This window comes from Lactuca serriola, chromosome 9 (assembly GCF_051521515.1).
Source record: "Lactuca serriola cultivar US96UC23 chromosome 9, Lser_US96UC23_V15, whole genome shotgun sequence".
NCBI lineage: Eukaryota > Viridiplantae > Streptophyta > Magnoliopsida > Asterales > Asteraceae > Lactuca > Lactuca serriola.
This window is the reverse complement of record NC_136416.1, coordinates 25,812,954-25,885,042: the sequence shown is the minus strand read 5'-3', so window position 1 is coordinate 25,885,042 and position 72,089 is coordinate 25,812,954. Positions and strand designations below refer to the sequence as shown.

The following is a 72,089-nucleotide window of genomic DNA, read 5'->3' as shown; positions in this document are numbered from 1 at the left end:
AAAGTAACTATGCACTCACTTGAAAGGTGGTGACTCAGCACTTGGACAGCGCTTCGATACTCTCAAAACGATATCCCTTCGATAAAACCTAGTATCGATACCACTAGGGTTTAGTCTAACGATAACCGCGACAAATTAATAGTCTGACTATTATTACTCAATATAACTCATAATAATAGTCCAAATAATTATTTTAAGGACCTAATAACATTCCTATAATTATTTGAAAGCTATATTAAAAATTGCGTAAGCATAGCACACTTACAGCGGATTTTATCGAAAACCGGAACTTAATTGGAGCAGCGTTTCGAAACCGAAAGACTCCTTTTTCTTGAGACTCCGGGAGCCTCGGGGCTTCCTTAGGGTGCTAGGGGGTTTTTTCTAGGGTTTAGGGGGTTAAAATGGGCTAGAGAGAGAAAGTAATTTAGTGAGAGAAAGGAAATGTTGTGACAAACTCGGAAACCTTCGCAGCCTTTTATAGGCGCTCAGCAGCTCGGACTATGTTGCGCGTTCAGCAGCTACGCTTGGCGTAGTTCGGATGGGGTTGCCAGCTCGCACCAGCTGGCTCGCACTTCGGAAGAGGATAAGGACCGAGGGTACGCTGGGCATACCGAACTCCGATGCAGGGGTAAGGCGAAGCGAGGCGACGAGTCATCATCCGAAGCGAGGACCGTGTTCAGCAAGCGACAGTCAGGATTAAGCCACGTCATCAATCTCGCACCAGGTTTCGCATTTTCGAGTCCCAACTTCAAAAATTCGTCACTTTCGCATACGAGCTCCGTTTTCGACGTTCTTTATATCCATGCGAAGGTGGAAATGTAGTCTACAACTTTCGTTTAGACTTCGTCGGCTAATTTTTAATCGATTTTAAATTTTATATTATTAACAGGCCGGGACAGGACTGATCCGTTAAATCCTCATAACTTCTTCATCCGACGTCTGTTTTCGCCCATCTTTTTCTCTTTACACTACTTTTAACGAGATCTTCGATTCTCATTTAGGTGGTGTAGGCTAAAAATCACTTGATCTAATATTCGAATTTCGGGCTACACTGCAATTCCGAAACTTCGAAAAACCTTAACTTCTTCATACGAAGTCAGATTTGGGCGTTCTTTTTATCGATGTTCTTAGTTTAACATATTCTACGACTTTCATTTAGATCGCTAAGGCTAAATCTCGCTCTATCGTAAATTCACTATTCACGCTTCCCGGTACCGTACCGGTTCTATCGAGAAACTTCGACAGGTCATAGCTTCTTCGTTATAACTCGGATTTTGGCGTTCCTTATATCCCCGGAATCCTTGTTTCGACCACTACAACTTTATATAAAGATATCGGTCTTATCTCAGTCTTTGATTTTGACGCTTATTTTTATTCTTTATTAATTATACATTTATAATTAAATAGTAAGCACATAAACACACATAATTCACATAGTACTCAAATATTTCATCTTTATTACTTCAAAAAGAGCTACAATAGTTGACCTAGACTATTACATTGAAAAAAATGCTTAGCCCTAAAACCCGGGCGTTACAATGCTCTCCCCTTTAGGATGATTCCGTCCCGGAATCATGCATCAGCAAACAGATGTGGATAGCGACTCATCATGTCATCCTCTGTTTCCCAAGAGAGATTTGGCCCATTCGAATGTTTCCATCGGACTAGCACTAAGTCGACCATCCTGCGTCGTAACTTCTCACTCTTACGGTCAACAATTGCCTCGGGCTCTTCGATCAGCCTCTTATTCTCATCCATCCTTAACTCTGAGATTGGAATTATGTCGGGAACATCTCCCATGAATTTCCTCAAATAACACACATGGAAGGTGTTATGAATACCATTGAGTTCTTCGAGCAATTCCAGCTTGTAAGCTTGGTTCCCAATCCTCTGAAGAACTTTAAACGGTCCAATGAACCTTGGACTCAACTTTCCTCGTTTCCCAAATCGTATAAGTCCCTTCAACGGTGAGACTTTAAGCAAAATGGAATCCCCAACTTCAAAAGTTATCGGTCGTCTTTTATTGTCAGCATAGCTCTTCTGACGATCCTGGACCGCTAACATTCTTTCCCTAATCACCTTCAACTTCTCAGCAATCTCATGGACTATCTCGGGGCCCATAAAGTGCTTCTCTCCGGCTTCAAGCCAACAAGACGGCGTACGACACTTTTGTCCATACAAGGCTTGGTAAGGTGCCATCTTGATGCTCGAGTGAAAACTATTGTTGTAGGAGAATTCTACCAGAGGTAAGTGCTCGTCCCAATTCCCTTGGAATTCGAGGGTACATGCTCTCAGCATATCTTCTAATGTCTGAATCGTTCTTTCACTCTGACCATCAGTTTGCGGATGGTAAGCCGTACTCAAACATAATTTCGTACCCAATTCCTCTTGTAAACTCCTCCAAAACCTTGACGTGAAACGACTATCACGATCTGATACAATCGTAAGAGGGACACCGTGAAGTCTTACAATTTCCTTCACGTAAGCATTTGCGAGCTTATCCATAGACCACTTCTCATTGGCTGCTATAAAGTGTGCACTCTTGGTGAAACGATCCACGACTACCCAAATCATGTCGTGTCTGCTCTTCGTCCTGGGCAGTTTAGTCACAAAATCCACGGTGATGTCTTCCCATTTACCCATGGGTACAGGTAAAGGTTCTAAACTCCCATACGGTTTCTGATGTTGTGCCTTAACTCTCGCACATGTCACACACTCGGCCACATACTTCGCAACATCGAGCTTCATCGTCGGCCACCAGTAGTAGGGTTTTAGGTCCCTATACATTTTAGTGCTACCAGGATGAATTGAGTATATGGTCTTATGTGCTTCCTCCATCAGAAGGTCTCTTATTCCTCCCGTCTTAGGTACCCAAATTCGATCTTGGAATACCTTCAGTCCTCGACTGTTTGTACTGAACACTAACGTTTTGCCCAAACATTCTTCCTTTCGATCATTCTTCTCTAAAGCTTCTTCTTGAGCTTTTCTGATACTTTCCACAATCGTCGAGACGACTTCAATTCTTAATGCTCTTGGCCTTTTCCTTTCAAGATTGACTTTCCGACTGAGAGCAGCAGCAACAATATTTGATTTACCTGGGTGGTAAAGTATCTCACAGTCGTATTCCTTGAGTAGTTCTAGCCAACGTCGTTGCCTCATGTTCAACTCCTTCTGATTAAAGAGATACTGGAGACTCTTATGATCAGTGAAGAGCTTGCACTTCGTGCCGTAGAGGTAATGCCTCCATATCTTTAAGGCAAATACTACTACTGCCAACTCCAGATCATGAGTGGGGTAGTTCTTTTCATGCTCTTTCAATTGTCAAGATGCGTATGCTATCACCTTTTCCCTTTGGGTCAAAACACAACCCAATCCGACTCCAAATACATCACTATAAACCGCAAATTCTTCAACTCCATCAGGTAGAGAAAGTATCGGTGTTTCACATTACTTCTTCTTTAGCTTCTCGAATGCCTCATCGTGTTTCTCACTCCATGTATACGTAGCTCCTTTGTGGGTCAACGCTGTTAATGGAGCAGCTATCGAAGAAAAGCCTTGGATAAATCGTCGATAATATCCGGCTAATCCTAGAAAGCTTCGGATCTCTGTGGGACTCTTTGGACGTTCCCACTTCATTACAGCCTCAATCTTTGCGGGATCAACCATTATCCCTTCCTGGTTAACGACGTGACCCAAGAACTGGACCTCTCGTATCCAAAAGTCGCATTTGGAGAACTAAGCCTAAAGCTTCTCCTTCTTTAATACTTCCTACACTTCTCGTAGATGCTTGCCATGCTCCTCCTGGTTTTTCGAGTAGATGAGAATGTCGTCGATGAACACTATCATGGATTTATTGAGGAATGGTTTACAAACCCTATTCATCAAATCCATGAATGTTGCAGGAGCATTGGTTAGTCCAAATGACATAACCAAGAACTCATAGTATCCATATCGTGTTCTGAATGCAGTCTTCTCAATATCCTGCTCTCTCACCTTCAGCTGATGATATCCTGACCTAAGATCGATCTTTGAGAAGTAGCTCGAACCTTGCAGCTGATCGAATAGGTCGTCAATCCTCGGAAATGGATACTTGTTCTTCACCGTTGCCTTGTTCAGCTCTCGGTAGTCTATACACATTCTCATGATTCCGTCCTTCTTCTTCACGAATAACACCGGAGGTCCCTAGGGTGATGAACTAGGTCGAATGAAACCATTATCCAACAGCTCCTGAAGTTGCGTTATAAGCTCCTTCATCTCCGTCGGTGCTAATCGGTATGGTGCTTTTGCTATCGGTGTCGTTCCTGGTAACAAGTCTATACGGAACTCCATTTGCCTATCAGGTGGTAATCCGGGAAGATCTTCGGGAAAGACTTCCGGATAATCACACACAACCGGTATATTCTGCACCTCTTTCTTCTCCTTCTTAGCATCGATTACGAATGCCAAGTATGATGCACATCCCTTGGACAAACATTTCCTGGCTTTCATCAAGGTGATGATTCCAGAATTCACTCTGCGTTTGTCCCCATACACCATAAATGATTCCTTTCCGGGTGGGTTCACCTTTACTATCTTCTTTCGGTATTGAATCTCAGCATCGTTGGCGCCAAGCCAATCCATACCCAAAACGATGTCGAAACCGTTTAACTCTATGGGTAATAGCTCTTCGTGGAATTTGTTTCCTTTTAGGTCGATGACGATGTTCCTAATACAATTACTAACGGGTACGAATTTTCCACTGGCAACTTCTACAATCAGGGCATTATCAAGTTTTTCTACAGGCAATGCTAATTTCCCACCAAATTTATGCGACACAAAAGAGTAGTTGGCTCCGGAATCAAATAGTATATTTTCAGGCAAACCATTTACAAGAAAGGTACCTGAAGCGACGTCTGCTGCCTCCTTCGCAGCCTCGAGCGTCATCTGGAAGGCTCTCGCCTTCGGCTTCGGTGGAATGTTGGGCCTTCCCGCATCTTTCTTCTTTGGGCAATCCTTAGCAATATGCCCTTCTTCACGGCACTCGTAGCACACCCTCTTGTTGGTGGTGCACTCATTGGCATAGTGCCCCATTTTCCCATACTTGTAGCAGGTTACTTCCTCGCCACATTTTCCCGAGTGCTTCTTCTTGCACTTCTCGCACCATTTAAATTCATTTCCTCCTCCGAACTTCTTTGAACCGAACTTGCTCTTCTTTTTGATGGGTTTAGCAGACCCTTCAAATTTCCTCTTCTCGCCAACCTCGACTTTGCTGGCAGCTTTTCCCTTAATCATGTCCTCCATAGACTTGGCAGCCCAGATAGCTGCTTCCAAAGTAGGTGCCTGACGCACTGGCACCGCATACTCCCATGGGAGTCCCTTATCATACTTGTCGATCTTTGTCAGCTCATCCGGAACAAGACGCAAGGCAAACTCCATCTTTTCTGTGAAGTTGTTCGTGTATTCATCGATTGACATGCTTCCCTTCTTCAGGGTTAGAAACTGGTTCTCTAGCTCGAGCAGGTTTTGAGCTGAGCAGTACTTTCATTTGAATTGTACCAGAAATTCTGCCCATGTTAGTTGCAAGGGCTTGTTGGGGCTTAAAGTCTTCCCCAAGGTATTCCACCAGCGCCTCCTTGAAACTGACGCACTGCAAATGTAGTCTGTAGCTTTCCTCTGCAACCGCACTGTAACAACCTGGATTTCCAGGTATCTTTTATGCTTATGATTTTGATGATTTGTGAGGGGACTCGGCGAGTTGGAGCTCAGACTCGCCGAGTAGGATCGCAGTTCTGGACGCGGGTTCGCGCCTGGACTCGGCGAGTCCAAGGTATGGACTCGGCGAGTCCGCGCTGTTTAATGAAACCCTAATTTCTCGGGTTTGGGACCTATTTAAAGGGCCTTAAGGCCGTCATTTGTGCTCACCAGTCCCCTGAGTGAAACCCTAGCGAGTGTGAGCATTTGGAACAAAGTAAGAAGCCATTATTGACCTTGGAGGTGTCATCTTGCAAGGGAAAGGAAGAAATAGCTAAGGGAAATCAAGAGGAGCCACTTCCTGAAGGTTTGAGGTCCAGAACATCACATTTGAGGTATTACCTTCGAGCTATTCTCTGTTATGTTGATGTTTATATTAATTTAGGGCTTATTGAGCCCTTTTGTGGCTAGATCTAGTGCTTCCTTGGTCCCTTAAGCGAGTTAGATTCTAGATATGGACCCTTGGAGGTCCAGAGTGTCCCTTTGCCCAAGCTTTTTATGAATCCATGGGGGTTTTGGATTGGGGTCCTTGCGTTTGAGGTCAAAATGCCATTTGTGAGTCAAGGAGTGTGTTATGAGCACCAAGTCATGGACTTTACGTGATGAATATGCTTAGGAGGGCCAGATCTATGAGTTGTTGGAGCGGATCTGACCTCAGAAGCAAGTTTGAGTTGATGCATGGCATGGACTCGCCGAGTCTGAAGAACAGACTCGGCGAGTAGCATGAAGATTGTCCTTAACCACTCAGTGAGTGGTCCTGCCGAGTTATGGGTTGACTCAGTGAGTCAGGGCGAGTTAGAGAGGGTTGACAGGTGGACTGAGTCGCACTGGAACTCGCCGAGTTGTTCTTGAGACTCGGCGAGTTGAGCCGGGGTGGCCCCGCGATTCTTACCAGGTGGAACTCGTCGATTCAGGGGAATACTCGACGTGTCAAAAAGGGAATCCTAGAGAGTTGGTGAAAACGTCTAGACTCGCCGAGTCGCCCTAGTGCACTCGCCGAGTCCGGTCAAAGTTGACCGTTGACCAGAGTTGACTAGTGTTGACTTGATAGGGGTAGTCAACCTTAGTGGTAAAAGTGTTAATTAGAGACATATGATGTTATAGGGGGATTGTAGCTCGGAGGATCGAGCACGAGTGATTTCCAGGATTTGCGAGCTATCGAGATACACGAGGTGAGTCTTCTCACTATACTATACCCGGAAGGGTTTGACTGTGTGACCGGAAGGTCGGATATGATATGAGACATATGTGTTATGTGTGATAAGTTATTTGTTATATGTGCCGTGAATGATATGCTTGATATGGGCCGGAAGGCATTATGTTATGGGCCGGAAGGCGTTGTAATGTGGACCGCAAGGTCGGTGTGGGTAGGACCGGAAGGTTTACCCAGTCGGGCGCCGGCGTGATCTGTACACACTGATGGAGGATTTATGATCTTGGGATTTATATGATTTGTATTATGACATGATACATTGGATCTTTATGCCTTATTTTGGATGGAAATACATTTTTAAGAATGAAAAATTTGTTTTAAAATTTTCGTTGTTACAAGTTGGTATCAGAGCCTTGGTTTGAGGGATTCGGGTACACCTTCGGGCGTAACTGAACTCAAACCGAGGATTTGAGGAAAACTTTCAAAAAAAACAAAGGCATAAAAGTTTTATAAAGGATTTTGTGGTAAACAAGAATGAAGCAGTGTGTACGATCAGCCAGCGCCCGAATGGTAAAAATCCCCAAAATACCCTTACGATATTGTGTTATGAGATATGATATGATATGATATGCATGCTAGAAGACTAGGTATTCATATTAGGACTAGAGTGGCCTGATTTTGATGCCTTAGTCTAGGGAAATCTGTTTCTATAAGATGCTTTAAGAGCGAGCGGGTAGTTAGTGCATGGCAAGAGTAGAGTACTCAGGATCCGGGGTTTGGGGAGGAGGACTTGGGATGAATGCTGATGCGGTGTAGTCGGTAGTATTGGGCCCGTACTACCGAAGACACCGGGTTAGTGGGCAACCCAAGTAAGAATCCCTGGGTATCGGAGACTGAGTAGGGTTGCGTTATCGAGTGTGATTATGCTCGATAGAGTCTCTGATATTTCTGTGTTGTATTTCAGAGGCATCATGGTTGGACCACGCCACAGACCTAGTACGAGCAGTGTGAGTGACGAGGAGATTCGTCAGATGATTCATGAGGAGGTGGCTGCAGCGATCCGAGCTGAGATTCCGGAGATGTTTGGGTCTATTAAGACCACTCTGATGGAGACGTTTAATGAGCGGTACGCCGCGTTGACTGAGGTTGCAGCCGCTGCAGCTACCGCAGCTGTGGCCGCTGCCAGACCACAGGGAGGTGACTCGTTGCTGTTCCGGGAGTTCAGCAACACGAAGCCACCTGAGTTTGATGGGACACAGGATCCGATCGCTGCGATGAGATGGATTGTTGATATCGAGGGATGCTTCTACACTTGTTCTTGTCCGGAGCATCTGATGGTACGGTTCGCCTTGAACCAGCTCCGCCTGGGAGCAAAGGATTGGTGGAAGTTCGTGACGGCGAACTTCACTCTGGCATAGGTTTCAGCTGTGACATGGGAGAGGTTTACCACGATGTTCAGAGACGAGTACGTTCCCCCGGTGGAGAGGGAACGGTTGGTTCAGGAGTTCTTGACCCTCAAGCAGGGTAATGATTCTGTCACAGTGATCACGCGGAAGTTTCATGAGAGGGCAATGTTCTGCCCCGAGCAGGTGTCCACGGAGCAGGCTCGGATGAGCCGGTATTTGGGTGTGTTGAGGAGGGATATCCGGGAGTTCGTATCAAACTCGTCATATCAGACTTTTACTGAGCTTCAGGCGAATTCCAGGAAGCGCGAGATCGAGTTCGAGACCCAGGCCAGGGAGGAGGCCGAGTCTCAACGGGTAGTGTAACGCCTGTGTTTCCGGGCTTGCCGTTTTTAGCAATATAATAGTCTAGGTTAACCTTTGTAACCCGTTTTGAAATAATAAGAATGTATTATTTGAGTATTATGTGTTTTGTGCTTAATTGCTTAATTATGTGGTCTGATTAATTAAGAATAGAAAATAAGCGTCAAAATTTAAGTGTGAAATAAACTTAATATCTTGGGTTAATGTTGTAGTAGTCGAAATGAGGTTTCCGAATATATATAGAACGCCCAAATCTGACTTCGTATGAGGAAGTTATGATTTATCGAAGTTCCGGCTTAGCGGTATACAGCCTGAAATACTCGAATTGAGATCGAGCGGTTGTTAGCCGAAGCAATCTAAATGAGAATCGAAGATCTCATTGTTGGTATCGAAGCGATAAAAAGTTAGGCGAGAACGGACGTCAAACGAAGAAGTTATGAATTTATAACGAAAGTTTCTGTCGCGGCCTATTAAAAATAATTAATAAAAATAAAGTCAAAATTAGCCGACGGAGTCTAAACGAAAGTCGTAGAGCATGGTCTCACCTTCGCGTGGATATAAAGAACGTCGAAAACGGAGTTCGTATGAAGAAGTTATGAATTTCTGAAGTTTATTAATCATTTTGTATTTTTATTTAATTCAAAATCGGAGGCATTATCCGAAGCCGTGTCACCGGTGTAATCCGGAGTACGCCCCGCGTACGAGGTTACGCTATCGCGTAACTCCGATAGTGTCGACACTTCGGATGACGCATGCAATGACGATTTCGGACGCGTACGCGCTGCGTACGCCTGTACGCCCCGCGTACTCCGAGGCTCCAGCCTCTATATAAAGGATCCGAAGGCAGCCTCATTTGTTGTTCAATTTCTTCTCTTCTCTCTAGTCTTTTGCATCGTTTTTCGTGCCGAAGCTACCCCGAAGCCCCGGTATCATACTCTAGCCCCGAGGCAAGTCCCGAGACCCCGAAGATCCCGAGAAGCGCGGTTCCCGAGTCGAAGCTCTGCCCGCGAGAAGTTCGATTTTCGAGGAGATCTTCCAGATCTGCTGAGGAATACTACTTCTATAAGCCGTAGTGCTGTCGGATCGTCTTCTGATCAAGTGAGTGTGTAGTTATTTCTTCTAATACAATAATACGAAGTATTTTATATAAAAATACGTGCTATGTGTATATATTTGGTTGTGTTATGTGTGAATGAGTATTCACTCTCTTCTATCTTATAGATCTGCTTATTTCTTTATGAGATATGTGTTATGTGTGTGTGTGCCTCATCTGTTATGTGATATATGTGTTGATTCAAGCATGTTATACAGGTTTTCTTTAAACTATGTATACAAATGTATATTTTTATCTACTAATATGTTGGGTAGAACATGGGTAGATAGTTGGTGTGTAATAAACAGATGAGAGGCCTCGTTGTTGTTGTTGTTGTTGATCTAGTTATTCAGCGGAGTATGGATAACGACCACGGACTCTTTCTAGACAGTCCAGTGGAACGCTAGCAGGTTCATAACCTGTAGGTGTTGTGAACGATGTGTTCACCGGTGTACTCTATCCCCCTCATGGTTGCCTTTAGGATATCTATTGTTGAGGAAACCCCTTCGCAGTGATGTCCGTCCCGATGAAAATCCTAGATTAGGTCCCTTGAGATAGTTGTTTTAGGGACGTAAAGTGAGGATAACGGGAATGGGTAATCGGGATAGTGTTTGGTTGGTGAAATTAAATATAACTTATTTATTGTGGGTTGAAAACCCTATATGCTCACCAGGCTCCCAAGCCTGACCCACTCAGTTTTATTTGTATTACAGGAAGTGGCACAAGGGCGTAAGATGGATGGATCATCTTGTTGTTTTGTTTACAAGTCTGTATATGTATATATTTGTTGAATGACTTGTAATGTTTATCGTTTATGCTTTATGGTCTGTATCGGAACATGACATCCCGAGTTTTGATTATATAATGAAATGCATCTCTTGATGAAATGCTTTGATAAATATTATTTTATCACGTTTTGTTTTGGGAACAAATTCCGCAACTCTTTCAAATCAAAAGGATTTACTCTAAAAATATTTAAAAGCATAAATGAAAATCGGTCTTTTCTGGCCGAGATTTTTGGGGATGTCACAGTTGGTATCAGAGCATTAGTTTAAGCGAACTAGGAATTTGTAGGATTTCTAGACTTAAACTTAGAATGCTAAGTGGAATTTTGAGATGTGTGTCTGTTGGATTTTAGACACGAGCACTAGTTTATTTTAGGAAAGTTGCCTAAAATGCTTTATGTGCTAAATGTTATATGTTGCAATATATGATATTATTTGTTTGGATCTACGGTCTGTTGCCGACCGGATCTGAAGGTTTATGTGTTTAGGATTCTAAGCGTATGTATACGATATTAGAACTAGCATGTAATCGTTTGGAGTAATAAGGTGAAATTATTCGGTGTGTAGATCAAAAATGGTGAGAACAAGGAGTGGCGTTGGAAACGCAGATGAAAACAGGAATCAACCGCCAGTGATTGAGCAAATACCTGTTGTAGCAGCAGCACCAGAACCAATAACAATGGCTGCGGTGCAAGCCATGATTCGGGCTATGCTAGCCGAACAAAGGGAGGAGATGCGACAAATGTTGCATAATAATAGGGATGAACCTGTCATACCTATTGAGGAACCTGAATTGATTCCCGAGCAATCGGAGGAAGGGAACAATAGTCGCATGGTGAGTCAAGTTGGGACTCAAGAGGAACGAAGGAACAATCCGGAAAGGAGAAACAACAAGGATGGGCGTATGTACAAGAATTTCTTGGGCGCCAAACCGCCAAGTCTTTCTGGAAGCCCAAAGCCTGTTGAGATAATGGATTGGATCTCCGAAATGGAGATGGTATTTGAAAGTTGCGACTGTAGCAACAAACAGAAGACCGTATTTGCGGTTAGACAACTGAAGACTGGAGTCTTGAGTTGGTGGAAGTTGTTGGCAGATACTATGCCACGAGGAGAAGCCCTGAAAATGTCATGGGAGGAGTTCTTGGAACAGTTAAGGGTGCAGTATTGTTCGGAGATAGATCTGATTGATCTGAACAATGAGTTCCAAAACTTGAAGAAAGGGAAGATGAGCATAGATGACTATGCTACTGCATTTACTGAGAAGATGAAGTTGTTTCCGTACCTAGTGCCGACGGAACTCTCCAAGATTGAGAGGTTTGCTAACGGACTGCCTGCTGACTTTGGTTCGACAGTCAAAATGGCAACCACTCTGAAAACGGCTGTTCGTGCAGCTAAGAATGTGGAGGCCCAGCAGAAGGAAAAGGGTCTGGAAAGAATAGATGTTGGAGAAAAGAGGAAGTTCGATGGAACTTCAGGGTCCAACAAGAAAAACAAGTTCTCGAAGTCTGGTTCGGGGGGAGGTGGAGGTGAAGCGAAATGGTGCGACAAATGTAAGAAGAAGCATCATGGAAGATGTGAGGTGGCGAACACATGCTACAAGTGTGGAAAGCCAGGGCACTATGCCAATGAGTGTACCCTCACAAAGAAAGTTTGCTATGGTTGTGGTGAGGAGGGTCATATGTCGAGGGACTGCCCGAAGAAGAAGGAGGCAGCTAGACCCAACATTCCGCCAAAGCCTAAGGCGAGAGCATTCCAGATGACACTGGAAGCTGCTAAAGATGAAGCTGATGTCGCTTCAGGTACCTTTCTCGTTAACGAATTGCCTGCCCAAATTTTATTTGATTCTGGAGCCAACTACTCCTTTATATCGTATGAATTTGGTAGAAAGCTAGCTTTTCCTGTTGTTAGACTAGATAATGCTTTATTAGTCGAAGTTGCTAGTGGCAAGTTTGTACCTGTTAGCTATCGCATGAAAAACATCTTAATTGATCTGAATGGGAATAAGTTCCACGAGGAATTATTGCCTATCGAACTTAATGGTTTCGACATCGTATTGGGAATGGATTGGCTTAGCGCCAACGACGCCGAAATTTTATGCAAGAAGAAAATAGTCAAAGTAAACCCGCCGGGGAAGGATTCGTTTATGGTGTATGGAGATAAACGCAGAGTGAATTCTGGAATCATTTCATTGATGAAAGCCAGAAAATGTTTGACCAAGGGGTGTACATCGTATTTAGCATTCGTGATTGATGCTAAGAAGGAAAAGAAGGTGATGCAGAATATTCCAGTTGTGTGTGATTATCCGGAAGTATTTCCCGAAGATCTTCCTGGATTACCGCCTGATAGACAAGTGGAATTCCGTATTGACTTGTTGCCAGGAACAACGCCAATTGCGAAAGCACCTTATCGATTAGCACCGACGGAGATGAAGGAGCTAATGATGCAACTTCAGGAGTTATTGGACAACGGTTTCATTAGACCTAGTTCATCGCCCTGGGGAGCTCCGGTGTTATTTGTAAAGAAGAAAGATGGAAGTATGAGAATGTGCATCGATTACAGAGAGCTGAACAAGGCAACAATAAAGAATAGATATCCGTTGCCGAGGATTGATGACCTGTTTGATCAATTGCAAGGTTCGAGCTATTTCTCGAAGATCGATCTTAGGTCAGGATATCATCAGCTAAAAGTAAGAGAGCAAGATATCGAGAAGACTGCATTCAGAACTAGATATGGACACTACGAGTTCTTGGTTATGTCGTTTGGACTAACCAATGCTCCAGCAGCGTTCATGGATTTGATGAATAGGGTTTGTAACCCGTTCCTTGATAAATCCGTGATAGTGTTCATAGACGACATTCTGATTTACTCGAAAAGCCAGGAGGAGCATGGCAGACACTTGCGAGAAGTGTTAGAAGTCTTGAAGAAGGAGAAGCTGTATGCTAAGTTCTCCAAATGTGATTTTTGGATTCGTGAAGTCCAATTCTTGGGTCACGTGGTCAACCAAGAAGGGATAATGGTTGATCCAGCAAAGATCGAAGCTGTGACGAAGTGGGAACAACCGAAAAGTCCCACGGAGATTCGAAGCTTTTTAGGATTAGCTGGATATTACCGAAGGTTTATCCAAGGCTTTTCTTCGATCGCTAGTCCATTGTCAGCTTTGACCCACAAAGGAGCTACTTATGCTTGGGGTGAGAAGCATAAGGAAGCATTTGAGAAGCTAAAGGAGAAGCTATGCGAGGCACCGATACTTTCTCTACCCGATGGAGTTGAAGACTTCGCTGTCTATAGCGATGCGTCTGGTGTTGGTTTGGGTTGTGTTTTGACCCAAAGAGAAAAGGTGATAGCATATGCGTCTCGACAGCTGAAAGAGCATGAAAAGAACTACCCGACTCATGATTTGGAGTTGGCAGCGGTAGTTTTCGCTCTGAAAATATGGAGGCATTACCTCTATGGCACGAAGTGCAAACTTTTCACTGATCATAAGAGTCTCCAATATCTCTTTAATCAGAAAGAATTGAATATGAGGCAACGACGCTGGCTAGAATTACTTAAAGACTATGACTGCGAGATACTTTACCACCCCGGTAAAGCTAATGTTGTTGCTGATGCTCTCAGTCGGAAAGTCAATCCCGAAAGGAAAAGGCCAAGAGCGTTGAGAATTGAAGTTGTCTCAACTATTTTGGAAAGTATAAAGAAAGCTCAGAGCGAAGCTTCTGAGAAGAATGACAGAAAGGAGGAACGTTTGGGTAAAACGTTGGTGTTCGGTGTAAACAGTCATGGACTGAAGGTGTTCCAAGATCGGATTTGGATACCTAAGACAGGAGGAGTCAGAGATCTTCTGATGGAAGAAGCTCACAAGACCATGTACTCGATTCATCCGGGTAGCACTAAAATGTATAGGGACCTGAAACCCTACTACTGGTGGCCGACGATGAAGCTTGATGTTGCAAAGTATGTGGCCAAATGTGTGACTTGTGCGAGAGTCAAGACACAACATCAGAAACCGTACGGTAGTTTAGAACCTTTGCCTGTGCCTATGGGTAAGTGGGAAGACATTGCTATGGATTTTGTCACTAAACTGCCCAGAACAAAGAATGGTCACGACATGATTTGGGTGGTCGTTGATCGATTCACTAAGAGTGCGCATTTCATAGCGGCCAAGGAGAAATGGTCTATGGATAAGCTTGCGAATTCTTACGTGAAGGAAATTGTGAGGCTTCACGGTGTTCCGTTAACGATTGTGTCGGATCGTGATAGCCGTTTCACATCGAGGTTTTGGAAAAGTCTACAAGAGGAATTGGGTACCAAGTTGTGTTTAAGTACAGCTTACCATCCGCAGACTGATGGTCAGAGCGAACGAACGATACAAACACTTGAAGATATGCTGAGAGCGTGTACCTTGGAATTCCTAGGTAATTGGGATGAACATTTACCTTTGGTAGAATTTTCCTATAATAATAGTTTCCACTCGAGCATTAAGATGGCACCTTACCAAGCTTTGTATGGACAGAAGTGTCGTACGCCGTCTTGTTGGCTTGAGGCTGGGGAAAAGCAGTTTATGGGACCGGAGTTGGTTCATCAAACTGCTGAAAAGTTGAAAATAATTAGGGAAAGAATGTTAGCGGCTCAGGATCGTCAAAAGAGCTATGCTGACAAAAAGCGAAGACCGATGACTTTTGAGGTTGGGGATTCGGTTTTGCTTAAAGTCTCGCCGTGGAAGGGACTTATAAGATTTGGTAAAAGGGGAAAGTTGAGTCCAAGGTTTATTGGACCGTTTAAAGTTCTTCAGAGGATTGGGAACCAAGCTTACAAGCTCGAACTACCAGAAGAACTGAATGGAATTCACAACACTTTTCATGTGTGTTATTTGAGGAAGTTCACGGGAGAAGTTCCCGACATAATTCCAATTTCTGAATTAAGAATTGACGAGAACAAAAGGTTGATTGAAGAACCAGAGGCAATTGTTGACCGAAAGACTAAGAAATTGCGACGCAAGATGGTTGGGTTAGTGCTTGTCCGATGGAAACACACGAATGGGCCGAATCTCACCTGGGAGACGGAGAGTGACATGATGGGTCGCTATCCGCATTTGTTTGTTGATGTGTGATTCCGGGGACGGAATCATTCTAAGGTGGAGAGAATTGTAACGCCTGTGTTTCCGGGCTTGCCGTTTTTAGCAATATAATAGTCTAGGTTAACCTTTGTAACCCGTTTTGAAATAATAAGAATGTATTATTTGAGTATTATGTGTTTTGTGCTTAATTGCTTAATTATGTGGTCTGATTAATTAAGAATAGAAAATAAGCGTCAAAATTTAAGTGTGAAATAAACTTAATATCTTGGGTTAATGTTGTAGTAGTCGAAATGAGGTTTCCGAATATATATATAGAACGCCCAAATCTGACTTCGTATGAGGAAGTTATGATTTATCGAAGTTCCGGCTTAGCGGTATACAGCCTGAAATACTCGAATTGAGATCGAGCGGTTGTTAGCCGAAGCAATCTAAATGAGAATCGAAGATCTCATTGTTGGTATCGAAGCGATAAAAAGTTAGGCGAGAACGGACGTCAAACGAAGAAGTTATGAATTTATAACGAAAGTTTCTGTCGCGGCCTATTAAAAATAATTAATAAAAATAAAGTCAAAATTAGCCGACGGAGTCTAAACGAAAGTCGTAGAGCATGGTCTCACCTTCGCGTGGATATAAAGAACGTCGAAAACGGAGTTCGTATGAAGAAGTTATGAATTTCTGAAGTTTATTAATCATTTTGTATTTTTATTTAATTCAAAATCGGAGGCATTATCCGAAGCCGTGTCACCGGTGTAATCCGGAGTACGCCCCGCGTACGAGGTTACGCTATCGCGTAACTCCGATAGTGTCGACACTTCGGATGACGCATGCAATGACGATTTCGGACGCGTACGCGCTGCGTACGCCTGTACGCCCCGCGTACTCCGAGGCTCCAGCCTCTATATAAAGGATCCGAAGGCAGCCTCATTTGTTGTTCAATTTCTTCTCTTCTCTCTAGTCTTTTGCATCGTTTTTCGTGCCGAAGCTACCCCGAAGCCCCGGTATCATACTCTAGCCCCGAGGCAAGTCCCGAGACCCCGAAGATCCCGAGAAGCGCGGTTCCCGAGTCGAAGCTCTGCCCGCGAGAAGTTCGATTTTCGAGGAGATCTTCCAGATCTGCTGAGGAATACTACTTCTATAAGCCGTAGTGCTGTCGGATCGTCTTCTGATCAAGTGAGTGTGTAGTTATTTCTTCTAATACAATAATACGAAGTATTTTATATAAAAATACGTGCTATGTGTATATATTTGGTTGTGTTATGTGTGAATGAGTATTCACTCTCTTCTATCTTATAGATCTGCTTATTTCTTTATGAGATATGTGTTATGTGTGTGTGTGCCTCATCTGTTATGTGATATATGTGTTGATTCAAGCATGTTATACAGGTTTTCTTTAAACTATGTATACAAATGTATATTTTTATCTACTAATATGTTGGGTAGAACATGGGTAGATAGTTGGTGTGTAATAAACAGATGAGAGGCCTCGTTGTTGTTGTTGTTGTTGATCTAGTTATTCAGCGGAGTATGGATAACGACCACGGACTCTTTCTAGACAGTCCAGTGGAACGCTAGCAGGTTCATAACCTGTAGGTGTTGTGAACGATGTGTTCACCGGTGTACTCTATCCCCCTCATGGTTGCCTTTAGGATATCTATTGTTGAGGAAACCCCTTCGCAGTGATGTCCGTCCCGATGAAAATCCTAGATTAGGTCCCTTGAGATAGTTGTTTTAGGGACGTAAAGTGAGGATAACGGGAATGGGTAATCGGGATAGTGTTTGGTTGGTGAAATTAAATATAACTTATTTATTGTGGGTTGAAAACCCTATATGCTCACCAGGCTCCCAAGCCTGACCCACTCAGTTTTATTTGTATTACAGGAAGTGGCACAAGGGCGTAAGATGGATGGATCATCTTGTTGTTTTGTTTACAAGTCTGTATATGTATATATTTGTTGAATGACTTGTAATGTTTATCGTTTATGCTTTATGGTCTGTATCGGAACATGACATCCCGAGTTTTGATTATATAATGAAATGCATCTCTTGATGAAATGCTTTGATAAATATTATTTTATCACGTTTTGTTTTGGGAACAAATTCCGCAACTCTTTCAAATCAAAAGGATTTACTCTGAAAATATTTAAAAGCATAAATGAAAATCGGTCTTTTCTGGCCGAGATTTTTGGGGATGTCACAGGTAGATCGGCGGCCGGCTCAGTCTCAGCTGGCTACCAAGCGGACTAAGTCCGCCGATTCGAGGACGGGAGGCCAGAAGGGCCGCACTTGCGGAAAGTGCGGCAAGGGTCACGAGGGGACATGTCGATCAGGTGCTTGCTACAAGTGTGGCAAGGAGGGGCACATTGCTAGGGATTGCCCCAAGGGGTTTATGGTTTTCTTTCATTGCAACCAGACCGGCCATCGGAAGGCCGAGTGCCCTCAGCTTCACCAGGGATTTGCACCTACTGCTAGGGCTGCTGAGACTCGACCAGTGAAGGCCGAGGCCCCGAGGGCTTGTGGGAGAGCTTTCCAGTTGACTGCGGAGGAGGTCCGCGTGGCGCCTGATGTTGTGGCTGGTATGTATTCTTTCATGTGATTATTATTCTTTTATGGGATGTTATGCTTATTTCATGATTATGCGTAGGTGCTTTTCTTGTGAATTCTGTACCTGCTTTAGTATTATTTGACTCGGGTGCGAGTCGGTCTTTCGTATCTCTGGCCTTTAGTCAGCATATCAGTGTTAGTCGTGAGGCGTTGAGTCGGCCTCTGAGAGTTTCCATAGTTGACGAGCGAGTGATTTGTGCCACGGAGGTTCTCTGGGGATGTGTGTTAGAGATTTTTGGTGTTGAGTTTCCGATTGATCTGGTTCCTATTGCGATGGGTGATGTCTGTGTCATTGTGGGCATGGACTGGTTGAGCAGATTCGGCGCAGTTATCGACTGCGAACGTCAGCTGGTGACCATACGAGACCCTAGTGGGGGAGTTCTTTCGGTGTACGGTGAGGGTACACATTCGGGATCAGCTTTTTGTTCGGCTGCTAGGGCGAGGCAGTGTCTACAGCAGGGTTGTAAGGGTTTTGTGGCGTATGTGATGGATACGCGGGTGGCTTCCGAGAGGCCGAGTTCAGTTGAGGAGGTTCCGGTGGTGCGTGAGTTTCCAGATGTTTTTCCCGAGGAGTTGTCGGGTGTGCCTCCTGTGAGGCAAGTGGAGTTCAGTATCGATTTTGTTCCGGGGGCCGCGCCTATCGCTAAGGTGCCTTATCGCCTTGCACCTCCAGAGATGCAAGAGTTATCCTCGCAGCTTCAGGAGCTGCTGGGGAAGGGATTTATTCGGCCAAGCAGCTCGCCGTGGGGAGCGCCTATCCTGTTCGTCAAGAAGAAGTATGGTTCACACCGGATGTGCATTGATTACCGGGAGTTGAACAAGCTGACGGTCAAGAACCGTTACCCATTACCGAGGATCGGGGATTTGTTCAATCAGTTGCAGGGAGCATCTTGGTTCTCCAAGATCGATTTGAGGTCTGGATATCATCAGGTGAGAGTGCGGGATGAGGACGTCCAGAAGACAGCGTTCAGGACGCGTTATGGGCATTATGAGTTTGTGGTGATGCCTTTTGGGCTCACCAATGCCCCGGCTGTGTTCATGGATCTCATGAACCGAGTATGTAGGCCGATGTTGGATCGGTCGGTGATTGTATTTATCGATGACATTCTGATATATTCGAGATCTAGGGCGCAGCATGAGGAGCATTTGAGAGAAGTCCTTGGGGTTCTGAGATCGGAGAAGCTTTATGCAAAGTTCTCCAAGTGTGATTTCTGGTTGCGGGAGGTCCAGTTCTTAGGACATCTTGTTAACCAAGAAGGGATATTGGTCGATCCGGCCAAGGTTGAGGCGGTGATGAGTTGGGAGGTGCCGAAGTCACCCTCTGAGATCAGGAGTTTCCTAGGGTTGGCAGAGTCTTATCGGAGATTTATCAAGGATTTCTCCAAGATCGCAGTGCCACTCACCAGATTGACCCGGAAGGGTGTTGCTTTTTCATGGGGTCCCGAGCAGCAGGCCTCCTTCGAGACACTTCGCCAAAGGTTGTGCGAAGCCCCGGTATTGGCTCTCCCGGAAGGGATGGAGGACTTTGTGGTATATTGTGATGCATCGATTTTGGGGCTGGGAGTGGTGTTGATGCAGAGAGGGCATGTGATAGCATATGCATCAAGGCAGCTGAAGCCTCATGAGACGAGATATCCCACCCATGATCTAGAGTTGGGGACAGTAGTGTTCGCCCTCAAGATTTGGCGTCACTACTTGTATGGGGTTCGGTGTACGATTTACACGGACCATAAGAGTTTGAGGTACTTGATGGATCAGCCCAACCTAAATATGCGACAGAGAAGGTGGTTGGATGTGGTCAAGGATTATGATTGTGAGATCCTGTACCACCCAGGCAAGGCTAATGTGGTAGCCGATGCGTTGAGCCGCAGGGCGGAGAGCACTCCACTGCGGGATGTATGTTTGAGATGGACCGTGATAGCTCCGGTATTGGATTCCATTCGTGGGGCACAGGCCGAGGTTGTGCAACCTGAGATGCAGAAGAGGGAACGGGTTGTTGGTTTGGTATCAGGATTCGTTACGGATGGCCGAGGGCTTATGACTTTTCAGGGTCGGATTTGGGTACCGTTTGTGGGCGGTAAGCGTACTATTTTGATAGAGGAAGCGCATCGATCGAAATTCTCGATTCATCCTGGGGCTACGAAGATGTATTTGGATTTGAGAAAGGAGTATTGGTGGCCCTGTATGAAGAGGGACGTCGCGTGGTTTGTTGAGAGGTGCTTGACCTGCCGTAGGGTTAAGGCCGAGCACCAGAGGCCGCATGGCAAGTTGCAGCCATTGGAGGTTCCCGAGTGGAAGTGGGAACAAATTACTATGGATTTCATCACCAAATTGCCGAGGACTGCCAGAGGAGTTGATGCAATTTGGGTGATTGTGGACAGGTTGACAAAGAGCGCTCATTTCCTTGCCATCAGTGAGAGTTCTTCAACAGAGAAATTGGCGGAGGTGTATGTGAGAGAAGTAGTATCTCGACACGGGGTGCCGATCTCGATTGTTTCAGACCGTGATGTGCGTTTCACTTCCAGATTCTGGAAGAAATTTCATGAGGAGTTGGGTACTAAACTGCATTTTAGTACCACATATCATCCCCAGACAGACGGTCAGAGTGAGCGGACGATTCAGACACTTGAGGACATGCTCCGAGCATGTGTATTGGATTTCGGGGGTAGCTGGGATGCATATTTACCCTTAGCAAAGTTTTCCTACAAAAACAGCCATCATTTGAGCATTGGTATGCCACCCTTTGAGCTGTTGTATGGGAGGAGGTGTCGGACCCCCATTTGTTGGGGAGAGGTTGGGCAGAGAGTGATGGGCAGTACAGAGATCGTGCTTCAGACGTCAAAGCAGATTCAGCAGGTCAGACAGAGGTTGTTGACTGCTCAGAGCCGACAGAAGAGTTATGCAGATAGACGCCGGTCCGAGCTTGAGTTCCAGGTCGGCGACCTTGTTCTCCTGAAGGTCTCTCCTTGGAAAGGAGTGATTCGATTCAGGAGGAGGGGCAAGTTGGGGCCCCGATATATTGGTCCATTCCGTGTGATCGCGAGGGTAGGCCGGGTAGCCTATCGTTTAGATTTGCCAGCAGAGTTGGGGCAGATTCACGACACTTTTCATGTGTCGCAGCTGAGGAAGTGTATAGCCGATGAGTCGGCAGTGGTTCCATTAGAGGATATTCAGGTGGATGCGAGCCTGAATTATGCCGAGAGACCAGTGGCCATCAGAGATCGGAAGATCAAGGTTCTGAGGAACAAGGAGGTACCCCTGGTGTTGGTTTAGTGGCAACATCGGAAGGGATCAGAGATGACCTGGGAGCCGGAGCGTGAGATGCGTGCGCAGCATCTGGAGCTATTTTCAAAGCGAGACTTCGAGGGCGAAGTCTAGTTCTAGTGGGGGAGTGATGGGATTAAAACAACTTTTAATCTATGAAGATCGATTAGATATTGAACAAGTATATAAATATGAAACAGTAAAAACGCAATAATAAGAACAAAACAGCTTGAATCAAACGTGTCGAATGATTAAATAAAATCCTCAGAAGAGCTCGATTAAGAACATCAACTGTAGAGGATTAGAAGATTACAAGAACGATTAAAGAAAATATTGTACTCTGTATGAATCGCTATGACGACAATCTCTAAAACGTTAACCTAATATGCATGCAAGCATTAACTTAAATACTATACATAAAAGGCTCTCGGTTGGACAGGCCCAAACCGGAGAATACAAGGCTAAACTAACGAGCCCAAAAGACGCAACATCAAATAAAACTTCAACCCTACAATCTCCCCCTTTGCGTCAATTTGGAGCGAGACCTTCACTTCTTACTTGGGCCGTCAGCTGAAGCTGGTACCTTCTTCTTCACGGTGCTAAACAGACACTTGGTTATGGAGAGGATGGTCTGTCTAAACCGGATGTACCAATTGATCATATCATTGAAGTACTTGATGTCATCAGCCGAATTGTCCTTATACCGCTTGATGATTGATAAGACATGTTCCAAGCAAGCTGTGGTGTAAAGGTGCTTGTCAGCTAAAGCGAAGAGACATTTCTGTCCTTCGGATCTGGTGAACATCACTGAGTTTCACCTCGGATCTATCTTACCCATTTGCATTGTGTTTAGATCACTGGCCGATCCCACTGGTGCTACTTTCGGTTTCTTTTTGAAAACAGTAGCGACCTCCTGATCCATTTGGGCAACCTCCATGATGTAGCAAGCCAACATCCTTTTGACATGGTCTATGATGGGACCATATTCAGATTCATTTGTCAGCAGGATATTGTACAAGACTATCCAGTCATGAGGATTCAGATTCGCAGATCCGCCAGGGTGATGATGTGAGCAGTTCTTGCAGATCCACGAATAAGCTTTAACTTAACATTCGTGAATCTCCCCACGGCAAAAGGCTTCAGCACCCGAACATTAACAATCTTCTGGGTGCTCCATGTAAGGTATTGAGGGCGAGCGGCCTCCAGGTAGAAGTCAATAAGCTCCCTGTCAAGCTCATCGTTCGGATGCGGGACTTCAAAAATGTTAGAGAAGGCGTGGAAGATGAACGCCTTTCGAGTCAGCGGCATATCAAACTGCGAATCGATGGAGTTGTTGCAGTCGAATGATATCACCGGCTCGAGCCATAATATGCTTGGAGTTTCTATGGCCTCTTTTATCATACGATCCCTGGTCCAGGCAGGGAAGAGCAACTTTCGGCTCTCAAGGAGATCGTGTGCTTCTTTTTGCTTTTGTTCGGCTTCTTCAGCCTCACGTGCCACACGACTGGCATCGCCTTCAGCATTGCGACTGTTCTTCCGTTTCAACATGTCGGCAATGGTCTCCCTGTCTTCATCTTCATCTTCATCTTCATCTCCTCCCTCAGCTATATTTTTGCCCTTGTTCTTCACACCCGAACCCGAGGCATGACCAGTTGGGGGTGGTTCGGTTGTGTGAGTAGCTTTGGAGGAAGGAGGTGGTTTCGATCCTTTCTTCTCATCTCCCCCTTGTTTCGGAATGGACACGAAACTCGGTAGGCCTTCAATTTTACTTAAAAGGTCCATGGCCGGGGAGAGCTTTTCAGCGAGGGTACGCCTCACCGAATGGTTCAGGATGGGGTCATGTGCTTCCAGGATGTTTGATAATGCTGCGTGGACATCCAAAACACACGATTTTATTACCTCCCGTTCAGATCGAAGAGCTTCCAGTTGTTCTTGAGAGTTGGAAAGCTGCGTGCTCTTGACCTTAAGGGCAGTATTCTTGCTCGCCAAGACGTCCATCAGTGAATTTTCTGCTGCAAGATCCTCTTGTAGCTTTGCCAGGAGGGCATCGATGGAGGCACGGAGTGCCGAGTTGTCGTCGCTAAGATGTTGTCTGAGAGTAGCGAACGAAGACAGCTCCGTCGAGACAAACTTGGCCAATTGTTGAACAACTGGTTCCAGAGTTGTCTTTGTGGCTTCGGCGCTCTCCTGCAAGGACTGCAGCAGGACAGAAGCTTCATTGAATAGTTTATCGACTTTTTCGGTCGCAGCCTCATAGGCTCGGGTGGAGGCGTCGATAGCAGCAGTTGCTGAGGCCACAGAATCATGTTGAGCCCTGGAGAAGGCGTCAACGATCTTCTGAAGGGCAGCTTCAGACAAGGATGACTACTGGTTGGAAGAGGAGGCGAGAAGTTGATCAACCTTCTCGTTAAGCTCGCGAAGATGCTTCTTTGTCACTGGAGCATCATCCTCCTCATCACTCTGAACTTGAAACGGACTGTAGTAGACCGAATCGAAGTTCATGTGATCACCACCAAGGTATTGATCACCGCCATCGGAGGCGTCTTCTGGAGATTGAGGTGGTGGTGAAGCTGGGGGTGTTATGGGTTTGGTTGGTTCAGGTTGAGTGGGAGGGGGGTTAGTTTCGGGTGGTGGTTGTGTATGGGTAGGATCGGTTGTATGTGTTTGAGTTTGTGGTGGTTCGGTTACAGGAGGGGTTTCGGTAACTGGTGGTGTTTCGGTTGATGTGGTGAATATGGGTGGAGGTATAGGGAATGAGGTTGGGGGAATAGTGGGGTTTATGGTGGGAATGGAAATAGGAATAGTTGGTGGAGGTGAAGGAACTGGGGATTGATGAAGTTCCATCTCTGGGGTTGGGGACCGAGGAGGCGTGTTGCCTCATTGAGGAGATTCGTCTCCTTGTGATCCTTCAGAGTCCGAACTCCCACCTTCGGATTCGCTTGAAGAGGAGGGAATAACGAGCTTTCGCTTCTGTTGGGTCTTCCTCCTTTTCGGTTGTGGGGATGAAGCAGCCTTTGGTTGTTTACGCTTCTTGGGAGAAGGTCCCTTTGGAGCTTTGGACACTTGCTTCCCCTTCTCTGCCTTTTTGCCCCTGGCCACCGGTTTATCGGCATCATGAATCGATCGCAGCATGTCCGGTGTCAGTTCCCTCGGACCAGTTGGCCTAAACTCCTTAATCGTCCTGATAAGTCTGCTGTCGGCGGGCACATCGGCATACATCGACTCCGGGATAGAGCCAATGAATGAGAATTTTGATGCATCGGATACGATGATCTTCTTGGTATGAAACGTACCAATAGAAGACATCGATGCACCATCGGCAGTGGGAACATTGAACTTGTCCATGGCCCATCTTGTGATCAAGATCCAGAACCGGGCCAACGACACCTCAGAGTGTCGGGAAGAGGAAGAGAGGCTCTGAATCAGCTATTGCCAAAGGACAAACCCATAGTCCAGGTTTATCCCATTGTACACCCCATACATTATCGAAAGGAAAAGACGACTTGCACCGTCAGATCCTGAGCTCCTCTCTGACAGTCCCTTGAAGAGAACTGTAAATAACCCATTCCACTGGGGCGGTAGGAAGGACTTCTTAAACTTGGCGACGGAGGTGAGAACCTCTGTGTATCCCATGTTGTAAAACATGTTGTACAACATCCCAACCGGAATCGTCTCCGGGTGAACTCGCGATGGGTCAGCAGCAAACCCTAACATAGTGCAGAAACGTGGGCGAGAAATCGAGGTTTTGTGTTCTGCTACTTCAAAGAATACCCTGTCGACGGTCTTGTCGTAGTAAGCCGTCGCATAGACCTGAGATAAGGCCACCATTGGCACCGTTTCAATCCTTGACAGTGCAGGAGCAAGCTTGGAGTACTTGAGGCATTCTATGATCGGCGACATATAGGAATCATACGCCAGTGGGTTCATATCAATGACTAGGCATTGTTGGGGTCGGATGGGAAGAAGCTGAGAGGTTGCATGAACAGAAAAAGAGTCAGCCATTGTTGCAGGTTTGGAGAAGAAGATGACCGGGAGAGAGTTTGGAAGTATTTTTGCTTTGGAAATTATGGAGGCAGTAAAGAGGTAAAAGGTGGTGTAGACGGCCTTTTATAGTGGGTGATAGGAGAGAGAAAAATCGTTTCAAATCTCTTATGGAAATACGAAACGGGTTTTTGAGTGACTGATTGGTGACAGTTGGGACGTGCGATGATCACGTAGGAGAGAGAGTGTCAGATTCCTAGGATTACGCCGCCCAATAAGCGCCGGTTCAGAGAGAGAAATCGTTTCCATTTCCACACGCGCCTTTAATGCCAGATTGATGACGCTTCAATATCGCACACGCGTCCATAAGTGTCAGAAAAAGCGCGGCCGTTTCAAATTCACGCGCCCTCCTTTTTACCGTCGTTTGAATTTCTATCCATTTAACTCCCGCCGAGTCAGCAACTTTTTGTCTTTTCCCCTTTTAAAAGGTTGTTTTCAATTAATGACCCACGTGGCTAATTTTTGACCACAACTCCATGAGTAACCATCCAGTAATAATCCAGCCTGTAAAATAATTAGTAACGGAATTTTGGAAAATCTTGGATTTTCGTGCAAAGAGTGTAAAAGAAAAAGAAATAAAGCAACTCTTTTTAGGATAATCTGTGATGTCAATAACGACACGAAACTGATGATCCCGGGCACGAATCTCTTCCTTCAAGGTCAAGAGAGACCTCAAAGTGTTAGTGTGGAATCCCGTTGAATTACGATCAAACATTTATTAATAAATGTTGAAAGGCTTCTTTTAATAAGGCTAATTAAGGGTGGTTTCGCTTTGATTCAACAATTCAATTCCTGATATAAGAACGAAGGTGAACAAAGTACTTGTGAGACCGGTGTAGTCTGTTGAACAAGTAGGTTGGAGTTGATTTTGTTCTGGCTTTGATTAATATGAAATCTCATATGAAAATTTAAAATTGGATCCCTTGGGAAGAAATGTTATGGTGTGTAACAATTTCATGGGAATCACTCAAAAAGAAAAAAAAAATGAGATTTCATGAGGGTACATTCGTCAATGCATTGGTGAAATCTTGATCAAATTAATTGGTCACCATCAATTCGTTGGTGTTGAATTTTGAGTTTCACTTAGCTCGTAGTGGCACGAAACTAAGATCATAAACACAGATGTTGTGTAACCATAAACCTCAGTGGTAGTTTCTGAGAGTCTCAAGGGTTACGATGATGAAACGAATGTAATGGAGAAGGGTAATGGGGATGGTGTAAGAAAACATAGTACCTCTGCTGCGAACATAAGGACCAAGCAGGAAACTCTTAACTCATGTGAGAAAAGAGTGAGGTAGCTCACGATTAGAATAAATGTGTTAGCCTTATTGGGAAGACAAGGTTTGTGTATACCAGGTCATGAAGGCTATTATTCAAAATCTTATGAGGCTTGGGACACATACAGCAGCATGCTTCTAGGGATACTTAAGTAAGTCATCAAATATATTCCCATAAACAAATGAGCACACGAAAAGAAAAGAAAATATTTTTGGAGTTTTGATATTTAAAAAAAATAATACTTAAAAAATTATAAAAGAGTTAAAAAAAATACGATTTAAAAAAAACTTTGGAAAAAATTGAAAAACCGAACCCAAACGTTCGGTTGGTTTCGGTTGGGAAAAAGTTGAAAAACCGAACCCGAGCGTTCGGTTGGTTTCGGTTCAGGAAAATTTTGAAAAACCGAACCCGAACCTTCGGTTGGTTTCGGTTCAGGAAAATTTTGAAAAACCGAACCCGAACCTTCGGTTGGTTTCGGTTCAGGAAAATTTTGGAAAACCGAACCCGACCCTGCTGGAGGTTTCGGTTTTGGAAAATTTTTAAGAAACCAAGGAGTTTAGATATGCAATTTGGAAAAACTTTTTACACAAAGAAAAACAAATTTTGTACAAAGAAAATATACAACAAAGAAAAACTACCTTTGAAGTAATGAGCGAGTCAGATGATTGAACCGAACCCGAACGTTCGGTTGGTTTCGCTTCTTACGTTTGAGTTTGAGAGGTAGTGTGAGGTACTGACTCTGATTCCATCATACCTAGCCCTTGCAATATTTTATTGAATGATGCTTCAGGAAGAGCTTTGGTAAAGACGTCAGCCAGTTGATCAGTGGTTCTAACGAAGTGAACTTCGACATTTCCATCTTCCACATGATCTTTGATGAAGTGATACCTCAGTGCTATGTGTTTGGTTTTAGAGTCACAATATAGTGGGATCTTCTTCATATTGAGTCCATAGTCTCGAAGTTGACTTTGGATCCAAATCACTTGGGATGTGCAGGATGCAGCGGCAATGTATTCCGCTTCGGCAGTAGACAGCGACACACACGTTTGTTTCTTGGATTGCCAGCTGACCAACTCCCCATCAAGAAATTGACAGCCACCAGTTGTGCTTTTACGGTCGAGTCCACATCCTCCAAGGTCAGCATCAGAATAGGCTTGAACGAAGAAGCCTGAATTGGATGGATACCATAGACCTAAGGAGGTGGTTCGCTTGAGATAGTGTAGGATGTTCTTTACTGCCAGCATGTGAGGTTCGCGTGGGTTAGCCTGAAATCGAGCACAATAACACACAGAAAACATGATATCAGGCCTGCTAGCAGTTAAATACATCAGTGAGCCTATCATTTGACGATAGAGCGTGATATCGACAGCCAGTTTATCTAGTGAAGGGGTAAGCTTGGTGCCGAATGCCATTGGGACTTTTACTTTTGAGTCTCCCATCATTCCAAACTTCGCTAGGAGAGTCTTCGTGTAAGCTTCCTGATTGATAAAGATGCCTTCGGGTCCCTGTCTTATATTTAAACCAAGGAAAAAATTAATAGGACCCATTGATCTCATTTCAAACTTAGTCTCCATCAACTTTCTAAATTCAGCTGTTAAGCTGGGATTCGTAGAGCCAAAGATGATGTCATCGACATAAATTTGAACTATCATCAGGTGGTTACCTTCCTTTTTGCGAAAGAAGGTTGGGTCAACCGAACCTTGTTTGAATTTAGACATCTTTAAAAATTTTGTAAGCGTTTCATACCAGGCTCTCGGAGCTTGTTTGAGGCCGTACACAGCTTTATCCAGAATATAGCAATGATTTGGATACTTTTCGTTCACGAACCCAGGAGGTTGCTCCACATACACAGTTTCTTCGAGTTCTCCATTAAGAAATGCACACTTGACGTCCATTTGGAAAACCTCAAAGTTTTTGTGAGCAGCATAGGCCAGAAATATTCGAACAGATTCTAGCCTAGCTACTGGAGCGAACGTCTCTTCATAATCTATCCCTTCCTCCTGACAGTATCCTTTGACCACCAGACGAGCCTTGTTCCTTATGACATTACCTTCCTTATCCATTTTGTTCCTAAAAACCCATTTGAGACCAACAACCGAAGCATCTGGAGGAGTTGGAATGAGGCGCCAGACTTTGTTCCTTTCAAACTCGTTCAGTTCGTCTTGCATTGCTTGAACCCAATCGGAGTGATCGAGGGCAGTGTTCACTGTCTTCGGTTCAACTTTTGATACGAATGAGTTAAACATACAAAACTCAACCTTTGAAAATAAGGATGTCTGTTTTGCCTTCAGTTGGGATCGGGTCAGAACCTTTTCAGATACATCACCAACTACTTGAGAGATGGGATGATCTCTGGTCCATTTGGTAAGAGGAGGGTAATTCGGATCAAAGGTTGGGTCTAGTTCAGCGTCGATCATTTCTTCTGGCTCAGATTGGCTATCGTAATCAAGTGTCATATCATCATGCTCCCCCTCAATTGATGAGTCTTGAGAAACATGAGGTTCAGGGGTTTCTTGTGGTGCTGGACTTTCAGGCGTTGAAGCACCTTCGTTTGGAGGGGCATCTTCGGTTGGAGAGGCACCTTCGGTTGGTGAAGGACCTTCGGTTGAAGTCGTAGAGTTTGGCTCCCCCTGGACTTGTGAGCTTGGCTCCCCCTCGACATGAGAACTTGGCTCCCCCTCGACTGAAGCATTGTTGGATGGAGATTCATCAGTGTGCGATCCTCCTTCATGCATTCTTCTTGCAGCATCTTCGACAATCTGCTTCATATGATCAAGTTTGTTGTCAGCTGCATTTGCTTCTGAGAGAGAAGCTTTTTCCGGTTCGTCAAAGAGTTCCATAAATTTCTCGTATAAATTGGCGATCGAGACTGTGACTTGGCCAGTTTGAGGAAAGATTTCCCCGGCAGTGTCTTCAATGGTCTGTAGCTTCTTGACATAGCTATCGTCAAAGGTCACATAGTATGTCTCTTCAATCCTTCTTGAACGTTTGTTTAGGACCCTGTACGCCTTGGATGTTAGTGAGTAACCCAGAAATATTCCTTCGTCGGCTTTGACGTCAAACTTGTTGCGGTGTTCTTTAGAGTTAAAGATGAAACACCTTGAGCCAAATACATGGAAAAATTTCACATTGGGTTTTCTGTTATTTATTATCTCATATGGTGTGAGCGTGAATCGCTTATTGAGATAGGACCTGTTCTGTGTATAACAAGCAGCAGAAATAGCGTCAGCCCAAAAATAAAGAGGTAAGGAAGCGAAACTTAGCATAGTTCGGGCAGCTTCACACAAGGATCGGTTTCGTCTTTCGACTATTCCGTTCTGTTGTGGTGTGTAGGGAGCTGAGAAATTGTGACTAATTCCCTTTTCTGCAAGAAATTCTTCAAACTCCCTGTTCTTGAATTCGAGACCATTGTCGCTCCTGATGTTACGAACGACCTTCTTGAGCTGGACTTCAATTTGCTTGATAAACACTTTCAGCTTTTGAGTCGCTTTAGATTTAAGCTTTAGAAAGAACACCCATGTAAATCGTGAAAAGTCATCAACGATAACAAGAATATACTTGCTACCATCGATGCTTTCGATAGATGAAGGACCACACAAATCGATATGAAGCAATTCGAGTGGTTCAACAATTTTTGTGTTGATTACAGATGGGTGACTTTGACGACTCTGCTTTCCCATTTCGCATGCAGCACACAAATGCTCTCTGTCGAACTTGAGCAATGGAAGACCCCTAACATGACCTCCAGTGACAAGTCGGTTGATATCTTTGAAATTGAGATGTGAGAGTCTTCGGTGCCACAACCAGCTTTCGTCGGATTGAGCTTTTGATAACAGACATATGGCTGGGTTTCCTTTGATGGGTTTCATGTTTAGTGGAAACATTTCACCCTTTCATTCTGACTTTAGAATCACTTTCTTTGTCTTTTTCTCTATGATTTCAGAACCTTCATCATCGAATGAGACTTTGAGACCTGTACCTCCAACAAGCTGAGATACACTGATGAGGTTGTGTTGGAGTCCTTCCACATAAGCCACCTTCCTTATTGTAAAGTCACCATTCGTTATCATCCCGTATCCCTTTATGGTGCCGAAAGAGTTATTTCCAAACTTAACGTTGCCACCATTTGCAAGAGATCTATATTCCCTGAGCTCCTCTTTCCTCCCTGTCATGTGACGCGAGCAGCCACTATCGATGTACCATTCTTCGTCAAACTGCTCGTCACTTATAACCTGCAAAAATTAAGCAGATTTAGGAACCCAAAGTTTCTTGGGTCCATGTGAGCTTTTCATGGGAATAGGAATAGTAAGAGAGATGTCAACTAGATATGTTCGTTTTATTAGAGTTGTTTCATCTTTCTTTTTAATGGTAAAGACTTTTATTTTGTTAGGATTGGATGTGTTCGTTTTGGACTCTGGTTTGGATTCATCGACCTTCTGCTTTCCTTTCTGTTCAGCTGAGGAATGAGGTTTTTGAGGAGAAGCGGGATTAGCTTTAGAGCAGGATGGAGATGAATTGGTGGAAGTAGAAGAATTAGAAGAACGAGAAGAGTTAGAATGAGAGGTTTTGGATGGAGAGGACTTCTAGGTTGGTGACTCTAGGTGACTCTTTTGCTTTTGATCATTGGAGGGACTGACCTTAGAGTCTTGTTCTCCTTTGACTTCAGAACTGAACCTCTGCTTTTGGTTGGAGTTGTTCTTGGAACCGAACCTTTGGTTTCGGTTGAAGTCCTTTTCAGAACCGAACCTTTGCCTTCGGTTGGTATCTTCTTGTGAACCGAACCTTGGCTTTCGGTTGGAATTTTCTTGTGAACCGAACCTTGGCTTTCGGTAGTTGGAACTTTCAGGCTTTCGTACAGGATTGTTTTCATACTTCAGATTCTTGTCTTTGTGTGAATAGTATGCATTCTGGGAGTGCCAGAATTGTTTCCTTTCAGAAATGTTTTTCCTGTATCTTTGGTTCCTTTCTATCTTCTTATCCCTCATCTGCTTAGGTTGATGATGAACGTTCGCTTTCGTTTTTGTTGTCACCTTGGCTGGTTCCTTTTGAACTTCAGGCGTTTTACTTTGAGCCGAGGGAGCAGAGGGAATATCCGAAGAAGTTTCAGTTTGCACTGAGGAAGTGGAAGGAATATCTGATGAAGTTTCATTTTGAGCTGTTGGAGTAGAGGAAATGTCTTCTTTTGCTGAACGATCATCCTCTTGAGGAATATCTTTCGTACCACTGGTGCTTGGTTCACTAAAATTGTCAGGCTTATTCAAGGGTTCAGGTATGTATCTCCCTTTTCTCATCCAAGAGGTTCTTTCAGATAGGCCAACGGTTTCGTTTCCATTATCTATTGGAGCTTCCCAGAAGTACTCATCACAGCCATCAGCATTGTCTTCGTTTACAATATCTGTGAGCTCAGCTGTTTGATGTTCGGTTACTCCAGTCACTTTGTATACTTGATTTGGAGTGGTCCTGACCTTTTGATACACAACTGCTTTTTCTACTAATTTCGGGGACTTTTGTTGGGACAATCTAGCGAATTCCACAGAGTTTTCAGAAATAAGATTTTTGTGGTTTTCAGTTTCGCTTTTAACAAATTCTGAGCAGTCAACCGTATCCTCTACAGAAATTTCACTCATGTTTTCGTCCTCGTTAAGCTCAGATGCATTTTCAACATCGATTTTATTTTCTGAGCTTACGTTGGCGTTTAGAGATTCAAATTTTTGTATGGTTTCGGTTCTCAGTTTAAGTCTATCATTTTCGTCCAAAAGATTTTTGAGCATGTCCTTGTGGTCTTTGGATTTGATGAAGGACTCAATTTTGTCCAGTCCATACATATAGGTTGGGTTGACATCATCAGACGATATCACACTCTCACAATTGTAGGCTTCGGCATCGATTTCATCCTCCTTAAACTCTAGGAAGGGCAAAATCATGCGATGGATCTTTTGACCTATCTCACAGTCTAAGTGAAGTTGAGTAGTATTGGAATATAAGCGTTTAGCAATTAAACAAAAAACATTTCGTTGTTTTAACAATTTTAAATTGTCTCTCTGCAAATAAATGTTTTCGTCTTTAACTTTAACTAATTCCGACTCTTTTAACTCAATCCACATTCGCCGCTCCTCACTCTTCGACGCCGCCCTGCTTAATTGATCAGTCAGGTTAGAATTGGTGACTCGAGTTTGAGTTAAGCTACTATCTAAATGAGAAATTCTTGTATTAACATTTTTTAGTTCTTTCTCATATGAGGATGGTGGTACTTTAGATGAAATAAAAACAGATTGTACCTTCTTTATCAGTTCATCGAGCTCATTGAACTGTTGGCTGAGTGGTTTTGCCGTAAAGCACATATCCTCCTGTACCTTCGGTCCGTCGCTTCCTCCTTCGGTGTTGTATCCCCTCATTTGTGATACGTCAGTCACCATGAAGCATTTTCCTCCACTGCTTTCCTCCTTAGCCACATACGCCTTTCCATGGGTAGGCTTCCTCACTTCTTCATCTTCTGAGTCAGTAGACCAAACTTCTGTGCTACCGAACTCATCGTCATTAACCGAACCCTGCACAATAAGAGCATTAATAGAAGGGTTAGCTGAAGACTTCTTCTTTCTCAACTCATCCAATCTCTTCTGCAGCACGGCTTCCTCATCATTTCCATCGTCCTTTTCAGCCATCTTCTTAAGAACACAGTCCTTAGCATAGTGGTTCTTGCCACCACAGTAGAAACAGCTTACTCCGGAATCGCCATCTGCCTTCGGTTCCTTCTTGGGCTCCTCAGCCTTCGGTTCATTGTTCACTTTTTCAGAGCTGTAACTCCCCTGCCAGTTTCGGTTTTTGTTGCTGGGGAATCTCTTCTTTATGAACCTCTTAGGATTGGACACCATTATGGCATAATCCTCAGACGTGAGATCATATTCCTCCAAGTTAAGCTCTTCATCCTCCATCACAGCTTTACTTTTAGATAGAAGGGCCAACGAACCAAGACTAGAAACAAAGTTCTTCTCTTGTACCACAATCTTCTCTTGAGACTTTAGAATGCCCACCAGTTTCGCCAAAGAGTATGATTTAAACTGCTCATGGGCTTTGACTGTGGAAACCACTGCTCTCCACTCAGACCTTAGTCCGTTCAACAAAGTAACCTTCTGTTCGATAAGCTTTCTTTCAATGTCGTGTTTGATCATCTTGCTGAGAAGATGATTGAAGCGATCAAACGTCTGGGTCACCGTTTCTTCGGCCCCTTGCCTGAATTCTCCAAACTCAGATAGAAGCAAGGTTTGGATAGAATGTTCAAGATCTTCGTCTGTGGAATACAGTTCGCGAAGTCTATCCCACACTTCCTTCGCCGTAGTACATGAGCTGACCAGTCTGAATGTGTCTGACTGAAGGGCAAATCTGATCAACCTTAATGCCTTAATATTACACTGGAATTTGTCTTTCTCGTCTTGTGCAATATCCTTCACGTCCTTAAGCAGATCGTTGTACTCTTTTTGTGTCTTGATGATTCTGGATGTAGCAGAATGAGAAAACGGTCCATTGATGATGGCTTCCCATATGAGATAACCATTGTCCTCCGATCCAATCACGTAATCTTCAAAATGATGCGCCCATACTTCATAGTCATGGGTGTATAAGATTGGAATCTTTGTCGTCGAACCGATGCTATTGGAAATATTAATAGGGTTTGATTGCGTCGCGTCCATTATGATCGTAAAAACCTGTTCAAAGATCAGACTTGTAATAAAGCAGATTAGGGCAAAACAATAAATATTAAGATACGTCAATTAAGATGACGGCTCAATAAATATCGATGATTGCGGAAAACCCTAATGGAAATCTTTTTCACAGAAAAGATGTGTATCAATTACACAGCCGCCTGCTCTGATACCAATTGATGGGATTAAAACAACTTTTAATCTATGAAGATCGATTAGATCTTGAACAAGTATATAAATATGAAACAGTAAAAACGCAATAATAAGAACAAAACAGCTTGAATCAAACGTGTCGAATGATTAAATAAAATCCTCAGAAGAGCTCGATTAGGAACATCAACTGTAGAGGATTAGAAGATTACAAGAACGATTAAAGAAAATATTGTACTCTGTATGAATCGCTATGACGACAATCTCTAAAACGTTAACCTAATATGCATGCAAGCATTAACTTAAATACTATACATAAAAGGCTCTCGGTTGGACAGGCCCAAACCGGAGAATACAAGGCTAAACTAACGAGCCCAAAAGACGTAACATCAAATAAAACTTCAGCCCTACAGGGAGAGTTGTAACAGCCCGGATTTCCAGGTATCTTTTATGCTTATGATTTTGATGATTTGTGAGGGGACTCGGCGAGTTGGAGCTCAGACTCGCCGAGTAGGATCGCGGTTCTGGACGCGGGTCCGCGCCTGGACTCGGCGAGTCCAAGGTATGGACTCGGCGAGTCCGTGCTGTTTAATGAAACCCTAATTTCTCGGGTTTGGGACCTATTTAAAGGGCCTTAAGGCCATCATTTGTGCTCACCAGTCCCCTAAGTGAAACCCTAGCGAGTGTGAGCGTTTGGAGCAAAGTAAGAAGCCATTATTGACCTTGGAGGTGTCATCTTGCAAGGGAAAGGAAGAAATAGCTAAGGGAAATCAAGAGGAGCCACTTCCTGAAGGTTTGAGGTCCAGAACATCACATTTGAGGTATTACCTTCGAGCTATTCTCTGTTATGTTGATGTTTATATTGATTTAGGGCTTATTGAGCCCTTTTGTGGCTAGATCTAGTGCTTCCTTGGTCCCTTAAGCGAGTTAGATTCTAGATCTGGACCCTTGGAGGTCCAGAGTGTCCCTTTGTCCAAGATTTTTATGAATCCATGGGGGTTTTGGATTGGGGTCCTTGCGTTTGAGGTCAAAACGCCATTTGTGAGTCAAGGAGTGTGTTATGAGCACCAAGTCATGGACTTTACGTGATGAATATGCTTAGGAGGGCCAGATCTATGAGTTGTTGGAGCGGATCTGACCTCAGAAGCAAGTTTGAGTTGATGCATGGCATGGACTCGCCGAGTCTGAAGAACAGACTCGGTGAGTAGCATGAAGATTGTCCTTAACCACTCAGTGAGTGGTCCTGCCGAGTTATGGGTTGACTCAGTGAGTCAGGGCGAGTTAGAGAGGGTTGACAGGTGGACTGAGTCGCACTGGAACTCGCCGAGTTGTTCTTGAGACTTGGCGAGTTGAGCTGGGGTGGCCCCGCGATTCTTACCAGGTGGAACTCGTCGAGTCAGGGGAATACTCGACGTGTCAAAAAGGGAATCCTAGAGAGTTGGTGAAAACGTCTAGACTCGCCGAGTCGCCCTAGTGCACTCGCCGAGTCCGGTCAAAGTTGACCGTTGACCGTTGACCAGAGTTGACTAGTGTTGACTTGATAGGGGTAGTCAACCTTAGTGGTAAAAGTGTTAATTAGAGACATATGATGTTATAGGGGGATTGTAGCTCGGAGGATCGAGCACGAGTGATTTCCAGGATTTGCGAGCTATCGAGATACACGAGGTGAGTCTTCTCACTATACTATACCCGGAAGGGTTTGACTGTGTGACCGGAAGGTCGGATATGATATGAGACATATGTGTTATGTGTGATAAGTTATTTGTTATATGTGTCGTGAATGATATGCTTGATATGGGCCGGAAGGCATTATGTTATGGGCCGGAAGGCGAATATGTTATGGGCCGGAAGGCGTTGTAATGTGGACCGCAAGGTCGGTGTGGGTAGGACCGGTAGGTTTACCCAGTCGGGACTGAAGTCCCCTGAGACACATGGACCGGAAGGTCAGGGCCTGGAAAGGCGTATGTGCGTAGGTTGTATTTTGGGGAAACTCACTAAGCATTTATGCTTACAGTTGTTGTGTATGTGTTTCAGGTACTAGCGAGGACCGTGGGAAGGCGCCGGCGTGATCTATACACACTGATGGAGGATTTATGATCTTGGGATTTATATGATTTGTATTATGACATGATACATTGGATCTTTATGACTTATTTTGGATGGAAATACATTTTTAATAATGAAAAATTTGTTTTAAAATTTTCGTTGTTACACGCACGTCATGAAAGCTAACTCCATCTCCGAGATCCAATCCATGACTCCGATCGGATCTTCCTTTCCCGTGAAAGTCAATGGCTTGCAAGTCTGAAAATCCTTGTACTTGCATCCATTTCTCTCGAATCCGTCATCTTGGTTATTTTGTTGAACTATTGGTGGGTTGATTTGACCAACAGTTCCACTGTAGTCTCCTTCCTCAGTCTGCCCTTCGTTCAACTCGGGCTGTTCGATCTGAATAGTGGCTTCCTCTCGATTTTTCTGGAGCAAACATCTAGTTTCCTCCATTTGACGATCCAACATCGCTTGGATCATCGCTTGCACTCCGGCCATTGTGACTGGCTCAACAGCGGCTTCCATCACCGGTATTTGCTCAATCACTGGGGGTTGGTTTCTGTTCCCATTTGCATTCACATTTTCGCTACGGGTCCTTGCCATCTTGATCTATACACCGAATAAGGTGAATTTAGATCTTTATTTAGGATAGACGTTTAAATCATCCTTATCACTCCGAAACGTTTACATGCTAGTTCTAATATCGTAGTCGTACGTTTAGAATCCTAAACACATAAACTTTCCAGATCCGGTCGGCAACAGACCATAGATCCGAACAAATAACAGCATATCAGGCACAAGTATTTAGCACATAAAAGCATTTTAGGCACAATTCCTAAAACAAGCTAGTGCTCACACCTCACAATCATCGCTTAGCATTCTAAGTTTAAGTCTAGAAATCCTATGAATTCCTAGTTCGCTTAAACTAATGCTCTGATACCAACTGTGACATCCCCAAAATCAAGGCCAGAAAAGACCGGTTTGTTTATGCTTTGTTTAAAAATCAGAGTAACATTTTAAATAAAAGTGTTGTGGAATTTGTCCCAAAACAAAATATGATAAAGATTTATCAAAAGCATTTTCATAGAAATGTATTTCATTAAAAGACTTGGGATGTCATGTTCGTACAGATCAAAAGCATAAACAGTACAATATAAGCCTTACTACATTATTTCATATCTACAGGCTTATATCCGTAATCCCTCGTCCAAACATCATATCTATGCTCAAGCGCCACTACCTGTAATACATAAAACTGAGTGGGTCAGGCTTGGGAGCCTGGTGAGCACATAGGGTTTTCAACCCACAATAAATAAGTTTATTAACTTCATTAAATTAAACAAACCCGATTACCCGTTCCCGTTATCCTCACATTACGTCCCTAAGCATCTATCATAAGGGACCTATTCTAAGGATTATCATCGGGACGGACACTACTGCTAAGGGGATTCCTCAGCAATAAATGTCCTTAAGGCAACCATGTGGGGGATGGAGTACATCTGGTGAGCACACAGTTCAAATAAACACACAGTTCGAATAAACACCTACAGGTTGCGAGTCTGCTAGTGTTCCACTGGACTGTCTAGAATAGTTTGTGGTCGTCATCTATACTCCGCTAGATGACTGGATCATTAATAACATCTACAACGAGGCCTCTCATTATTTCATTTTATCACACAGCAACTAATACATCTACCCATGTTTTACCCAACACATTTTCTAGATATAAAATACATATACAGTTTAAATCATTGAAAACATGTATAAAACGTTCATCCAACATAGATAGCAAGTATACAGATAATATGCACACACAACACGTAATTTATATAAAATACTTCATATCTATGTGTAAGCTGAAAGTAACTATGCACTCACTTGAAAGGTGATGACTCAGCACTTGGACAGCGCTTCGATACTCTCAAAACGATATCCCTTCGATAAAACCTAGTATCGATACCACTAGGGTTTAGTCTAACGATAACCGCGACAAATTAATAGTCTGACTATTATTACTCAATATAACTCATAATAATAGTCCAAATAATTATTTTAAGGACCTAATAATATTCCTATAATTATTTGAAAGCTATATTAAAAATTGCGTAAGCGTAGCACACTTACAGCGAATTTTATCGAAAACCGGAACTTAATTGGAGTAGCATTTCGAAACCGAAAGACTCTTTTTTCTCGGGACTCCGGGAGCCTCGGGGCTTCCTTAGGGTGCTAGGGGGTTTTTCCTAGGGTTTAGGGGGTTAAAATGGGCTAGAGAGAGAAAGTAATTTAGAGAGAGAAAGGAAATGTTGTGAAAAACTCGGAAACCTTTGCAGCCTTTTATAGGCGCTCAGCAGCTCGGACTACGCTGTGCGTTCAACAGCTACACTGGGCGTAGTTCGGATGGGGTTGCCAGCTCGCACCAGCTGGCTCGCACTTCGGAATAGGATAAGGACCTAGGGTACGCTGGGCATACCGAACTCCGACGCGGGGCGTATGGCGAAGCGAGGCGACGTGTCATCATCCGAAGCGAGGACCGTGTTCAGCAAGCGACGGTCAGGATTAAGCCACGTCATCAATCTCGCACCAGGTTTCACATTTTTGAGTCCCAACTTCAAAAATTCGTCACTTTCGCATACGAGCTCTGTTTTCGACGTTCTTTATATCCACGCGAAGGTGGGAACCTACTCTACAACTTTCGTTTAGAATTTGTCGGCTAATTTTGACTCGATTTTAAATTTTATATTATTAACAGGCCGGGACAGGATTGGTCCGTTAAATCCTCATAACTTCTTCATCCGACGTCCGTTTTTGCCCATCTTTTTCTCGTTACGCTACTTTTAACGAGATCTTCGATTCTCGTTTAAGTGGTGTCGGCTAAAAATCACTCGATCTAATATTCGAATTTCGGGCTACACTGCAATTCCGAAACTTCGAAAATCCATAACTTCTTCATACGAAGTCAGATTTGGGCGTTCTTTTTATTGATGTTCTTAGTTTAACATATTCTACGACTTTCATTTAGATCGCTAAGGCTAAATCTCGCTCTATCATAAATTCACTATTCACGCTTCCCGGTACCGTGTCGGTTCTGTCGGGAAACTTCGACGAGTGATAACTTCTTCGTTATAACTCGGATTTTGGCGTTCCTTATATCCTCGGAATCCTTGTTTCGACCACTACAACTTTATATAAAGATATCGGTCTTATCTCACACTTTAATTTTGATGCTTATTTTTATTCTTTATTAATTATACATTTATAATTAAATAGTAAGCACATAAACACACATAATTCACATAGTAATCAAATATTACATCTTTATTACTTCAAAAAGAGCTACAATAGTTGACCTAGACTATTACATTGACAAAAATGCTTAGCCCTGAAACCCGGGCGTTACACTGATCATTTTAGCAGAGATTGTACTACTACCATCGCTCCGGGGCTTGATCTGATATGTTTCTGTTGTAGTTAGAGGGGCCACAAGAAGGCCCACTGTTCGAGTTTGTATACAGCAGGCAGGTGCCAGCTCCTGCCCTTGGGACTTCGAGAACCGCCAGCAGACATCAGGGTCAGGCAAGGGCGCCCACAGCTCGAAGCAGAGTATTCCGGTTGATTTATGATGCAGTTGTTATGTTACTGCACCGATTTAGTAAGTACTTATATTGGAATATTATATTACCTATTTGGGATTAAGTCATATGCCATATGCATACCTTGGAACCTAGAATGATAGTTGAGGACATTCCCCGTAAGCAGGTCAATTCGAATGCAGTAATTGTAGCAAAGTGTGAGTGAGACTTGGTGGTGTCCCACTATTTTCGGGAAGGTGTTTGTTATGTATAGATCAGTTATATTTTCAACAGTGGTAAGTTTGAGTTCCCAGTGGAGTAACCAGAGGACAATAGGATAGTAGTTCGAAGATGTACCCCCCCCCCTTTAAGCGCAGGTCATCAGGATGCAGTCACTGAAGCAGGAACAATCGAGGATTTAAGGGTGCTCGATTCATCGACAAGATTGGTAGGTCTGATGAAGGTTTAGTTGAAGCGCCAGCAGAGATAAACGTGGGTTGTCAGCAGATCGACCCCTTTAGATGGTAGGAAGGATGGGGAATCCTTTTCAAGTTGTGAGTTGTAAGAATTAGCCAGACAAAAGTGGGGGAGAACCCTTCATGGATTCATGGTCAGTAGTATGCTAAACTTCGAAAGGGTTGGTAATCTTGTGTGGGAAGGAAAAGCAGTCCGAAATGTCTAGTAGGTTCAGGAGTTCAGGAGTTAGGAGTTTGGAAAACTTCCTAATGTCGGTTTCATGTATTAGAGATTAATAGACGTTTGGTTTGGAAAATCAAGCTGACGAATTTCTCGTCGGAAAGCAATTGTAGCAAGGATGTAAGACTACAAGATAGTTGTAGCATTTGGTGGCTGAGGGCTAGTTTTGGAAATCATGTCGGGGGAAATCGCTAGCAGGACTCGGGTGAGTCAGGGTGCCCTTAGAATAGTAGTTAGTGATAGAGTCAGCAGGGAGAGTGTTGTAAGTCTGTGGGTGTAGCCGTAGCATTCACTAGCAGACAGATAGTATTAGAGTGTTGTAAGTCTGCGGGTGTAGCCGTAGCATTCACTAGCAGCCAGATAGTATTAGAGTGTTGTAAGTCTGCGGGTGTAGCTGTAGCATTCACTAGTAGCCAGATAGTATTAGAGTGTTGTAAGTCTGCGGGTGTAGCCGTAGCATTCACTAGCAGCCAAATAGTATAAGAGTGTTGTAAGTCTGCGGGTGTAGCTGTAGCATTCACTAGAAGCTAGATAGTATTAGAGTGTTGTAAGCCTGTGGGTGTAGCCATAGCATTCACTAACAGCCAGATAGTATTAGAGTGTTGTATGTCTGCAGGTGTAGCCGTAGCATTCACTAGCAGCCAGATACTATTAGAGTGTTGTAAGTCTACAAGTGTAGCCGTAGCATTCACTAGCAGCCAGATAGTGATAGAGTGTTTTAAGTCTGCGGGTGTAGCCGTAACATCCACCAGGTTGGTAGATAGCATGAGCACATTGTTAGGACGTGGAAGGAACATTAGCTCCCAGAACGAGCGTAGCAGTAAGGATGTGCAAATCCACAAATTGGATTTCGGGATTATCTGGATGGATTAGACCTAGTTGAGCCAGAGATAAGACTGTAGGCATGTCAATGCAGTTCTGAGATCAGGGAAGAAATGGATTGCTTCGGGTTACTTATAAGGCTACAATTGGTCAGGTAGCAATCACGTTTAGCCATGATTTGGTAACATCAGGTTTCGACGCTCGGACCCGATCGGTTGGATTAGGAGGATGTTAGAGCCTCAGTAACATGATAACTAGTGGTAACTAGTTCCAGAGAAGGATTTTGTTCGAAAATCGTGTGAGACGACAAAAACAGGGAGTCCATTGGCTCCGCAGTCGGGTTGGAACCCGATATTTCAGATGACTAACGAAGGAAGTGAGACCAGGAAGGTCTCGAGAGATGTTGGAAAAGCATCCATGTAGCAGTTCAGTGTTTCAGGCAGTCAGTGTTCAGGCATTCAGTGATCAGGCAGTAAGTGTTCAGGCAGTTCAGTGTTTCAAGCAGTCAGTGTTCAGGCAGTCAGTGATCAGACAATTCAGTGTTTCAGGCAGTCAGTGTTCAGGCAGCCAGTGATCATGTAGTTTAGTGTTTCAGGCAGTCAGTGATTCAGGCAGTCAGTGTTCAGGCAGTTCAGTGTTTAAGGCAGTCAGTGTTTCAGGCAGTCAGTGTTCCAGACAGTTCAGTGCATTCAGGAAGTTCAGTGTTTTTAGAAAGTCTTGGGTCTCCAGCAGTAATGGTATTTTGGATTTTTATGGATAGCTTGTGGAGTGGCAAGTCACTCATAGCACGATTGCCCAAGTTATAGCCAAGTATAAGTGAATCATAGGGATAAGTGGATCTGTGAATTCTGTGGTTCTAGTAGGGATCTGGGGTAGTTAGTATGAAAGGAACGGATTCAAGAAGAGGGCGGAATGAGTTCCAACCATGCAAGTTGCTCAGGTTATCGGCATATATGGATAAAGGGAGGATAGTTTGGCACTGGGAGAAGACCCAGTGAATTTTGTAGTATGTAACTTTTGCAAGTCTCGAAAGTGTGTTCCTTCCAGGAAGGGGACAGTATCACTGGGTAATACTTGGGTGTTATGTGTTGACATTGAGTCCGATGGTCGGCCGGAGGTATATTCATCAGGCGAGGGTGATGCGAACAGATTGCAAGATAGTTGGCCGTAGCGGACTTCGAGGACAAAGTCTAGTTTAAGTGGGGGAGAGTTGTAACACCCATAATCACGAAGACCATGAAAGGAAAGAAAAGCCCTTAGTCAAAGGAGTCAACTCGTCGAGTCCAAGGAGGAACTCGACGAGTCGGAGCGTGACCCGTGTCGCGGATTAAGTGACCGACTCGGCGAATCTAGTCTGGGTTGGGAAACCCTAATTTCCGGACTTGGTACCCTATTTAAGCATCATTTCAGGCCTCCATCCCAGCCTCCGTCACTCCCTTTACCTACTTTCGAAACCCTAAGCCTCCATTGTAGTGCTCTCAAGCTTTCTTTGCCATTTTTGGGTGCTTTAAAGCTAGAATGAAGAAAGGAACCTTTGGCGATTCAAGAATTGGCAGTAGATTCTGAGTTGGTGTGATATTTCAGACCATTTGAAGGTATGAAGCTCATACCTTGGCTATTATTCATTTAGATCCCCTTTCCTAGTTAGATTTTATCATTTTTAGGGCCATTTCCAAGGCCAATTCGTGTATTGTGCCTTGGTGAGCAAAGAGAACTTCATATCTAGGTTTGTCTTGGTCTAGAAATCCATAAAGTATCAGTCTTTGGTGCATTGGTGAAGCATGTTTGTCTCAAACCCTAGCCCTAGAGTGTTTCAAGCCTATAACTCCTTTGTTCCACGTAAAGTTTGCAACTTTACGTGAAGGGTGGGCCTTAAAATTATGGATCTATAGTTTGGAGCCCCTGCATGGCTCGGATAGTCACTGTATGGATTAAGAACTAAAGCGACTCGGCGAGTTGTATGAAGATGGGCAGGAACTCGACGAGTTGGAAGAACAACTCAGCGACTCTGTTGAAGATTGCCTTGGACTCGACGATTCTGTTCTTGGACTCAGCGAGTCTGGTCGCAGAACCTCCAATCTTCTCTGGTTAAGATGCAGATCAGTGAGTTGAGTGGTGACTCTGTGGGTTTGGTCATGACGGGACTCAGAGATCGTTGAACTCGATGAGTCTTGGGGTGACTCGGCGAGTTGAGTGGTATTTTGAAGGATTATGAGTTTAAGAACTCGGCGCGTTTGCGGGTTGACTCGGCGAGTAGAGTCAACTGAAAGGTTGACTTTGACCAGAGCTGACTTAGTTTGACTTCTAGAATTCAGCTTAGGCTAAGTGTTATTGTTGGTATTGGTAGCTCAGGGAGCTAGAGGAGCAGCATCTCGGAGAATCGTCGGATAGCAGCCAGAGGGTTATCGGCCGAGTTCAGCAGTTCAGGTGAGTTTTCCTTCCAGTAGGAACAGGTCTACGGACACAATGCTGACCCGTCTAGTTAGCAGTAGTTAGTCCGGACTTCGGTCCGATGCAGTAGTTCAGTGTGCTTGATGTCTTTGTGATTCAAGCATGTTTTGTGTTATGTGTTCCGGACTTCAGTCCGATGCAGTACACAATATATGTGTTTATGCTAGTAGTTATGATTATGTTATGCAATGTTCAGCCAGTTAGTCTGGACTTCAGTCCGATGCAGTTAGCCGGACTTCGGTCTGATGCAAGGGGCAAGGCCCCAGTTAGTCTGGACTCCGGTCCGATGCAGTTAGCCGGACTTCGGTCCGATGCAGGGAGCAAGGCCCCAGTTAGTCCGGACTTCGTTCTGATGCAGTTAGTTGGACTTCAGTCTGATGCAGGGGGAAAGGCCCCAGTTAGTCCGGGCTTCAGCCCGATGCAGTTTCCGGACTTTGGTCCGATGCAGGGGCAAGGCCCTGGTAAGTCCGGACTTTGGTCCGATGCAGTGGGCAAGGCCCAGTATGTGCTCGATATGTTATTGTATGGTATGTGGTAGTTTGGGGGAGCTCACTAAGCTTTGTGCTTACAGTTTCAGTTTTGGTTTCAGGTGCTTCCGCAAGCAAGGGAAGAGCTCGGATTGATGGCATGGCACACACCACAATTGCAGTTTATTCCTGGGAGTTTTATTTAGATATTCTGATATAATATTAACTTCAGTTATGAGTTGGTACATTTACTAAGGCATTTTGAGACATACAATTCATGGTTTCATTATCTATTAGTTGATGTTGCGATTTTTAGTAATATTAAAACAAAAATTTTTAGTCAGGATTTTTGGGTCATTACATTATCAAAGCAATCTAGTATCAGAAATCTGAACTTTGGTAAGAAAGTCAATAAAGTATTGACTTCTAGAAGTCCAGCTGTTTTTTGGATACATGTCAAAGCTAGTGGGAGCATGAGTGTTATGCTAATAATCATCATGTTAGTGGGAGCATGATAATTATGATAAGTATTGCAAGTTAGCAATGTTAATTATAGAAAACAAAAGTTTCAATTCGTGAGGTTGCAGGGGTTGAAAAAGTTGTTTTGCTATTAATTAAGGGAGAGGATATTATACTTCATGTCAATTCCAAAAGGCTTAGAGTGAGATTTTAAGCTTAGATTGAGATTTTAATCATCTTTAGTCAAGAATATATATATATATATATATATATATATATATATATATATATATATATATATATCATGTTGGATGGTTCAACTTAAGGAAATTCTATATATTGCGTTCTCAAAATTCGATTATGATTATGGCATCCCTGTTCATAGTCAAATTTTGAGAACATGGCAAATAAAAAAATATTGTAGCAAAAGACTGGTCTAGAATCATGTCTTTATGTGAGACATCATGAATCGTGTCCCATTTTCTTTGGGTACAGGAACGATTGCATGTGCTATAATATTCATCCTTTATAAATTTTCCAAATGCTCAGAGGCATTAAGAGGAAAATATCTAGAATTGGATATGACTAAAGTGATTAAGCAATTGTCGAGGACAATCTAAGGCTTTACCAAAGATTGGTTGCTCAAGGACAGTTGGAAGTATAGTGTTAACTTTGGAAGGACCATATTGACCTAATCTGAAAAGAGGCAACTCTTGTTCAGAAGGGGTAGTTAAAATGGGAATATGGAGTTGTCTCCATAGGTGGAAGTTATCTGTGTAAGATTAGAAAAACTTAATGCAAGAAGCATGTTCAAAGCTATGTACTTTGAATATGAGACTTAATTTCCATGAAGTTGATCTTCATTGGAATGCCCTGTAATGACTGTTGACAAGTTTTGTGACTTTGTACACATTCATTACAAGAGGGTCAGTGCATATAAGTTTAAAATCTAAACAAATTTCGATAAATGATAGGAATTTGGAATTTTTACATTTTTTCGATAACAATTTGTGAGTGTGTAAAGAGAATCATTGAAATTATGTTCAATCGATCTAGTTCACAAAGTAAGGATCATAGACAAACATAGAGTGCATACTTGGTGTATGGCAAAGATATTGTTTAAGAAAAACATAGTGTACATGCTTGGAGCATGGGACAACTAGTGTTTTTAATTCAAGTATAAAGTTGATAAAACCGAAACAATGAATAATGAGTAATCAGTATGGTGATAAATAAAAGTGTTTATTTATATTCATAAGGTTTGATACCATATTTAATTCATTTATTCTTATGTTTCACTTTGCATGTTTTGATTTCCAGAATAACTAAGTCGCTCTTCCTGAATGATTAAGTTATTCAAACCATCCACAGTCGGTCATATGTTGGAAGTAGATATGAATCAAGACTGTCATGGGTTGGTTTGTAGAGGTTTAAGTTGGTGGACAAAGTGGTGCTACAACACTCATGAGTGCTCATAAGTTCTGAGTATTGGATTCAACCCACGCTCATTTGAATCACTTCATGGATTTTATCACGAGTGATCATGAGATGATAATATCTTATATTCTTCAAGCCTAGAGATATGAGTTGTTACTATGAGTTGGTTATACATTGATTGCACGAAAATGCATTTGGTAACTCGATGTTATAAAGTGTGCCTTTGTGTATGATTCAACAAGTAGTAGAACAAGCCATATGAGTCGAAGTTTATCCATTCCTTTTACCTTCGGGATAAAAGCGATATATGTGGGCCCCTCGATGATTTAGCAATGACACATGTGAGTGCTTGGCCAAGCCAGGACTGATTTGATTTGTTCAATCAGTCAGTCATCATAAATCAAAAATCGGGAAACAAAAAACGGACAAAGAGAATGATTATAGTCCATGTCTCAGTCCATATGATATCTAGAATGGAGGAATATATGATCTCTTATCTAATGGACAAGTCATTGACAAGGTCAGAGTTCGACAGCGGCTTTAAGAGCTACGATTGCCAGTTAGGTTTTGAAGTCATACTCAATAATAGTTTTAGACTTATCCAAGTGGGAGACTGTTGGATTAATGTCTAAGTCCATAACTATATTTGGTATGTACTTAACCCGACCCGGCATGGTCCATTTGGGTTGCACTTCACCGGCACAATTTATATGCATAGTCTTTTGAGAATAGTATATTTATGATTTATATTAATATATTATAAGTTCTAATATATTAATATGGAATCATATTATTTAATTAGTATTGATCAAGAATTAATTTAGAATTAATTAAGTGATCAAAATATGGACTCTTATATATATGGAATAGGCCAAGTTCATTTAGGTTGGGCTAAGCTTTCATGGATGGTCCATGGAGTTTTAACCCATGGATCCTATGTAAATGAAAGGTCATGGGTATTAGGGTTTACATGGATGTAACCCTAATCCTCCATAATATATAAAGGGGTCCTTGGCTCACAAAATTGGCACAAGTGTGTGAAAGAGTGGGCTGATTTTAGTGTGCATACATATTCTATCAAGTTCTTCCAAGGTGTTTTGGTGATTTGTGATTCTATTTGAGGCTTCCACACTATTGGGGCTAAGCTCTTAAAGCTTGAAGACATCAAGCTACATCAAAAGGTATGTCATCTACCTAGAACTTTGTAGTATAGGTGCTTCATAATATGCTAGTTAGGATGAAACCTAGGAATAGTTAATATTTGCATGTATAATAGAGAAAACATAGATCCAATGTTTATAGGGTTGCATGTACACCATAGGAGTGTTAGAATGCTAAAAACCCAATAAGTATCCCATGCTTTTCCAAATTCGATCACACAGGCTCGCAACATATCCTATAAGGTTTGGATAGTCCTCTCACTTTGTCCATCGGTTTGTGGATGGTAGGATGTACTCATGTCCAGCCTAGTTCCTAGGGAACTTTGTAGCGACTGCCAAAATCTTGAAGTGAATATACTATCTCTATCGGAGATAGTGGATATAGGAACACCGTGCAGTCGTACAATCTCTTTAATGTAAGTTCTTGTTAATTTCTCCATATTGTCTGTTTCTTTGATCGGAAGGAAGTGTGTGGACTTGGTCAACCTATCAACGATCACCCATTTAGTATCGAGACCACCCATCGTCTTGGGCAATTTGGTTATAAAGTCCATCGTGATCCGCTCCCACTTCCATTATGGGATATCTGGTTGTTGTAGTAAACCCGAGGGTTTCTGGTATTCGACCATAACCTTTGCGTAAGTAAGGCACTTGCCCACGAAGGTAGCAATCTCTGCTTTCATGTTAGGCCACCAGTATAGTTTCTTTAGGTCAAGATACATCTTATATGAACCTGGGTGGATGGAATATCGAGTGTTGTGCGCCTCTGTCATGACTAAGTCTCTGAAGCCACCAAGTTTTAGGGTCCATATTCGGTCCATGAGATATAATGCTCTGTCACCCTTGACCTCCAAGTTTTTATCCATTCCTCTCAAGGATTCACCCGCCACATTTTCAGGTTTCAAGGCTTCAAGTTGCGCCTCCTTAATTTGTGTGGACAGATGTGAGTGGATAGTTATAGTCAATGATTTGACTCTGTGACCAGAGTATTCTTTTCGACTTAGGGCATCAGCTACTAAATTGGCTTTACCGGGATGATAATGAATTTCGCATTCATAGTCATTTAGTAGCTCGACCCACCGTCGTTGTCGCATGTTGAGCTATTTCTGTTTGAATATGTGTTGCAGGCTTTTATGGTCGGTATAGATAGTGCTTTTCGTACCATACAGATAGTGCCTCCAGATCTTCAGAGAAAACACAACTGCTCCTAACTCAAGATCATGTGTAGTGTAGTTGACCTCGTGTGTCTTTAGCTGTCTTGAGGCATAGGCGATGACCTTTCCCCGTTGCATGAGAACACAGTCGAGCTCTTGGTTGGATGCATCATAATAAACTATGAAGTATTTTATCCCTTCGGGGAGGGATAGTATAGGTGTGCTGCATAAGGCTCGCTTTAATGTTTGAAAGGCTTTCTCTTGTTTCTCTTCCCAGTCAAGGCCACGCCTTTCTGGTCAGCGTTGTAAGCGGCTTCGCGATCTTTGAGAAATTCTAGATAAACCTGTGGTAGTAGCCAGCGAGACCTAGAAATTGACGAATTTCTGTAGGTGTCTTAAGAGCTGATCAGTTTCAATGGCTTTAATTTTGGAAGGATCAACGCGGATTCCCTTTTTACTGACCACGTGACCTAAGAATTCGACTCTTCGGATCCAAAATTCACATTTGGAGAACTTCGCATATAACTTCTCTGATCATAAAGTTTCCAAGACCTGATACAGATGTTGACTATGCTCCTCCTCACTCCGAGAGTAGATAAGTATGTCATCAATGAAGACGATAACAAACTGATCCAAGTAAGGACGACACACTCTATTCATTAAGTCCATGAACATTGTGGGTGCATTGGTCAATCCGAACAGCATCACTACAAACTCGTAGTGTCTTTAACGAGTTCGGAAGGCTGTCCTTGAAACATCCTCCTCTAACACTCGTAACAGGTGATACCCGGATCTCAGGTCTATCTTCGAAAAGTAACTCGCTCCTTGTAGCTGGTCGAATAAGTCGTCAATGCGAGGCAGAGAGTAACGATTCTTGATGGTTAGCTTGTTGAGTTCTCTGTAATCAATGCACATACGGAACGATCCGTCTTTCTTCTTTACGAACAAGACTGGTGCTCCCCAAGGTGAGAAGCTTGGCCTAATAAAACCCTTGATGAGTAGTTCATTTAGTTGACCGGACAGTTCTTGCATCTTGGCTGGAGCTAGACGATAGGGTGATTTGGCTACGGGGGTAGCTCTAGGAATTAGGTCGATCTTGAACTCGACTTGACGTTGCGGTAGTAATCCTAGGAGTTCTTCTGGAAAGATGTCGGGAAAATCATGTACTACAGGAATGTTCTTCATGTCTCTGGTTTCTTGGGTTGTATCGACGATATGAGCAAGGAAAGCATGACATTCCTTGCGTAATCACTTCTGGGATTGAATACTCGAGATGATACGAAGATTTATACCGGTTTTGTCGCCATAGGTGATCAGGGTTTCGCTACTCGGTAGGTTTAGGCGGACGGCTTTCTCGAAGAACAGAATATCGAGACGATGAAGACTTAACCAATCCATGCCAATAATGACATCGAAACTTTTGATTGAAACAGGTATGAGATCGATCGGAAATGAATAGTTGTCTAGAGACAGAGAGCAACCTATGTAAATCTCGTTAGAGCTCTCGGTTTTCCAGTTGGCCATTTCTACGATAAAAGTTTCTTTTAGTGCTTGCGGTGCTTGGTTTAATAAGTGTTTAAAACTTTGGTTAATAAAGCTCCTCTCCGCTCCACTATCAAATAGGATGCATTGTTAGGGGTGTCAAACCCAACAAATAAAGGGGTATAAATGACTCCAAGTCCACTACTCTATTGCACTAAAAAGTAGTACAAGGCAAGTAGGGTCGATCCACAGAGACACGAGACAATCAATCTATACCCTTTTTTGCGTAAGGTACTTGTTCACAAAATATTAAAGAAGGGGGGTGTTTTGATGGCAATGATTAGACAAAAAAATTAAAAACACAAGTAATTAGCTAAATGAGTGAATTAAGTTCATATTTTATAAAGACTCTAACTTCATGTATAACAATTTAGCAATGTGAATCAAAGATGACAAGACATTTGTTTAATTCTATCTAAGTTGGTACTTGAAAATGTTAACAAGCTCTAACACTTTCCATTCACCACAATAATTAACCAAAACAAGCTCTTTGATTAATCCTAACCTTACTAACCTAATATAAACAAGCTCTTAGAATTAGATTAAAAGATTGCATTAAGCTTATTGTGAATGTTCCCAACAACACCCAATACTCCTCACAAGCTCGGGAGTGTAAAAGTGTGTGAAGAGATTTACACTAAATTCATTCATAGGAAATCAATTTAATGCTTGTTACTTTGTTCAATTCACAAAACAATTACGAATTTTGAAAAATGAGTAACTTGAATGACCTAACCTTAAATCAAATGGCCAATAAGAATCATTATTAGAATCAAACATTCGATTGAAATAAAGTCACTTTCACTAGATAGAAATTAAACACAAACATCAGGTCATATGATTGGATTCAGAACCCAAAAAGTCAAAACATGAAATTGGAGAAGTTAGGGTTCTAGCCACACATGGCTAGAACAAGATTAACAAGTCTAGAAGGAAATTAAAGTGCTAAAGTGCTTACAAAGATGAAATCAAAATGTTTCCAAATGATTAATGGACAAACCCTTGCTAAAACCTTCAAATTCTTCTCTCCAAAAGTGCTCTCCTATGCTCTGATATCCCCCAAAATGACCCAATTCCCGACATATGGAAAATAGGAAAAACTTCGAACACGGCCCGTGTCAATATAGAGTAAATTAACACAGGTCGTGTTGAGTGAAATACAAGCCTTCAATCAGAGATTCCAGCTTTGAAGTACGTTGCTAAAAAAATGCCCATCTGGCCCAACACGCCCCGTGTTCAAATAAGCTAAATGAACACGGGTCGTGTTCAGTGAAGTCAAAATGCCTGGGATGGTCAAACACGCCCCGTGTTGGATTTCTAGGCCAAACCCAGCACGCCCCGTGTAGCCCTCTGGATGTTGATCCCAACTTGATTTTTTCAACTCTTTCATTTCTCGCCCGATCATCCCACAACCTTTACCAACGCTCCTGGCACCTCCAAAAGCACGCTCCAACCTCCGGTTTATCTGAAATGACATGAAAGAGTGCAAATAAGGTTGTTCAATAAATTAACCTAAATATGATGAAATGAAATAAAAGCAAAGAACAATTATGCTAAAAACATACATAAAAAAGGGCTAAAGGTTGTGCAAAAAGGTGCACAAAATGCACCTAACAAATCTCCCCAAGCTTAGACCTTTCTTGTCCTCAAGAAAGAACAAGAATCAGACAAAACAGGATGATTTCTAGATGACAAAAAGAAACATAGAACAAAAAAGGGACGAAAGGATCCTAAAGGCTAAGAATGAATGCATGCAATGCAATACCATGAAAAATAAAGATATGTACAAAATGCACTTGAGAAACAAAATGAAGCAAAAGAAAAGAAATTAAGAACAAACACAAAATATATACTTTTGTAACTAAATAATGATACGATCAGACTTTACATCAATGGAGCTCCAATCATTAATACCTTGGCGACCATCCTGCTTCCTTCCACATATCACAGACTCTCAAACTGAGGAAGACCCGAAACGGTGTAACCCAATAATCCAACCAAAGTGTTATTTAAACTTTATACCTTACTAGGCTTTATGGGCGAAAATAACATAGTCCAGATCTCATGTCTAAATACTAGATAAGTAAGAATCAGGATCAACGCATCCTTAAGAACCCGTCACGGCTAATCAGCTTTCGCTGAAACAACGAGCCCACCCGAAGGGGCCCGGCTCCTATACTTTCACTTTTTCGAGAGCCACAAGTATCATATCACACAGTTCTTCATTCGCCAGATTTTACTTTGAATTGGCTTTTGATTTTGATTGAACTTGAATTTGTAACTTCATTTTGAGCTTGGATTCTTCAACCAACTTTTGAATTTTTGATTATTTCTTTGTTTTGGCACTTGAAATTCTGATTTGGGTACTAGATATGGCAGTGGTACCCTTCCTTCTTTCTTGACTGTGTGGGTCTGATACTTAAGCTCTCTGTTACCGCAAGGGTAACGCATGTCAACAAATAAGTTCGTGTTATGTGGGTCCAGAGTTGTCAATCAAGAATTCTTTTTAAACATCCAGGAGAAAATCATCCTACAACTGTTATTACCACCCATAAAATGTTTCAATATAAATTCTTTTTATTAACTAAGGCTAGGGTCTTGAATTACGATGTTTGGGTCCCCTGGTTATGACAGTTGATTCTACAATTCCGGTAACTATCCGGTCGCCTCAGAATTTTTTTCATTTGAATTCTCGTTTTCCCACTTCATGGAGCAATTGCATGTAAAGAGTGTCATCATCTCGTATACTTTTTTTTGATGCATGAATGCATGAACCTAATGTATACACTCTACCTCTTCCCTAGCTTAAAGATAAGCATCGTCCCCGATGCTTGGAGAGAGCGGAACAACCTAAAATAGAGGAGGAGGAGGGTAATAGCCGGAATTTCGGGTCCAAGCCCAAAAGTCCTCCTCATGTTTGCGTTGGCACTCCTGATCCCGAGCGTATTGGGTAGTGAAGGAAGAAAAAATTTGAGTGAGGTTTGCAATATCGTGCTGGTAGGTATCAAGGCGGGAATGGATGGATTAGAATTCATCCATATACTCTTGATGATAAGACGGGGGTGTAGCATAATGGGATGAGCTAGCACCACCAGTGGGAGGAGTATGGTGGGGGCTCCTCCTCATCATCATCATCATCATCACCACCTTCCTCGTTTTCTTCACTTTGCTCATCTACCTCCGTGGAGTAGGACCGGGGGAAGATGTATGGTGTGATTTGCCAATCGGTCATGCGAATGAGGTTTCAGAGATCAAGGATGCCTTTGTTTTCTGGGGTGATGAGGAGCTTGGGATCATGATTTTGACCCACAGTCCAGTGATTTGTGCCATCCGCTACCAAACGGAAAAGTCTCATGGATTCAAGAACAACGGTGGTAAGATTAGGCTCACCCGGCAGTGGCTGATGGGGACTGGGGTATGGGGCTCGGACTTGGGCGCTCTTGGCGAGCATGCTGACAATACCCCCACAATATATCTTTCCCGATCGGGATGTTCTCAGGCGGAGGAGTTTGTGGCATAGAAACTGATCATAATGAGGAATGAGGTTGTCCTCGGGATGAGCCATTGCATAAAGGATTTTGAGTTCTAGCGCGCTGATGGTGCTTCGCTCCTCTCTAGGGGCGACGAGTGAAGCAATGATTCTATGGGCCACCTTCATCACGGGATGGATAAGTGATGGGGCTTTAGAAACGCTAGAGACGTATGGGTGTATATGGGTGAGGTGGATCCACCATGTCAAATCAAAGTAGCCTTCAATTGGGTCAGTGGGGCCAAATGTGTTTTCAGTTGGGGCCCCAACTATGGCATTAATTTGATCCAAGGAAATTTCATAATCTTGATTCATGAGACGGAAGTAGAGGATCCCATGGTCCAAATAATCTGAGGATAGAAACTCAGTTGTTGGGACTTTATAACTAAGTTCCTAAACCCTCAACAACGCGTGCCATCCTATGTTGCGAAACAGGGTTTGGACTTGTTTATAAATGTGCAACTCTTTAAGGGATGGCATATGTGCAAACTCTTGGGTGGTATGACCCCGCTGAAGGAATGACTCAAATTTTCCCTCTTGAATTGGGCCAAGACACACTACACCACCATGAGCCGGGTTGGGTTGTGGTGATGGGGACCTAGATGGAGGTGATAGGGTCCTAGGTGGAGGTGATGGGGATGGATCTAGGCCTCCGACGGCGGGCGGATGATTTGGTGTGTCTAGGTCTTTTAGAAGGTTCACCTTCCATAGTCAAAGTTTGGGACAAATTAAAAGTCAACCGATCAATAAGTCAAAAAGTCAACTGTTGACGGGTCCAGTCAACACGGGTTTGGCCACCAAACTTTCACGGGAAATTTGGTTTTGAATGATTTCCTATTGAGAATCAAGTCCAATTTGACCACAATTTCAACAAATTTGATTCAAGAACACAAATCTCACAAGTGAAGAATTGGAAGGAAGTTACCAAATCGTGCGTGGGATTGTGGTGTTCTTGATGGAAAAGACCTTCCTCAACCTCCCCAAGCTTTCCCTTTTGAAGATTGAGACACAAAAACATCAAAATCATGTTTGATTTTCGGACTTAGGGTTTGTCAAAACCCCCAAATCTACCATTAAAATGCAAGAAAATGATGTTTAGGATGAAGAAGATGAAGTGTAGATGAGAAAAATCAAACCTTTTTGGATATGCAAGGAAAAACCTTGTAGAAATTGAAAGGTTTTGATGAAAATCGGACCTAGGGTTTTTTTGGGAGAGAGGGGTTGTTATGAAGTGAATGTGGGGGTAAATGAGGCAAAGTCCCGATTTCTTTTCCTTAAAAACCACTCAGTATGATGCGCGCACACGACCCATGTTGCCACAGGTCAATTTGACACGCCCCGTGTTGGGGGGTTTTATGCTAACTGAAGCACGAACACGACCCGTGTTGAGTATAAGGCAAAACTCAACACGACCCGTGTTGGTCTCTAGATGAAAATTGGTATATTTTTCATGAACATGACCTGTTTTCAATTTATGCCAAGTGGGACACGACCCGTGTTGGGCTCTGGATGCTATTCCCCACTTTTTGAACTTAAAAATTCCCCTCTCATTGAAATGAAATGCTTTTGCGTCCCAAGGTCCGTTTTTTTTATTTGAAAACATGAAAAAACACATTTGGAACATAAAAATTCATAAAAATTCAAAGAACGAAATGTTTTAAAGAAAAATGATGAAAATACCCCCAAGTTGCCTTCCGGTTAGTTGCGCTTCTTTAAGTCATTGGCTCGACATTTCCCCCAAGTGTACTTCATTCTTGGTATGTGGGGTTCTCCAACACATCAACCTCTTCATTCTTCACCTTGAATCCTTCATAAAACGCCTTTAATCTATGACCATTAACTTTTAATGTTTTACCAGTTTGCTTGCTCGTGATTTCCACCGCACCATGGTCAAACACTCTTGTGACCACGAAAGGACCAACCTAACTCAATCTTAATTTCCCTGAAATTAACTTGAACCTTGAGTGGTAAAGAATCACCTTTTGTCCTTGCACAAAAGTCTTTCGGGATATCATTTTGTCATGGTACGCTTTTGTCTTTTCTTTGTAAATCATGTTGCTTTCATACGCATCATTTCGAATCTCCTCTAACTCTTGAATGTCTAGCTTCCTTTTGTTTCCCACCTTATCTTCATTCATGTTGAATTTCTTTACAGCCCAAAAAGCTTTATGTTCAAGCTCAACCGGAAGATGACATGCTTTTCCAAACACCAGCCTATATGGGGACATACCAATGAGGGTTTTAAAAGCAGTACGGTATGCCCATAAGGCATCATATAGCCTTATGCTCCAATCTTTGTGGTTTGGGTTGACCGTTTTCTCCAAGATGCTTTTGATTTGCATGTTCGAAACTTCTGCTTGTCCATTGGTTTGGGGATGATAAGTTGTTGAGGCTTTGTGTGTCACCCCATACTTCTTCAAAATAGCTTCGAGCATCCGATTGCAGAAATGGGTCCCACGGTCACTTATGAGCGCCTTTGGTGTGCCAAACCGTTAGAAAATCTGTACCTTAAGAAAATCTACCACCACTTTGGAATCATTAGTACAGGTGGCTTTTTCCTCTGCCCATTTGGACACATAGTCCACCGCCAACAGGATATAAGAACAACCAAAAGAGGGCGGAAATGGTCCCATAAAGTCAATACCCCAAACATCAAAAATCTCACATAATAAAATGGGGGTAAGGGGCATTTGATTCCTAGAGCTTAAAGACCCGGATTTATGGCACTTTTCGCAATGTGCACAAAACACATAAGAATCATTAAAAATAGAAGGCTAAAAGAATCTGCTATCTAAAACTTTCCTAGTTGTCCTTTGGGGTCCAAATTGACCACCACAAGCATAGGAATGACAAAAGTTAAGGATAGACTGTACCTCTTTTTGCTTGACACTCCTGCGAATCATTTGGTCTGCACAATACTTCCAAAGGTAAGGCTCGTCCCATATGTATCGCTTGGCCTCCTTCTTGATTTTATCTTTTTGCCAACGGGATGAATCGGGGGGGGGGGGGGGGGGAATTGACTTATGACCAAATAATTGACGATATCTACATACCATGGTGCTTCTGTGGCTACAAATAGATGCTCGTCAAGAAATGTGTCATAGATTGGTATACCATCTTCGGGTGATACAATGCGGCTTAGATGATCCGCAACTAAATTCTCCTTCCCACTCTTGTCCTTGATCTCAATATCGAACTCTTGCAAAAGCAGCATCCACCGTATTAACATTGGCTTCGAATCTTTCTTTGTAAGTAAGTCCTTTATGGTTGCATGGTCCGAATATATGATCACTTTAGTTCCAAGGAGGTACCGTCGGAACTTCTCTAAAGCAAAGACAATAGCAAGCAACTCTTTCTCCGTTGTGGTGTAGTTTCTTTGTGCACTATCCAAGGTCTTAGATGCATAGTAGATGACATGATGAGCTCAGTCAACCTTTTGTCCCAAACCACCCCAACCGCGGTATTGCTAGCATCGCACATGATCTCGAATGGAAGATCCCAATTTGGCGGTTGAATAATGAGGGAGGATGTCAAAAAGTCTTTCAAACGATCAAATGCCTTCTTACATTCATCACCAAACTTAAAATCAGCCTCCTTTTGTAGAAGTCAACACATCGACACCATGATTTTGGAAAAATCCTTAATAAATCGTTGATAAAAACCTGCATGACCAAGAAAAGAACGTACTTCCCGAATATTCGTCGGGTATGGTAAGCTCTTAATAACATCAATTTTGGCCTTGTCAACTTCTAAACCTATTTGTGACACCACATGTCCAAGTATCAAGCCATTGTCAACCATAAAATGACATTTTTCATAATTGAGGACTAAATTTGTGTTAATGCACCTTTGTAAGATTTTGGTGAGATTTTGCAAACATTCCTTAAAAGAATTTCCATAAACAGTAAAATCGTCCATGAAAACAACTATGATATTTTCGAAATATTCTAAAAATATGATCACCATACATCTTTAGAAAGTCGTAGGTGCATTGCACAAGCCGAAAGGCATGCGTCTATACACAAAGGTGCCAAAAGGACATGTGAATGTGGTTTTCTCTTGGTCTTCCGGGGCAATCGGAATTTGGTGAAAACCAGAAAAACCATCAAGGCAGCAATACTGAGATTTTCTAGCTAATCTTTCGAGCATTTGATCAATAAATGGCAAAGGGAAGTGGACTTTTCGTGTGGAAGCATTCAACTTCCTATAATCGATACAAACCCTCCACCCGTTTTGCACACGGGTGGGTACCAATTCCCCTTCGGAGTATTTAACAACAGTGACTCCGGCCTTTTTCGGGAAACTTGCACGGGACTTACCCACTTACTATCAAAAATGGGATAAATTACACCTGCATTCAAGAGCTTCATAATCTTTTTTTTCACTACCTCCATCATCGGTGGATTCAATCTCCTTTGGGCTTCACGGGTTGGCTTGAAGTCCTCTTCCATCAATATTTTGTGCATGCATAATGATGGACTCAACCCTTTTATGTCCGCAATGGTCCAACCAATAGCCTCCTTGTACTTATTCAAAATTCCAATCAACTCTTTTTCTTCTTCTCGTGCTATCTTGGTTGAAATTATCACCGGTAATGTCTCTTCCTCTCCAAGGTAGGTATATTTGAGATGGTCGGAAAGAGCCTTCAACTCAAGATTCAGTGGTTGTACTATGGATGGGAGAAGTTTCAGATTGGAACTTTTTAGCTTCATTTGGGATGGTTCAACTCTCATGGGTTGTGTTTTTTCCAAGGAATTGATTACTTCAATCAATTCATCCTCCAATGTGTACTTGTCAGCCAAATTCTTAATCCCTGTCTCATCAAAGTGTTTGCTCAAGATGGTGGTTAGCACGTCTTGTCTTGACATCTCAAAGCAATCATTAGTACATGAATCAATAACATCTATGAAGTTTAAAGAATGGATATCACTAGGATAACGCATGGCTTCAAAGATATTAAAGTTAATCACCTCACCATCGAACTCCATAGACAAAGTACCATTGGCTACATCTATTTTTGTTTTTGCAGTACTCATAAAAGGGCTCCCCAAAAGGATGGAGCTCGATTTTGGGGTGTTTTCATCACCCATGTCCAAAACATAAAAGTCAGCGAGAAATACAAGTTCATTAACTTGCACCAACACGTCCTCCAATACACCTTTCGGGTGTACCAAAGACCGATCGGCAAGTTGAATGATAACTCTGGTTTTTGTTTTAGGTCCAATTCCCATTGTCTTATAGCTTGAATAGGGTAAGACATTAATTGATGCTCCAAAATCAAGCATGGCACGTGGTACAAAAAGGTTACCCATTTTACAAGGAACCGTGAAAACACTCGGATCCTTGCATTTTTTTGGTAGCTGTTTTTGTAACACGGCTGAAACATTTTCACAAACCTTAACAGTTTGATTTCCTTTAAGCTTTTTCTTAGATGTGCAAAGTTCCTTAAGGAACTTAGCATATCTAGGAATTTGGGTAATATCATCTAAAAGAGGGATATTAATTTCAACCTTTGAAACATGGCCATGATTTCGTCATCTTCCTGTTCTCTTTTGGTGCCTGCTAGCCTTGAAGGAAATGGAGCTGGTGTGACTTTTACTTCGGTTTCTATGGGTTTCTTTGACTTTGAAGTACTTTTATTTTCCTCTTCTTTGACAGCTTCTTCCACCTCAATCTCTTTCTCCTCCTCTTCTTCATCCGGCATCCTTGGCTTTCATAACTTTTCCCACCTCTTAAAGTAATGGCACAAGCATTGTGTTTTGGGTTCTTCTCAGTTTGAGATGGTAGCTTGCCTTGTGATTCCATCTTACTCATTGTCACACCCCAAAACCGAGAACGGAGGAATACGTTATGGGGTGGAGGACGTAGTGTACAGTATCATAACAATGTATAATAGTAAAGACAAGCATCAACATCCATTGCATTAGTATAATAATTTGTAATACAAGCGTGTTCTGTACAGATTGATAGACACCAAAAGTATAATCAAAATAAGAGATGGGTCTTGTATGTGCTCCATCTTCTCAAAAACTGCATCCATACCTTTCTATTGATGACCTGAGAATACAAGTTATTTTGAAAACGAGTATCAGCATAAAGCTGGTGAGTTCATAAGTATTTAGTGTTATTGCTTGTATAAAAGTGTTTTAAAATCATGAAATATAATAGTTGTTATCAAGTTTGAAAGTCGCACCCTAGAAAATCCTATATTCTCCAGCAAAAGTAGTCTTCCACAAAGACTTGGTTATTTGTAAGTTTGACTCCTTGAAAGTGTAAAAGTTTTCCCAGTGAAACTGTCAGTGTGGAAATATAGTTTTAAATTTCGTTTATATAAAGTAATTGGGAAATTAGTATTTTACCCCAACAGTGTCACTGTTGGCTGAATGTAATAGAGATACAAACTCCAGGAGGTATTAAATGTATATACACCTCGCGGAGTCTGTTTTACCTTTAATTATTATTGTGTTAATTAAGGTTTGAATGTGAACTCGTATGTAACCATGCTGAGTGATAATAGAGTAACAGTTGACCCTCCAGGTCACACATAGTGTAGTGGTGTTTTTGTCACCCCTGGGCCTAGTCGGCTCGGACTGTAGCTAGCAGTCGGGATGTGGGAGTGTGTGACATCCCCTTTTTTTCGGCCAGAAAAGACCGATTTTGTTTATGCTTTATAAAAATCAGAGTACTTCTTTTAATAAAAATGTTGCGGAATTTGTTTCCAGAAAAAAAAACATGATAATCGCGTTATCAAAGCATTTCTAAAGAAATATATTTTTATTCACTTTTAAAAACATTTGGGATGTCATCGTCAATACAGAAACATAAGCATAAACAGAACTCACATTTATTTACACTAGTGATCTACATCTCTTTTAAATCTCTCAGTGTAATGTGACTTCATATCAACACCTGTGATACAAATAAACTGAGTGGGTCAGGTTGGGAAACCTGGTGAGTATATAGGGTTTTCAACCCACAATAATATAATTATTATGTTTTAACAATCAAACAATCAACCCAATTACCCATCCCCATTATCTTCTTTATTCTTGAGGATCTACCCTAAGAACCAACTATTTCTCATTCATTCATTCCTAAGGATCATCCTAAGGAAACAACTTGAAGTCCATTGTTGCCAATGACACTTTGGTCAAGCGCAGCTGCTAATCTTGTCACTTAGGCGCAGCTGCCAGAATTGGAACATTTCCTATGAGGCGCTTCTGCCGGTATTGACCTTTAAACGCTACTATCATGGTCATAAGGCTCCCTATTAGGCGCAGCTGCCGATACCGTCCTTAGAGCGCAACTGCTAGGATGTTTACCGTAGATCTAAAACATCTACGGGTTGTGGCGCAGCTGCCAGTGCTCATCTATAGGGTACTAGGTCCATGCTACTAATGTTCCTCTATTTCAGCTTTTATCCCTCATCATTCATCCACCCATGTTTTACCTAACATATTTTGTAGATATAAAATACTTTATACATTTTACATCATTTAAAACATGTATAAAAATCTTTCACCAGCATAGACAACAAGTATTCAGACAATATGCACACATAGCATGTAATTTATAATAAAATACTTCATATCTATGTGTAAGATGAAAGGGACCATGCACTCACCTGATTAGGTGGTGAGTCGGCAATCGGACAGCACTTCGTTACTCTTAAAACAATTTCCTCGACAAAACCTAGTATCAATATGACTAGGGTTTAGTCTAATGATAACCACGACAAATTAATAGTCTGACTATTATTATTATATAAGTGTTAAATAACACTCAATATAACTCATAATAATAGCCCAAATAATTATTTTAAGGACCTAATAACATTCCTATAATTATTTGAAAGCTATATTAAAAATTGCGTAAGCGTAGCACACTTACAACGAATTTTATCGAAAACCGGAACTTATTTGGAGCAGCGTTTCGAAACCGAAAGACACTTTTTCTCGGGACTCCAGGAGCCTCGGGGCTTCCCTAGGGTGCTAGGGGATTTTTCTTAGGGTTTAGGGGTGGTTTGGAACCTTAGAGAGAAAAAGATTTTAGAGAGAGAAGGGTTTTTGGTGTAATTTGCTCGGTAGCCCTCGCAGGTATTTATAGGCGAAGCCTCTCGAATTACGTTGGGCGTCGGACAGAACTACGCTGGGCGTAGTTCGGATAAGCCTCCAGCTCGCATCCAGCTGTTAGCCACTTCGGACCGGATAAGAACCGAGGGTACGCGGGGCGTTCCGGATCTCGTACGCAGGGCGTAGGGCGAGGCGACGTGTCCTTCATCCGAAGCGAGGCTTTCTTTAGCGATGGACAGCTCAGAACGCGCCACGTCATCGATCCATGCATCAGCTTCGCAAATTTATTTTCCAACTTTAAAAATTCGTAACTTTTGCGTACGACCTCCGTTTTCGACGTTCTTTATATCCACACGAAGGTGGGAACGTACTCTACAACTTTCGTTTATACTTCGTTGGCTAATTTTCACTCGATTTTAAATTTTATGTTATTAACAGGCCGGGACAGGATTGGTCCGTTAAATCCTCATAACTTCTTCATCCGACGTCCGTTTTCGCCCATCTTTTTCTCGTTACGCTAATCTTATCGAGATCTTCAATTCTCATTTAGGTCGTGTCGGCTAAAAATCACTCGATCTAAAATTCGAATTTCGGGTTGTACACCGCTAATCCGCAACTTCGAAAAATCATAACTTCTTCATACGAAGTCAGATTTGGTCGTTCTTTTTATCGATGTTCTTAGTTTAACATATTCTACGACTTTCTTTTATAGCGCTAAGGCTAAATATCTCTCTATTGTAAATTTACTATTTACGCTTCCCGGCGTCGTGCCGGTTCTGACGCGAAACTTCGACGGGTCATAACTTCTCCGTTATAACTCGGATTTCGGCGTTCTTTATATGTACGAAACCTTGTGACATATTCTAAAACTTTGTTAATATTATTTATTCTAAATAATATTTTTGTCGAAAAGTCGTTTTCGACCCCTATTGCCTCTAAATTGACTAGCCCGGATCTGCGGGCGTTATAGAGTGTCCGTCCCGTATAGATCTATACACATAGTGTCCACTCTCCCTCCAAGAGGCTATGGATACACGGTGATCACATAGTGAAGTGTCGTATCGAGAAATAGTGCATCAAATTCTATTTTAGTGTGTTCTTTCGTATTAGGGTAATATGTATTTCTTAGTATACTGTATTGAGTGTTCTCTTGTATAGTATATAGTATTCTTTTTCGTATAGTGTATAGTATTCTCTTCATGTAGTATATGGTATGTATTGACTCATAACTGTATTAACCATAGTAAGTGTCATAGTAGCAATGAGTGGTAATCCTTAACTATACCTATTATAGTTAAATAGAGGTGTTCGATGAATGCCTTTGATACACAAAGGTATTGAACTGAAGTGAAGACTTATTGTATCCAACACAAATATATATGATATATAACTAAGAATTCAACGATAGTCGGACAGATAACAGAATACCCTAAATCCACAATCAAACAAGAACATGAAATAAAGTGAGCTATCAATCCTAAGTCCTTCAATTCTTACTTATATAAATATATTGGTGTAGATATGATTTAGAAACACAATAAGTTTAAAAGAATTTGAAATATTTTTTGAACCATTAAACATAAAAATTAGTTTTATAATCATATGAAACAATTTTGTTGACAAAGTAGTTTGAAAGTATAGAAAATCCTTTTGGTAACAAGTCATAAATTACATGTGATTGATACTATAACTTGTTGGATTCAACTTGTATTCCCCTATAAAAGCATTAAAAACATTTAAAAAGGTTGATTTAGGGGTATGAACTCACAATTTATTGTAGGATTCGGAATTCGATTGGCTATGAGCGTCGAGTGTCAACCAATGTTTCGTTCGCGTGTGGACCCTATGAACATATATTGCACAAATATATGTATTAGATTGAGTATTCCATGATACATTATGATGGAAAACCATCCTAAAGGTTTGGAATCACTAGGACTAAGTGTCCTATGTCCCATACTTAGGGATCTTTACAAGCTTAAAGCCAAATATGAGCATTAAAGTAGGTGTATGGCCATATTAGTGTGTTTGCGGCCAGGGGGTGCGGCCAGACTTGTGTGTGTGGTTGCACACAGGAGTGTATGGCCGTACAGAGAGTGTGTGCGGCCGTACACTCCTCGTTTGGAGAGTTTAGTGTTTGTGTGGCCACCTTATGAAGGTGTGCGGCCGTATACCTTCAAAGGATGAAGAACACGAAGAACACCATGAGTTTTAGGCTTAGATTCATGTGTCTTACCACTATAATGAGCTGAATGATGAAGTAGTTCACGTTTTTTAGCTCTTAATGGTGTTCTTGGATGAAGTTTTTAGAGAGAGAAAGTAGAGAGAGTAGTGAGCTATAAAAGAAGAGAAAGTGACTGAAAGGGGTTCTCTACTATATATAGAGTCAGGTGTGAGGATGGGGGAGGGTGTGTGGTTGGCAGGCCGCACACTCGGGTGTGCGGCCGCACACACCTTCCTTGGTGTGTTTGGCCTGTTTTTGCGATGTTACACCCATACTAACCCTCTCTAAGACTTATATATTGATTGTATTAAGTCTATAGCACTTTATATGGACCCAAAACTTATTACTAAATAGTAAAACGAGACTAGCTTAGATTGAAATGAAGAATGTATTGGTTAGAAATTTTTCGGGTTGTCATACTCATGGATTGAGCAAGTTGTGACACTTATTGCTCCAAGATTTTTTTGCTTGCCTTGGTTTATTGTTGGAAGCTTTGAGTGCTTATGGCAAGGCTTTTGACTATGTCTTCTAGTGACATGCTTAAAGAGCCTGCTTGTGGAGGTGGTTGTTGTGGATGCCTTAGCTGGTAATTTTGAGGTTGGAAAGGTGGTCTTTGTTGATTTTGAGGAAATGGTGGTCTTTGCTGGTATTGATGTGATTGATTTAAATGATAATTTCCTTGTTGATTTCTTCCCCAACCCTGATTACTTTTCCATATCTGATCACCTCGTGGTTGCTCATAACCTCTCTGATTTGACCCGGAATAGCCTCCCATGACTTTTGCTTCTTCATAATCTTCCTCTTGAAGTTGTAGGCACATGTCGGTTGGATGCCCCACTTGAGTGCAAATACCGCATGGGTGGGGTGTGGGCTACACACCTTTGTCTTTGGCCAGCATCATTACCACTTTTGTGAGCTAAAACAATTGAGCTTCAATCTGAGGAGTTTGAACTTCCTTTACACCCCGGGGTGAATCCGTGTACCATTCTTCATCATGGCTTGAATGTTTGGAATCTTCAGCCATATTCTTGATTAGATTGCGGGTTTCAGTTGGAGTCTTATCGGGTAAAGATCCGCCACTAGAAGCATTGAGAAGTCTTCTTTCCAATAGGGTCATGCCTTCAATGCAATATTGTAGGAACTGATACTTGGTAATTTCATGCTTAGGGAAACGGGCACAAAGCTTTTTAAACCTCTCCCAATATGTATGAAAGGCTTCTCTCTTTTGTTGTTTGATCCCAATTATCTCTATTCGTAAGGTTTAGGCCTTCATTTCTAGGAAGTATTTGTCTAAAAAGAGGAATGCAAGATATACCCATGTGTTGACCGTCCCCGGTGGAAGGTCATAAAGCCAATCTTTTGTTGAGTCTTGGACTGCAAAGGGGAATGCCCTAAGCTTAATTTGGTCCTCCGTGACATTGTGTGGTTTCATGACAACACACACAACATGGAACTTTGTGAGGAACTTGTGGGGATCTTCATTTTCTAAGCCTCTAAAGGTTGGGAGTAAGTGGATGAGACTGGATTTCAATTCAAGGTTTGTGCTATCGGATAGGTGATGCAAAGAGGTTGTTGAGTAACCTCTTGTCTTGACCATTGTCAAAGAGTTTGTTCGGGTGGTGGGTTTGGAGAAGCTTGATTCCCTCCAGGGTTGTCTCCCATTATGTGAGTATTGGGTGAAGTTTCTGTAGGTGAAGTGTTTGGGCTTTTATGAGTGGGTGAAGAGGGTGGAGTGGTATTTATGGGTGAGGATGCTTGTGGTGAAAGTGAGAGGCTTTCTATTTTTGAGGTTGATACACATGAGAGGGGTATGTCCTCCGAAATGTTAGTGCAGTGCATTTCCCGGCAGGGGCCGTTGTGGTAAAAATTACACTTGTTGCACTTGGGCAAACTTCCAGCGTATTGTTTTGCTGACAATGGGGCAGTAGAAGCAGTCATAGCATGAGCAGCTACGACTTGTTGTTTCTTCCCCTTCTTTTTATCCCAAGTTTTCCTCTTGTTGTCGATTGTTCTGGGTGGTGCTGACGAGGCAGTGATGGTTGTTATTGCAGAGGGGTTTCATGGTCCATCAACCTCTGTGCCATCTCCTTGGCACTTTCGAATGTCGTAAGTTTTGAGGCTAAGACGTTTCCTTGAAATGGAGGCACCAACCCCCATATGTATCACTCTATCTTCTTGTTCTCGGATGGGACCATGTTTGGGCATAACGTAACCAAGTCGATGAACCTGGTCGTGTACGCCACGAGGTCGGAACCTTTCATCTTCAGGCTCCATAACTCCTCTTCCAGCTTTTGAATTTCACCCCTCGGGCAATACTCTCAGGCCATTAATCCTTGAGTGTATCCCAGCCCATTGCGTTTGTCACTACGAGAGTAAGTGACTTGACATGGCCGTTCCACATCTGATCACCTCGTGGTTGCTCATAACCTCTCCAACCCTGATTATTGCTCCATATCTGATTATTTTTTATTTCCTCCCCCAACCCTGATTATTGTTCCATATCTGATCACCTCGTGGTTGCTCATAACCTCTTTGATTTGACTCGGAATAGCCTCCCATGACTTTTGCTTCTTTATAATCTTCCTCTTGAAGTTGTGGGCACATGTCGATTGGATGCCCCACTTGAGTGCAAATACCGCATGGTTGGGGTGTGGGCTACACACCTTTGTCTTTGGCCAGCATCATTACCACTTTTGTGAGCTCAGACAATTGAGCTTCAATCTGAGGAGTTTGAACTTCCTTTACACCCCGGGGTGCATCCGTGTACCATTCTTCATCATGGCTTGAATGTTTGGAATCTTCATCCATATTCTTGATTAGATTGCAAATTTCAGTTGGAGTCTTATCAGGTAAAGATCCTCCACTAGAAGCATTGAGAAGCCTTCTTTCCATTGGCGTCATGCCTTCAATGAAGTATTGTAGGAGCTGATACTCGGTAATTCCGTGCTTAGGGCAACGGGCACAAAGATTTTTGAACCTCTCCCAATATGTATGAAAGGCTTCTCTCTTGTGTTGTTTGATCCCAATTATCTCTATTCTTAAGGTTGAGGCCTTCATTTCTACGAAGTATTTGTCTAAGAAGAGGCGTGTAAGATCTACCCATGTGTTGACCGTCCCCGGTGGAAGGTCATAAAGCCAATCTTTTGCTGAGTCTTGCACTGCAAAGGGGAATGCCCTAAGCTTAATTTGGTCCTCCATGACATTGTGTGGTTTCATGTCAACACACACAACATGGAACTTTGTGAGGAACTTGTGGGGATCTTCATTTTCTAAGCCTCTAAAGGTTGGGAGTAAGTGGATGAGACCGGATTTCAATTCAAGGTTTGTGCTGCCGGATAGGTGATGCAAAGAGGTTGTTGAGTGACCTCTTGTCTTGACCATTGGCGAAGAGTTTGTTCGGGTGGTGGGTTTGGGGGAGCTTGATTCCCTCCAGGGTTGTCTCCCATTATGTGAGTATTGGGTGAAGTTTCTGTAGGTGAAGTGTTTGGCCATTTATGAGTGGGTGAAGAGGGTGGAGTGGTATTTATGGGTGAGGATGCTTGTGGTGAAAGTGAGAGGCTTTCTATTTCTGAGGCTGATACACATGATAGGGGTATGTCCTCCGAAATGTTGATGACCAGGGGAGTAGATGATGAAGAAGTACCAGAAACCGGTTGCCTCTTACAAACCTTGGCTTGCTTCCTTAACTTCTTTGCAGTCTTCTCTATCTCCGAGTCAATTGGAAATGGTGTACCTGTACGAAAAGATCTAGACATAAACAATTAGTAACACCGCTTCCCCGACAACGACACCAATTTTTTAGGGGTGTCAAACCCAACAAATAAAGGGGTACAAATGACTCCTAGTACACTACTCTATTGCACTAAAAAGTAGTACAATGTAAGTAGGGTCGATCCACAGAGACACGGGACAATCAGTCTATACCTTTTTTTGCGTAAGGTACTTGTTCACAAAAGATTAAAGAAGGGGGTGTTTTGATTGCAATGATTAGACAAACAAATTAAAAACACAAGTAATTAGCTAAATGAGTGAATTAAGTTCAGATTTTATAAAGACTCCAACTTCATGTATAACAATTTAGCAATGTGAATCAAAGATGACAAGACATTTGTTTCATTCTATCTAAGTTGGTACTTGAAAATGTTAACAAGCTCTAACACTTTCCATTCACCACAATAATTATCCAAAACAAGCTCTTTGATTAATCCTAACCTTACTAACCTAATCTAAACAAGCTCTTAGAATTAGATTAAAAGATTGCATTAAGCTTATTATGAATGTTGATGGGTTTTAGCCATAAGAACTTTTCTATGTCCGCATGCAAAACCCTAATGCTTGGATCTAGGCTTTCTAATTAAACATGCTTTGAATTCAAGACTTCTAATGACTAATTAGGTATAAGAACAATACAAAATCAGATCTAGAAGTTTACCTTTGAATCTCTTGTTTGATCTTGTTGTCTTGGAGCTCTAGAGTCACAATTGTCACTCCTCTAATGGCTTACAAACACCAACTAGCAAAGAGGATAATTTGAGAGAAAGGTTAGGAAGAAATCGGCCAGGGGTTCTTTTCCTTTGAAGAGATGCCGATTTCCCTTGCTCAAGGGGTCTATTTATACTTGTAGACTCCTAGGGTTTCACCTTTAAACCCTAGCTGGATAATCTTTCCTTAAAGCAATCTAAATCCTTACCTTAGATAAGCCTTGGACGATTTTGAGCTATCCTAAGCCCTAGAATCCGTCCATCCCTTATCCCTTAAGGATTTACAGTCTAAAGTGTAACTATCAAACAATTGACAGTTTATACCCTCTTATTTAATTAATCTCTTTAAGTCACCAAATTAATACTAATTAATTTATGACATATATTAATCAAATAACAATATTATTATTCCATATATTATTCTCATAATATATTAATAATATTTATTCTCTCATAATAAATCATCCTATCAAGTTGCTATGGTGAAGGCAACCCAAAAGGACCATGCACAATCGGGTCAAATATTTGCCTAATATAGTTGCAGTCTTAGACATTATTCCAACAAATGTTCCCAACAACACCTAATACTCCTCACAAGCTCAGGAGTGTAAAAGTGTGTGAAGAGATTTACACTAAATTCATTCATTGGAAATCAATTTAATGCTTGTTACTTAGTTCAATTCACAAAACAATTACGGATTTTGCAAAATGATTAACTTGAATGACCTAACCCTAATTCAAATGGCCGATAAGAATCATTATTAGAATCAAACATTCGATTGAAATAAAATAACTTTCACTAGATAGAAATTAAACACAAACATCAGGTCAGATGATTGGATTCAGAACCCAAAAAGTCAAAACATGAAATTGGAGAAGTTAGGGTTCTAGCCACACATGGCTAGAACAAGATTAACAAGTCTAGAAGGGAATTAAAGTGTTAAAGGGCTTACAAAGTTGAAATCAAAATGTTTCCAAATGATTAATGGACAAACCCTTGCTAAAACCTTCAAGTTCTTCTCTCCAAAAGTGATCTCCTATGCTCTGATATCCCCCAAAATGACCCAATTCCCGACATATGGAAAATAGGAAAAACTGCCAAAAAGCAGTTTTTAAGTTGAACACGGCATGTGTCAATATACAGTAAATCAACATGGGTCGTGTTGAGTGAAATACAAGCCTTTAATCCTCGATTGTAGCTTTGAAATACGTTGCTCAAAAATGCCCAGCTGGCCCAACACGCCCCGTGTCCAAATAGGCTAAATGAACACGGGTCGTGTTCAGTGAAGTCAAAATGCTTGGGATGGTCAAACACACCCCGTGTTGGATTTCTAGGCCAAACCCAACACGCCCCGTGTAGCCCTCTAGATGCTGATCCCAACTTGATTTTTTCAACTCTTCCGTTTCTCGCCCGATCATCCCATAATCTTTACCAACGATCCCCGACACCTCCAAAAGCGCGCTCCAACCTCCGGTTTACCTGAAAATGAAATGAAAGAGTGCAAATAAGGTTGTTCTTGCATGCATAAGAATTATCGATGAGAAACGTACCCGTGACTACTGTGGGGTCTGCCACGGCTTCGTTGTGACCGATAGCAAGCAACCTTCCTGTTCCGTGTGTATTCCCAGCTTTCGGGCAGTTGTGCTTGAAGTGACCCGTCTTGCCACAGCCATAACAGGCTTGGCTCACACCGGTGCTCAGGATCTGGCTGATTGGCTTTGGTGGAGATCTGCAGAATCGAATCGTGTGACCCTTCCTGTCACAGTTAGTGCAGTGCATTTCCCGGCAAGGGCCGTTGTGGTGGAAATTACACTTGTTGCACTTAGGAAAACTTCCAACGTATTGTTTTGCTGACACTGGGGCAGTAGGGGCAGTCACAGCATGAGCAGCTACGACTTGTTGTTTCTTCCCCTTCTTTTTATCCCAAGTTTTCCTCTTGTTGCCGATTGTTTTGGGTGGTGTTGATGAGGTAGTGATGGTTGTTATTGCAGAGGGGGGTTCATGGTCCATCAACCTCTGTGCCAGCTCCTTGGCACTTTCGAACGTCATAGGTTTTGAGGCTAAGACTTTTCCTTGAAATGGAGGCACTAACCCCCAGATGTATCCCTCTATCTTCTTGATCTCGGATGGGACCATGTTTGGGCATAACGTAACCAAGTCGTCGAACCTGGTCGTGTACTCCACGAGGTCGAAACCTTTCATCTTCAGGCTCCATAACTCCTCTTCTAGCTTTTGAATTTCGCCCATCGGGTAGTACTCTCGGGCCATTAAGTCCTTGAGTGTATCCCAGCCCATTGCGTTTGCCACTACGAGAGTAAGTGACCTGACATGGCCGTTCCACCATGTCAGGGCTCTTCTAGTGAAGGTGCAGGCAGCAAACTTGACTCTGCTTCCCACTGGACACGAACAAATCTCAAAGATCGATTTGGTTCGTTTGAACCATTGCGATAGTGCGATGATTCCTCCGGTTCCATTGAAGAATTTCAGTTTGCAGTTCATGAAGTCCTTATAGGTGCATTCCCGTGCATGCGATTGACTGATGTCGCCTTGAGCAGAATTCACACCCATTCCAGCTCTACTGGAACCACCGGAGTTTATCTGGGACATTGCTGCGTTAATAGTTGCAGTTACTGCTGCTTGGAACATTGCGACATCAAACTGCGGAGGAGGCGACGTTGGAGTTTGAACAACTGGTGGATTAGCGGCAGGACGTTTGCGAGGAGTTTTGCGAGGCGGCATCTTTGACTAAAAGTTTACAAACACAAGATGATGATAAGAATTTAGTAGAAAGAACAATGACAAGCAGTTGAGGGCATTTGAAAAGAAATTTCCTACAGGATTGAGAGTCTGTTGAATATTGGCATTAATGATGTAAATATTTTTAAGGAAAACTGGCCTTATAAGAGGCCTTACATCAACCATCATGAGAAAATTCCGACAGAACGAAGACTTACGAACTACAGATTTTAAAGTTTTATCTTAGACAGGAAATTTAGAACTGGAGCTATTACATAGATCCTATATAATAAAAAGAGGAAGCAGAGTAGACTCTACTAACGATGGGAACGGTTTGGATGAGATCTGGATCCAGCCAGACGATGCTCCAAGTCACACAAGCGTCTTTCAGAGATGGTCTGGCTTCAGCTCGGGTTGCATTAAGCTCTTCGCGTAGGGCCGCGTTCTGGTTCTGGGTTCTCCCATGAGCACTTTCCAGCTAACAAATGCGGATAGTATTGACTCCTGCATTCGCATCAACCTCTATGACTCGATTGATGCCTGCTCGACCCTGCTCATCATTTCGAGTTACTCTGCGAACCAGGACAGGCAAAGCCCTGCCTCCC

General features: G+C 42.6%; 1 protein-coding gene across 1 annotated transcript; it reads right to left on the bottom strand.

The window, feature by feature from the left end:
• Positions 1 to 55,718: 55,718 nt before the first annotated feature.
• LOC145075453 (uncharacterized) lies at positions 55,719 to 59,674 on the bottom strand. Its single transcript, XM_079021697.1, has 7 exons — positions 59,481 to 59,674; positions 58,290 to 59,433; positions 57,658 to 57,852; positions 57,404 to 57,564; positions 57,024 to 57,353; positions 55,950 to 56,184; positions 55,719 to 55,892 (listed from the first exon to the last, which is right to left on the bottom strand). Exons 1-7 carry the CDS (start codon positions 59,672 to 59,674, stop codon positions 55,719 to 55,721), a joined length of 2,433 nt encoding a protein of 810 aa, XP_078877823.1.
• Positions 59,675 to 72,089: the final 12,415 nt, after the last annotated feature.

What these genes read in the sequence shown, in the direction of transcription:
- LOC145075453 (XM_079021697.1), bottom strand. Translation starts at nt 59,674, where the DNA reads ATGCCGGATGAAGAAGAGGAGGAGAAAGAGATTGAGGTGGAAGAAGCT. An exon ending in ATCATGGCCATGTTTCAAAG is followed by an intron (nt 59,434 to 59,480) that starts GTTGAAATTAAT and finishes CCAAATTCCTAG; the next exon opens with ATATGCTAAGTTCCTTAAGG. An exon ending in GTAGCCACAGAAGCACCATG is followed by an intron (nt 56,185 to 57,023) that starts GTATGTAGATAT and finishes GTCCCCATATAG; the next exon opens with GCTGGTGTTTGGAAAAGCAT.